Genomic DNA, 72089 nt, shown 5'->3' with positions numbered 1-72089 from the left:
AGTGGGCAAATACATCTGCAGAAGGTGATCAGCTGGGGCCACTGACTTTAAACCCTGTTTGACAAGAGGGGGAAGGAGATCTTCTCATTAATGAAGGGTGCTCTGTCCCAATTTGGCTGAGCTCAGCATTGTGGATGTTATGTAGCCCATTGGGCTAGTTTTCCTTTGTCATATTAAATGCTACTGTAGCCCAACTCTATTATAGTCACTGCTTTGCATTATATTTTGCTTTTCATTAGATTTAGTAGTAAGGCAAGAAACCTACAGACCTCTATTCTGTAAGATATTAGCTTTAGCAAGTTAACATAAGTCTTGAGGCCTATAATCTTTAAACAATAAGCTAAGTACAGACTAACAGCCCAATGGAAAACCCCAAATATTTGGGGAGCTGAAAATAGAGGTTAAGGGCCTCAGTACATCTGTAGGGGTAATGTGTTTGAGAGAGACACTGTTTTGCGTGGCCTATGGGGAGAGGACTTACAGAATTAATCATCATAATTCCCGGTGAGGCTGACCAAGTAGAAGTCTCTGATGAAGAGGGTGACCTATGCTGGAAAGATCTAATTTTGCATGGTAACCAATCAAAAAGGTACCAGTATGGCCCCTTGGAGTGACCTTTCACCGTCTCAAATTTTGTTTTACTCCAAGGCAATCTACTTTGTTAGGGGATCATGTAATTTCCCTCATTCCCCCCTTTAAAAACATCATCATCCAGTTTAACCCAGGCTGTCAGGATTTAACTATCCAAAGTACACCCACATTTCTTGTCTATATTCCTTTGCTAGGGTAACAGTTAAAGTTATTGTTGGCTCTTAAGGAGACCCACCTCATAGAAATGACTAACAAGATGGATAAAGCCAAACAAGCTATTACCCAATTAATGAATAAAGGTAATAAGTCTTCAACAATTCCTAATGTAGAGGTCGAAGTAAAAGGATGAGTTATTGTCCCAGAAATCACAATAGGAATTATTTTTGAATGCAACTAGAGTAAACTCAAAGAATATAAGCAAAAACCTCAAAGACCTAGATAGGTACCAAACACTGATGATGGTGCCTATATATATGGTACACATCCCAAAAATGCACCAGGGTCCATTTTTATGATATTCTTACTTCACCCCAAGAGGTGGAAAATAGCAATGAAGCTATCTCCACAAATGCCTGACTCTCCTGTGTGACGGGATTCATTTTACAAATCACACCGACAAAAGGGGGCATGTAGCCTGTAGGGCTAACCTGCTTGCTTGACTATCGAGATATCTTTTCTTCCAGATTTGTTATTTTTTTATGGTTTTGATTATTTCTTTTATTACAGTAGGTTATAATACATTTATATTAAAGTGGTTTGGCTGTAACAGAAGGAACTTACGGGCTACATCCTGTATGTTGAGCTAAGGCAAAGTTAGCATACATATGTCTGGTTCCTTTCACTCAGATAGCAAAGTTGGCTCATATTGTTCAGGACCTTTCACCTAGATAGAAGGGGATGGACTAATGCATAAGGTCCACATATGATGTGCTAAAGCAGGTTGGCATAGGGGCTTTCCTAAGTTCATTCCTTTTTAACAGGTACACCACAACTTGGAAAAACCCAAAATATCCGGTTAAGACCAGATTGAAATGACTGGTTAGGACAGAAATAACAAATGTGATACCGAACCAGAAAAGGGTCATGGTAACGAATTGACGTAATTGATATTAAGTAGAGATCAATGATATACTGACATATACGGGGAAAAAAACACTTAAACATTAGTAAAGTGAGGAAATACAAATAAGGAAAAGGGGGGGAATTCCCCTACTCAATATTCATCAAACATAATGGTGTCAGCATAACATATTATCAAAGTGGCATCCCAGCCTAGGGGCAGTAGGAGGAAAGGCACTAGAATGATGGGCACTGGTGATGATGGGGAAGGTGATGAGGAAGATGATGGATAACACTTCAGGTTGTTCTACAAGGGATGGTGTGAGTCTATGGAAGTGCAGATGTATCTTCTCTATCTCGTTAAATCGGGGTGTTTGTGACTGTGCTAAATGTATTACTAAATTATATTAAATATAAAGAGTTCCTGTAATGTGAGTGTTGTAACTGTGCACATCAAGGTTCTCAACTATATAATAATTTAAATAAAACTGGACCTGATTTGAGGACAAGAAACCATCAATCTTTAAATTAATAAATCCTTAAAGTTATAACTGGGGATTCTTAAGTAATAGTAATACATAAGCTAAAGATCTGGCAACAGTGAGAAGTGCCTCACACCTAATGTCTTATCACTCCATCACCAGGCACTGCTCTCTCCATCGCTAAGTTCCCTCTCTCTCACTGTCATCTGACCTATTTAATTGTCAACCTCGCACTTGGCTTCACCATAATTTCTACACTACCAGAAGAAACTGCAGATTTCTGATGCAAGGTGGCATCTGGTGTCATGCTTGGATTATCTACAAATAAACATTTTGTTTAAAAGTCATATGAAACAACTATATGTTTTACCTCCCTTGTCCAGCACCCTTGGGACCTGACCAGTGCTGAACCGGGGAATTTGCCAGACCAGGGGAGATCAACACCGGCCAGCCCCTCTGAAATGCCCGGGGTCCCAGCCGCCCTCCCCAGGTCCTGTCTGCTGGCCCCTCTGCAATGCCAGCTTCCTTGCTGCTGGCTCCCTCCTGGCCTCGACCTTACTCCTGCCCACGCCCCTCACTAGCCCAGGCTGGAACCAGAGCTGGAGGCAGCTGCGGAGCCCCGGGTCAGGGCCGGGAGCGGAGCCCAATGGCTGGGACCCTGGCACCTGCAAAGGGGGCCGACAGGGACCTGGGGCCAACCGCCAGGACCCTGAGTGTCTGCAGAGGGGCCGGTGGTGGGGACGGGGGCTGGCCTCTGAGCCCCTGGGCGAAAGCTGCCGGCATGCTCCACATAGTCCTTTGCTTTTTCAATGGTGTCAGTCAGTTTAAATTCTGTTTTCTTACATTCTATTGGTAACTCCCTTACCTATTGAATAACTGACATCTCTTCTCTTCTTCTTCTTCTTCTTCTTCTTCTTGATATAATAAAGGGTTCCACAATCTCATAGGCCTTCCAAAGAAAATGTGATAAGGGTGGTAACCAGTACCCAATCGATCACAACTTCGGATGGCTGCCAACACCACTGGTAATTTATCGTCCCAATCTTTGCCAGTTTCTTACACTACTTTGCATAGAGCTTGTTTAATAGTTCAATTCATCCTTTCTACTGTCCCTGATGACTGAGGATAATAGGGGACATGTAGTTGTTGTTTTATTCCTAAAGCTTATCCTAAATGTTTAATAACTTCTCCTATAAAATGTGGCCCATTATCAGATTCAATTATTTTTGGAGTCCTATATCTACTAAACACTACTTCCCACACCTTCTCGGCGATAGTGTCTGCAGTGTGATTTCTGGTGGGAATCACCTCCCCCAAGCCAGAAAAGTATTTACTATCACTAATAAATATGAATCCCCCTTTTGGATCTTAGGCGATTTATCAATATAATCAACCTGTGTTGTACGTAATGGCCCCACAATTCTCTGGTGCAACAAGGGTCCCGAATTTGGTAGTCTGTTCCATTTGCTGCACATCTTATGCAGTTTTTAACAAAGTTTTCTACGTCCTCTTGCACCTTAGGCCATATTCCAAATTGTTTTGCATTAAACAGAATATTCTCTGTTCCTTGAGGGAATGTGAAGTTTGTAAGGTATCCCCCCTTATCTCTCCCAGGTTTAATCTCCTGTTTTATGGCTTGAGCTCTAGTAACTACCATATCTCCCAAAGGTTCCTTTGCTGCTAATTTAGCTAAAGCATCAGCTCTATCATTCCAATATTTTTCATTTCATTCTTGCTTTTTTTCACACATCCCAAACTGTTGGTCTGTGGGTGTTAATCTTCTAGACTTGTATGCTACTGATATCAAATTCCCTGTCCGTTTCTCCCATTAATACTGCCACTAGACCCTGTTGGATCACAGCCAACTTAATTACAGGTAGCAAGCAAGCAGAGAGAAGGTTGCTGGACTGTGATCCTGTTCTATGTTCTTTACATGTAGGGCCAACATGGACCACACCCTGAGAGGAGTTTAATGACACAGAAGGAGAACGTGGGCTTGTTTTTTGGAGGGGGGGTTAGTTACTGTGGGAGCTAGAAGAGGTTTGTAAGGGGGGCTGTGATGTACAATGTGTTGTACAATGTACCCTGTGCTCTCCCAGCCGGGGGTCTTAGCACTGACTGTAGCAGACAAGCAGAGAGGAGGCTGCTGGCTGTAATCCTGCTCTATGTTGTTTACAGAATAAAGCCTGTACCTGGTACTATGTCTGAGTGGGTCTGGCCTGAGGTGAACACACACTGACACACAACGCAGAGCACACAAAGGAGCCTCAGGCGCAGCTGCCTAAAGTTGTGTAAAAAGTCACAAGCAGGCTTCCCCGATCTCGTACAACTTCATACAGGACCAGTGAACAGCAGGGGCGGCGGGGGAGGGGCCACACAATGATTATTGAATATTGAAGAGCGGATCACCTATGCATTTCTGCTCTGATGTCTCTACGGTGACCATCTCATCACCACTGCATGGGTTGCTATTCACAGTCTACAAATAGTTTTGTTCATTGTATCTGAACCTTTCTTCACTGTAATCATTACCTCGGCTTTTCGTTTCCTGTTCAGCACATCTGACATCTAGGTACTGGTGACATTTTGTTTCCTTCCAAGTTTCCTGAAATATCAAAAACACCTGAAAAACCACTAAGTTGCAAGACATTTGTCACACTATGTCACATGTTTGTGTTTTAACAGCTTTAAAGCTTGAACTCTTTGAATCTCAAATTCTACTGTCAATAAAGAAAATAATCCGCCCTCCCCCCAATACTTCCCACAACGTTGAACATTAAAAATTATACAAACACAAAAAGCTAAAATATAAACCCTCGATATTACCATCAGTTATAAAACCTGAATTCTCCAAGCCTATTTATAGGCCACTAGAGCACAGGGGGTGGGGGAGGACGGAAGGGGCAGAGCCTATCCTCACTACAGTTACCTCCCAGTTTAAGGGCCTGAAACCTGTAAGTCACACTCACACATTGTCCTCACACTAACAGCAGGAACCCCAGCGACTTCCAGAAGACAAAGGAGGTTTGCAGGATATGGGATTAAATCAGAGATGGGAGTAAAAGAAAAGTTTCTTCCTTTTTGATGCAATACAGACCTGTGCAGCACTTTGTCCAACAGGGCTGCCAAGGCCTTGCCCCAGGAGTGTCAGTTAAGTTAAGTACAAGTGGTGGAAACAGAAACTGTTACAAACAGAAAGCCTGAGGTTGGGGATAGGCACTCCTCAAATGGGCATAGGGATCGAAAGAAATGGAGATGGGTTTTCCACAGGTTGACTGTGCATTGTGGGAAGAAATACTTCCTTTTGTTTGTTTTAAACTGCTGCCTATTAATTTCCTTTGGTGACCCCTAGTTCTTGTGCTATGGGAGGGCATAAATAACACTTCCTTATTTACTTTCTCCACACCAGTCATGACTTTATAGATCTCTGCCATATCTCCCTTTAGTCGTCTCTTTTCCAAGGTGAAAAGTCCCAGTCTTATCAATCTCTCCTTATATGGCAGCCATTCCATACCCCTAACCATTTATGTTGCCCTTTTCTGAACCTTTTCCAATTCCAATAGATCTTTTTGGAGATGAGCAACTGGATCTGCACGCAGTATTCAAGATGTGGGCATATGATGGGTTTACACAGAGGCAATATGATATTTTCTGTTTTATTATCTATCCCTTTCTTAATGATTCACAACATTCTGTTTACTTTTATGACTGCCACTGCATATCGAGTGGATGTTTTCACAGAACTATCTACAGTGACTCCAAAATCTCTTTCTTGAGTGTTAACACCATACCTAGACCCCATCATGTTATATGTAGAGTTGAGGTTATGTTTTCAAATGTGCATTACTTTGTATTTCTCAACACTGAATTTTATCTGCCACTTTATTGCCCTGTCACCCAGTTTTATGGGATCCTTTTGTAAATCTTTTCAGTTTGCTTTGGACTTAACTATCTTGAGTAGTTTTGTATCATCTCCAAACTTTGCCATCTCACAGTTTTCCCTTTGTCCAGATCATTTATGAATATATTGAATAGTATCCTCCCTAGCACGCTAACTGGTCTTGGCAATTTATTACTTTTTAATTTATGCATTTCCTCCAAAACCTCTTCTAATGACCCCTAATCTGGGACAGTTCCTGAGCTTTTCACCTAAAAAGAATGGCTCAGATTTGGGAATCTCTCTCACATCCTCAGCCAGGAAGACTGATGCACAGAATTCATTTAGTTTCTCTGCCCATGAAGTCATTGTCTTTAAGTGCTTCTTTATCACCTCAATCATGCAGTGGCTTCACTTGCTGTTTAGCAGGTTTCCTGCTTCGGATGTACTTGAAACAATAGTTGCTGTTACTTTTGGACTCTTTGGCCAGCTGTTCTTCAAATTCTTTTTTGGCCTTCCTAATTCTATTTTTACACTTTGTTTGCCAGAGTTTATGCTCTTTTCTATTTTTCTCAATGGAATTTAACTTCCACTTTTTAAAAGATGCCTTTTTGCCTCTTCTTTTCCTTTGTTGTTTAGTCACAGTGGAAGAATATTCACAAGATACTGGGAGTGGCAACCAACTGCTACAGAGGGACAAGAGAACCGAGAGACTCTATTGGCAAAGGCCTTCTTCCCAGCATCTACCCTCCCATTGGGTTCATGTCCCCCCACCGAGTCTGACCTTCAAGTGTCTCCGATCAGGTGACATCTCCTGCATGGCGACTGCACCTTACTCTCCACGGTTGTGCATCACACTTAGCTGATGTGTTACTTGTGGCATGGCTGGCATCCACTATCCTGGCTATGTCCCTGCAACACCCCACTGTATCTCAGCCTTGGCTCCTCATTGTCACAGATGGTTTGTGCTGCCCCATCTCCTGGCTCTGATCGGCTCCAGCTCCAGATCCACAACTCTGCCTCAGCACTGTTGCTCTGCCTCCAGCCCAACTTGAGGTGCTGAAAACTGCATTAATAGCCCAAATTCACTTAAAAACTAACCTAAAAGTAGCCCAAACTACTTCCTGAAACTTTTTATATTCACACATTGGCCTATACATCAAATAACAAATGAAAGCTTTCATTTGATACCTAGTACAGATTTTATATTTAAAAAAGAAAAAGAAAACCTACAAGTCCTATCAGGAATTTTTCCACGTTAGCAACACACCTCTAAGGTGACAATCAAATTCAAAATCAAAACACCAGTACAGATACTTGAATCCTAATTTGAGCGCTGCAGGTGTTTCACACAAAAAAATTACAAATGGTGGCATTAAATATAGCCCCAAATTATCCCCAAACTTACATGCTGAAAAAACAGTAATAACATTATCATATTAATTATTTCTAATTGCATTCCATGATGCTAGTCAATGTCCACATTTTGTATTGAATTCGTTTGTTACTGTTAGTCTTTGGTTTATTCCTGAAGTATTGGACATAGAAAATCAGGTAAATTTTCCCACAACACTGAGCTCAGCCAAACTCCGACAGAGCACCCTTGATTAACGAGGGGATATATTTTCTCCTTCTTGTCACACAGGTTTCAAGTCAGTGACCCATGGCAATCACTTTCTGCAGATGTATTTGCCCACTTTGTCACGAAGCTCTTTGGATTTGACCCCATAAATGATTGGGTTGAGCAGGGGAGGGATGAGGAGATAGAGGTCAGCCAAGATGATGTGAACGTGGGGAGCGACGCCCTGGCCGAACCGGTTTGTCAGGTTGGAAAAGAGGCCAGGAGTATAATAGGTCAGCATCACACAGATGTGGGCTGTGCAGGTGTTGAGGGCTTTTTGGTGGGCTTTCTTGGAGGAGAGTCTGAGAACATCCCTGATGATCAGACCATAGGACAGGGCAATGAGTGTCAGGTCTGACATGTTGACTACAAAGAATAGCACCAAGCCGTATGTCCTGTTCACAGTAATGTCCCCACATGACATCTTCGCCACAGCTATGTGCTCGCATTGAGTGTGGGGGATAATACGATTTGTACAGAATGGCTGCCGGCTCAGGAGCAGGGGTAGGGGCATAATGAAGAGAACAGCTCTTATCAAACCCACTAGCCCTAGCTTAGCTATCAGTGTGTTATTGAGGATGATGGTGTATCTCAGAGGCTTGCAAATGGCAACATAACGATCAAAGGCCATTGTCACAAGGACCGCGGAGTGCATAAGAGAAACAGTGTGAAGGAAAAACATCTGGGTGAGGCAGCCACCCTCAGTAATGCCTTTCAAATTGAACCAAAATATACACAATATCTTTGGCACAATGAAGGTAGGTGAGGCAATGTCTGTGAGCGCCAGCATGCAGAGCAGCAGGTACATTGGATTGTGGAGAGTCTGCTCTTTGTATACAACAAACAGAACTGTGAAATTTCCCAACAGGCCGATAATGTAGAACATAGAGAAAGGGATGGAAATCCAGACGTGGGCAACTTCCAGGCCCGGGATGCCCATTAGGATGAACATTGAAGGGTGGGAGGACGTGATGTTGAAAACTGCCATGGGGTGATCAATGCATCGATTGGGCTCAGAAATGCTCCAGGTGCCTGTGAAGGGAGAGAAGCACAGCGAAGAGCGGTTAGACACTTTATAGAAAATAGTATGATAAATATTTTATAGTTAACAATCTAGAACTGGAAGTGATCAGTGAAGTGCCAGCATTTACAGGTGGCACCATATTATTTAGCTCAGAGTCAAGTCCAGAGAAGTCTTCTAAGGGAACTGAAAAATCCAAGTGAATGGGGAGTAAGATAGCAGATGAATTTCGATGTCAATAAACTGTGATGTGTATGCCCATTGGAGGAAAAAGCTTAAAATCCTAAACCACTTTACAAGGTTCTGATTTAACTATAAGAACTCAGGACAAGGACCTGGTTGTCATGGTACAGAGCTCTGTGAAACTCTGCTCACAGTGCAAGCATGGACGGAACTAAGCAAAACACTGGGATCCAGGAGGAGCAGGATGGGAAATCATACAGAAAATACAATGCCATGAAATCAGTCATTCAATGTTTCACCGTATCTGGTCTCCTCTGTGTAGTATTGTGCACCCTTCTCTCACAGGATATTGCAGACTAGAGGGCTTATGTCCAGGGCAAGGAGAATGATCAAGGGCCTGGGGAAACTCTCATATGGAGAGAGGTTGAAAAGACTGAGATTGTTACATTACAGAGGAGATGAATAAGAGGAAATATGAGAAAATACCTACTGGTAGAGTAGATGGAGAATATATTCTCCCTGTCTCATAACACAAGATCAAGAGGACATTCAACTAAACTGAAATGTGGTAAATTCAAAACTGATAAAAATAGAATGTTTTCTTCCCTCAGTGCTTAAATAGACTGAGGAACTCCTTGCCACAAGATGTATTTGAGGCCATGAGCTAAGCAAGAATGAGGAAGGGTTTGGACATGTACATGGATAGTGAGACTTTACACCTTCAGACTCTCCCAACAAACCACAGTGCTCCCTGCTTCTCTCTGTAGATCTCTCTCCCTACCCCCACAACCCTCAGCACTGCTGCTTGTCCATCTATACCCTTCTCCCCACCTCCATAACACTCAGTACTGCCCACCTCAGTATATATCCCAGTCCCTGCCACCAAACCTCCAGTGCTGGCCACTTGTCAACGTATGTTCCCCACCCCACAACTTCCAGCCCTGCCACACAGTGATACCCCTCAGCCGGGACCATAATCAGGTGCCAGACCCCAGAGAGGCAGCTCACAGAAATACCTCCTCAGACTAGGTTGAACTCAGTGTCTGCCTGCACTAGAGAAAAGGAACCTATTCAGTGAAGGGACCTATTCCAGTGAAGGGAACCCCAGCAGCAGCTCAGGCTGTACAGGGAAGGAAAGAGAGACAGACGTGGCGGGAGGGAGAGAGGATGTAGAGACTAAAAGGAGCCAGTGTGAGTAAAAGCAAAAAAAAAGTGTGTGGCACCTTAGACTAGAGAAGAGATTGGAGAGAGATGAGCAGAGGTGAATACCCACTTCGTCGGATGCATGTCGGAGTGTGAGTAACTCTTTCTCAAAACGACACAAAGCTTTAACGTATTGCAGCCCCTTAGAAACCCAGACACCCCTTCCTGAGGCTGCTTTTCTGTGTTGGCAATTGCTGATGTTCCCACAAGCCTGTAGTGGGGCTGCTCACAGGAGGAGAGATCGTCCAGCTGGGGGACTGGTCAGAGACTGCTGTAGTGTGGTCCACATTCCGATAGTCTGAGACACACTCTATCCCAGGAGGCCTCATTACGCCTCTTTGCTCTGTGCATTAGGCAAGATGTCCATGCCCTATTTTGTCCAGTTTCAGGACTCTGTGTCACTGTGATGTGCACACTGCATGCCCCCTCTTCCCCCCACCCCAACACACATAAACATTGTGCATCCCTGAACTTCCCACGGTGAGATTTCCAACACCGCTGGTTTCCTGTAAGCCAGAAACATGCTTTTATTTTTTACTGCCTTTTGATGCTTCTCATCCTGTCTAGACCCAGAAATGCAGGGTCACAGAGAAAGCAGACCCTCCCTTCCTCCCTGAAAAAAAATGTTATCCTAATTGTTCATTTACGAAAATGATTAGGGGACCAGGGCACCTAACACTTTTTCACTAGGAGGGTGGTGAAGCACTGGAATGGGTTCCATAGGGAGGTGGTGGAATCTCCTTCTTTAGAGTTTTAAGGCCCAGCTTGACAGAGCCCTGGCTGGGTTGTTTTAGTGGGGTTGGTCCTGCTTGAGCAGGGGGTTGGACTAGATACCTCCCAACATCCCTTCCAACCCTAATCTTCTGTGATTCTATGAACCTCTAAGGATTTCAGCAACTCTCTTGTCTGCTCCTCTTTGGTTCAAATGAGCTCACCCAATCTTTAGCAGTGACAGGACAACTCCAGTTGAACTCACTGAAGGTTCGTCGCCGGTGTGAATCAGGCCATTCATTTAAGACCTTACTTGGGGATTTAGGGTGAACTTTGGGCCATGCTGGGAGTTCTGCCATGAACTCAATGGTCCAATATTTCATCCTTAGTGTTTAATTTCGGCCTCTAGCTGTGAAAATCACGCCCAGCTTCACATCCTGCTAGAGAGAGTGCTATTCTTTATGGTGCTGAAAAAGTCTGAAGGAATCCCCCAATTTATGTGGTGTTCTAGATGGTGTTCTAAATAAGGCGTTAAAGATGGGGATGGGGATGGGGATTCCAAAATACACAGGGGCCCAGATTTTGCTCTCAGGGAGGTCAGTGTAAATCTGGAGTGACCCACTGATGACAGAATGTGCGAGCAGAATCTTTCCACTGTGTGAAATCCTGTGTAATATCACACTCTTCTTGTGCAAAATCTGATAACACAGATACCCGCTGCAGAGGTCTTGGCTGCACTTCCTAAGAGACCAGTGAAGTTGCTCAGTTGGAACACTTGGGTGAACCAGAGGAAAAACCACATAGACCGAAAAAAGGAAAAAGAAAAGGCGTACCCTTGGCACCTTAGAGACTAACAAATTTATTTCAGCATAAACTTTCGTGGGCTACAGCTAAGGTGCCACAAGTACTCCTGTTCTTTTTGCGGATACAGACTAACACGGCTGCCACTCTGAAACCTGTCAAAAAAAGGAAGCTACTGAGACAGATAGAAGGACACAGTAAGAGACAAGGAATTGATCTGAAAAACAAATATTTGTCTAAACTATTTCTAATACATTTTTATTTCCAATTATTCCAAGTAAATCCCTTGGTGTTTCTGACAATATTAAGCAGTTCAAGATGTTTGTGCTGGTGAATTCCTGCCCACATGGTTCTTGACATCAGGGCAGGCACAAGGGCTAGCAAAACCAGCAAAAAAAGTGGGTGTCTGGGGGGGGGGGGCGGCTGGGGAGGCTGCCCCAAGCTGTGAGCCTGCGAGCCGCCCCGGCCGCCGCCCCCCCGCCCGGGGTGGCAGGCTGGGCTGGGCTGGCGGCCGCCCTGCGTCCAGTCTCGGGGAGGGGACCGGGGGCTGGACTGCTGGACCTGCTGCTGGCGCTGGCGCGGCGGCGGCGCTCTGGCGGCGCCGCGGCTCCCTCCCGGGCGCATGCATGCAGCGCGCCAAGGCCGCCCCCCGACCGAGCCGTCCGCGGCGGCAGCGAGTCAGCAGACCGACAGGACCACCAGCCCCTCTGCTGCCATCATGCCCACTGCTGCTGCTGCTGCCCGGGCGGGCGCGCCCGCCGCATGACTGGGGGGGGCAAAAAAAAGGTAGAGCCGCCCCTGCTTGACATGAACCCTGGAGCCCTCCCTGAGCCCTCAGCACTAACTTTATTGCAGAAACAGGCAACTCACCAAAATGTCACTCTGCAGAGAGGGAATCTCCTTACTGCGACAGGAAGGCAGAACCCTGAGAATCAGTGCATGAGTCTCACATGTCTGACACTTGTTGTGCTGTACAACGACCTTTATGATTCCCCGGTACAGTCCCTGAGGACTCTCATGTTGGCCAGGACTCTCAGGCAATTCCCTCTGCTCTGTGAGCAGCGGGAAGAGCAGAAAATAGACTCTGGAGAGATTCAGCCTGTGAGCCTCAGGAATAAGAAGTGATTTGCTGTTAACAGAGGCTCAAATTGTCAGGGCAAAAGGGAATATTAACATTTAGATGAATCTTGGGTGAAACAAGATCATTCTCTATATGTCTCGTTGCAGTTTGTGATGATAGTTTGCCTAATGGATAAATTGCCCTTTGTTGATCTGTGTTACTGATTACCGGTGGTGTTTAGAAAACAGAAGGTTACATCTAAAGCCTATTGTTTACCCAGGACTGTATCCTCTAGTGGATGCTAGAAAACTCTATAAAAGCCCCTTGGGTCCTGATGCTGTTTAACTCAGATCTAATTGAGATTTCATTCAGGGGAAGCCTAAGCCACAAGGACTGAGATCCCAGTTCTGACTGTACTGCCCTGAAATATAAACTTTGGACTATAACCTATGGACTATTTCTCAAAGAACTCTGTGCAACTACAAAGCTCACCATCTCTCCTATGTATCTGAACTTCAAGAACTGACTTCACGTCTGTATATATATTGATCTTTTAACCATACACTCTCTTTTTTCTTTTAATACATTTTAGTTTAGTTACTAACAATTGGCTGTAAGCACGTATTTGGATAAGATTTGGAATACTCAGTAACCTGGGAGGTAATGTATCCAATCCTTTGGGACTGGTAGAACCTTTTCTTTTACATGATGAAATGAGATTTTCAGTAATCGTTGTCATATTTGACTTGTGTGCCTAGGTGGAGGCCTGAGGTGTAGTTATTTTAATAGAACTGTGTTGCTGGCTTCTGAATAACCAGTGAGGTGTAATAGAAGCTGTTTTGTGCTGGCTTTGTAAATCTAAGTATTGGAATATCCACCAGCTTGCTGGAGTGTTGCCTACTCCATTCTTTGTAGTTCACCCTAACTGAGTGGCCCCCGATGGGCCCTGGTCACACCATGCCCGTCCTTTCAACTAGATTATCAACATGGAGGATTGGGTTGAGAGGAGCTTTAGGTATTGTCCTAGGACTGGCCAGTGTGGTAGTGAGAGAGAGCCTGGAGAAATGCAAGATCCGAGGCTTAGTGTAGTTCATCCTAAAACTGTGCCCCCCGATGGCTGGTCACACACATGCCGCCCCTTTCAACTAGAGATTATCAACAGGAGGATGGGTTTGAGAGAGCTTAGGTATTGTCCTAGGACTGGCCAGTGTGGTAGTGAGAGAGAGCCTGGAGAAATGCAAGATCCGAGGCCTGGTGCAAGATCTGAGGCCTGGTGCAAGATCTGAGGACTGAACCAGAGGCGGTGAACCAAAGTTAGGCCATGTATTAAAGCAGATGCTCACAAGTTCACTGTCCATCACGTGACACTGGCAAAGTTGTTGCTAGTGTACTAGGCACTAGATATTTATGTTAATATATTCCAGCTAGTGCAGGTACATCCTGTGACATGCTATACCTTGGGGAAACACCCTGTAACCCCCATATTCCTCCTCTGTATATAATTGTGATATTACATATAAAGCATGCCATGTGAGGTATCTGGGGAAAGGTTACGATCTGCTGAACATCATTGTTCTATCCAAATGTGTATCATCAATACATATGAAATTATAAGAATCGAATTGTGTGGTTTTCTCTAAAATATTCTGCGGGTTTGGGAGGCACTGAGATACTGTCACTACAGAGACGATGACAAGGGAGGTAACCAATGCCTAGGTGGCTGCTGTTGAACAGAAATCATGATCCTTTGTCCAGCAAGGAAGTTACAACTGAATGGCTCACCTGCATGCAGCTACACCAGGGGAATTGTTCGGCCTGGTCTGGAGACTCAGCAAGGCCCCCAGACATGCCTGGACTTGTGCTCTGTATAAAACAGAACTAAGTGGCTACATGTGGGGCGTTTCTCCTGCCCCCACCTTTGCTGCAAGCGACAAGGACACTGAGGAGAAGACTGAAAACACCAACTAAGGGGACTGACCCAGATTTCAAGGTTGAAACCAGCATACTATGGATTGCAATAGCCAAAGGCCTGGGAAAATGCTTAATCTAGATGTTGCCCGGTCTAATAAGTTTGAGAGTTTACACTTCATGCTTCCATTTTATTTCTTTTGGTAACTAACTCTGACTTTTTGGTTATCACTTAATATCACTTAAAAGCCATCATTTATAGTCAATACATTTGTTTTACTGTTCATCTTTACCAGTGAGTTTGTGTGAAGTATGTGGCAAATCTACCCAGGTTTCACAAGGGCTAGTGTAGATCTACTTTCAGTTGATGAGGCAGTGAACTAATTAATAAATCTGCATTGATCATCTTGAACCGTGCAAGACAGTATATTCCTGGGGTCTAGTGCTTGGAGCTGGATGGGGAGAGGAGAGGTGATTTGGCTCTGGTGACTTTCTCTGTGTAATTCATGAGTTGCTCTGGGACCATTCATGCAATCCATGTATTGCTGTGCTGAGTGATAAGAGCACCATGAGGGTTTGCTGCTGGTCAGTAGAAAGGCTTTGTGAGAGACAGCCCAGGCTGGAGAGAGTTAAGGGTGCACAGTCCCAGGTTGCACCCCAGGGATCCTGTAACAAATCCTCCTTTTGTACAGGATAAGATGGTTTGACATAGAATGCACAGAAATGGTTTGTCTAGGAGGGGAAAGCAGAGACTCCTGCTGCTGACTGAGCCAGTTGGCACTCAGATATTATTGTACCTGAAACCATGGAGGGAGGGTGTAATGGCTTTGCTTTGAGGGCAATAAACTTAGTGGAGTGCCTTTGTCACTGAACCGTGCCTGTGGTCTTTCTTTATGAGTAACATTGAGGTCTGCTGAATGAGCAGGCTGCCTTGTCTGCTAATACTGATAACACTGGAACTCCAAGGACAGAAGCACTGAGCAGCCTGAACGGCGTTACAGAGGGAACAACATTCCAGCCTTCGGCCCTTAACAACGGCCAGCTGTCACTCTGGGGAACAGGTACAACAGTCACTGACTTGCTCCAGACAGTAGAGTCATTCTCACCTGGGCTCAAAATGTGGCCACTGCCTCAGTTGCTGGGGTTCAATTACTACCCCATTCACCAGAGCAATTTCCTCTTAGTCATGGCTAAGGATAAGATTATGTCATGGAGATCCCAGAATCCCGGACTTTCAGAGACTTCCATGACATTGTCCACTTTAAGCCTGGGGTGTCAGAGCCAGAGCTGTCAGCCACTGCTGGCAGCGGGGGGCCCGAAGAGCTGTCAGCCCCAATGACAGCAGGTACCAAACTCAGGTTTTAGCCCTCACCAGCCGTGTTCCCTCAGCAGGTGCCAGACCCCTGTCGATATTTCTCTTCATGAAAGCAACATTAGTGTGTCTTTTCATGATAACCAAGGAGAGTTGCCCTCACTCTATGGTAACCAAGGCTGGTATTAGACTCCCTGGGGGCCAAGGGAAAAATTAAGGAGTGGCCCCATTGCCTGGTGCCAAAGGCTGAGTTTGTTGCCTGGGGCTGAGGCCTGAGCCACCTGCCATTGCCACTCACTGCCCCCGAACATTCCCCCATGCCCCCTAGCAGGGTGCACCCCACAGGGTGAAAACCTCGGCTTTACTGTGATTTATTTCCACTTTTGGAGATTAAATTACTTTAATACTCACATAACATTTACCCACAGTGACTCGCTTTGTGGCACTCCCTGTTCTATTTCGCTCCAGGCAATTTCCCTGCTTGTTAGCCCCTAATGCTGGCCCCACGGGTAATCCTCAGCAGCTATCAGGTTAAGCCCCAGTTGGTGGCCTAGGCTGGTCTAGTCGGGGGTAGGGGGCTAACAAGACTGCCCAATGTTCAGGGGGCTACTGCATTGCTACCACCACCTCCTCAAAGGTGGTAAGTAACGCCTTACGGTCATCACCAGGGCCCATCTTAATGATCGTACCAGGATCAAATTGGGATTTGAAGTCTCACTGTCAGATTCCCCACTGCCCCTGGGCACTGGAGAAAGGACAGTGTTTGTTGCACCAGGCATTGCTGCTGATCCGTGTCCTATTTCTGCAAGCGAAGAGGCTCTGCTGGCCCCCTGGGAAGCTCAAGAACCACCCCTTTCCCAGAGCTGGCCCATCTAACTGGAGTTCCCTCTTTTTAACTCTTCCTTCAATTCTGGTATTATTTGTGAGAGTGGTGGAGCAGGGCTTTTCCGGCCCAAAGCAGCTCCTCAACCCCTGCCACCCTAGTCTGGGGTTATATGCTCGCTCTGTCACATACATGCTTTCAAAACCTGTTGCTGTTTTGTCATCCCCAAATGCCTGAGCCATCTGGACTGGACACCTTTTGACCACATACCCATCCCCAAAAGGCTTTTGACGTTTCTCTAGCTCAAGGGAGGCCTTGTACAATGCAGCCAGTCTTGTAGTTTGTACAGTTGCAGGTTTTGTCAGCATTTTTCTCTGCTTTTGACGTTTGTTTTTCCAGTCCTTCACTAGAGCGATACATGTATTGTTCGCTGACATTGTTCTCCTTCGACACAGCTGTCGTCGGCACACAAAGCTCCATTGTCCAGTACTTTCAGTGAACATGTAACTTTCTTCCCACTTAGCGTGAAATGCTCTGTTCTCTGCATCAGCTTTTCTTTCCCTAACGGCAGCCGCTTGCACCCTTGCGCTTAGATTACTGTTGTACCACATTTTAATGTGTTGGGTTGAAAATCCACAAAGCACATGCCACAATAAACACAATGCAAAGCTCTGCTCACAGCAGAAACTCAAAAACAACCACCCTCCTGACTCAGGCCACACCTACACTACCATGGTAAATCCATAACTTGAGTTATATGAATAAAACTGAAGTCAAGGTAGCTAAATACACTTACTGCGGTGTCTGCATCACTCTGTGTCAATGGGAGACACTCTCCCATTGACTTACCTTATGCTTCTCAGGGTGGTGGAGTACAAAAATTGATGGGAGAGCAGTCTCACATTGATTGAGCATGTCTTCACCAGACCTGCAAACTCGATGCTGCTGCAACAATTGCAGCAGCACCAAAACCATGCACTCAGGGAGCAGACTCCGTCAGTGGCCTCACAATCAGCAGCTGCCATGGGGAGCAGGGATCGCAGAGAGCTGAAAATGGTATTGTGGTTGGACTAATCATCTTATGGGCCTGTGCCTTGGTGGCCAGCTGCTCAAAAGAGTCAGAATTACAGGGTTAGAAGGGACTGCAAGGGTCATCTAGTCTAACCTACTGCCAAGAAGTCCTTCTGCTGTGCTCTGTCCTCCTTCCTCAACTTCCAGCCACGTTCCAGGAACTATGCCCCCATTCTCTCCTCCAGCTGGGCTACCTCCCTCGTCCTCTGCAGCTGCCTCTCCTCCCTCTGTCTCTCTCTGAACTCCAGCTGTTCCTCTGCCTTGGCCACACCATCCTGCAGCATTTTGTCCTTTTCCTTCTCCCACACCGGCTGAGTGTCTGGTCCCCCAGGCTCCTGGTTCCTTTTCTCTGCCCACCTGAGCTGTGTTAGTAAATATTAACTTTTAAAGATTTTTGTATTTTAAGCTCTTGTATTTCTTTTAGATACCAACCAAAAGCCTTTTTATTTTGTGAAATTTTTTTTAGATGGGGCCACCAGATCTGCACGCAGTATTCAAGATGTGGGCGTATCATGGATTTACATAGCGGCAATATGATATTTTCTGGCTTATTATCCATCCCTTTCCTAATGATTACCAACATTCTGTTTGCTTTTTTGACTGCCGCTGCACAATGAGCGGATGTTTTCAGAGAACTATCCAGAATGATTCCAAGATCTCTTTCTTGAGTGGTAACAGCTAACTTAAACTCCATCGTTTTGTATGAATAGTTGGGATTATATTTCGCCATGTGCATTACTTTGCATTTATCAACACTGAATTCCATCTGACTTTCTCTTGCCCCCTCACCCAATTTTCTGAGATCCCTCAGTGACTCTTTGCAGCCAGCTGTGGACTTAATTATTTTGAGTAATTTTGTTTTTTACCCCTTTTTCCAGATCATTTATGAATATATTGAACCTTCCTTTGTTTATAAATTAACTCCCTGCTCCAAAGGTAAAGCCAGGAGCAGCAGAAGCTCTGCTGCATTTAAGAGCTCCGTCTGGGGCTAGGGCTTGCACTTTAAGTAGACCTCAAGTTCAGGGGTTGCAGGGTGGGGGGGATAGAGCCGCCCCCGCCCTACCTAAATGGTGGCCCTGATCATTGTATTTGAATTCCCTCTTAACTTTGATGTTCATGTACTGAGGATTGAACAAGTAGCCAGTTGTCAAAAAAATCGAACCATTTTGCCAGATATTGTACTGATACACCACAAAATTTCATGAAGTCTTTCCGGAGACATTCAGCAGTGACCGACAGCATCTCGGTTTTCAGCTTTGGATATGAAGAATCTGTCATTCTTCCATTGCTGAAGTTTCTCAGAATATTCATTATGGCAGACACTTCACATGCTGTCACACTCTCGTTTTCCAAGCAGAGCACAGTATCACTGAAGACTTTCAGGACATTCTGGAGGAAAAACAGATGAACCTCAACTTTTTTAGGTCCCTCACCTTGTTCTCCATTTTCCATGTTGAAAAATAGCATCCATAGAGATTTTGGATATTTGTCACTGCCCAGATAAATTAACTCTTAACAGCCTGCCATGTATTTACAAGCCTGTTTACATCTGGGAAAAGACTGAACCAGTGTGTCAGAATGTGGTGCAGTAAAGTGGCATAGTCCGTATTCACGAAGTCAAACATGTCTTGGTGTTTAGTTCATGATTTTTTTTTAAATTGATATGCTTCTTAACATAGGACTCACCGCCATGGTATTTGAAATTAATATTGAAAAATCATATCCTGGAGTTTACATGGGTCAGACCATTTTCCATGATGAATACATTTTCACCTACTTTAGTGCAGATTAACTAGGGGGAACGGGAAAGTAGGTTCACACAACACAATTAAAGTTATGGCCTGAAGATTAAATAATGTTAATTTCTTTTTCTTTTAGCTTATTTTACAGTGTGGAAGGAATGCCCAATTGCACCAGAGATTATCTGGTCCAGACCTTGGATTTGAAGGGTGCATATGGTGCTACAATTTTTGTGATTGGCTTACTGCTTATGCTTGCTTGGCTTTGCATTCTTTGGTTAGCAGAAAGATTGTGTTGTGTTCATTATATTTTAGGAAGCAAAATAAATACTGGAGCTCAAGCAAAGATAAAATATGTTAGTGTAAGTATTTAGAATAATACATCTGGAAGCATCAGACATTATTCCTATGGAATAATGGCCATGGCTTCAGTATTAAGGATCCTAGTAATTCAGAGGAAATGGAAAAATCAATCCTGAAGGGTGAAAATATAGTTTTTGGCTTTTATATTTTTTTGAATATTTAGGGACATTTAGGGGTACGTGGATATACATATGGGAGTACCTCTAGGATGGAGGTATGGTTCAAAGAGGATAATACATTTGACTACTCATGGGACAGGATGGGAAAAACAGGACCAAACAAAACCAGATGTAAATAGAAACCTTTTGAGATAAAATTTGAGATATGATGGGAAGACGGCAAAAATGTGACATAGGAATATCTAAAACCAAAAAATTTGGAAGAGCAATGGAGATACTTGTATATACTAAGGGTGGGGGAGAGAACTAATGTTTAGATTTAGTTATGATGAGAGCAATCTGAATATGAGTACTCTGAACGGTACCTTTTGGAGTTTTGGATTTGATGTAATCACCTTAGATGTAATTCAAGAACAAGAATTGGCTAATATTGATGTGGGATGGAATGAGTCAATGGCTTTCAAAATATGGGAATATAGTAAAATAGTGGATTCTTCTATAATGATAAGATTGAGTTGCTCTAGGAAAATTAAACGGGGAGTAGATTTTCAGGGATATGGTCCGTTGTTTATGTTTATCAATCAAATACCAGAAAAGAAGATTGAACCAAGAATAATGGCAGATGAACACCCATATAGGAAGAGAGAAGTAATTAAAGCCCCCAACCATTGTGGACCAATCAGTCTGGTTGGAAGAAATGCAAATAAACATAAGTACACAATATTCAGAGTGCACACCATATGCCTTACCTCTACTACAAGTGTGGCAACAATGGGGAGATGGGACTATATGAAATAAAACAGGTAAAGAGGAATATATTGTAGGTGGCATTGGTGCTGTAGCTGGATTTTTAAACTCATTTGATAATGAGACGTTACATGGGGCTATGTCAGCCTTGGGTAAGATTTTGGGGCTATACAGACACATGTATAACAAAATGTTGGTGCATTCTCCCACCAAGGAATAAGAAGTGTGGAGCTCCAGTTGACACAGGGCCAAGCCTTAAAAATGTCTCTAAATGTGAATTTATTTGGTGTGTCCAAAATTAACAATAAAACTATACGAGCAATACGATATGTACAGATGCAAACTTATGGGCTACAATACAGAGAAAGTACGGTCAATGTGTTCAGTAAGGGGCAAAGGCCTTTTGAATGGCTGTGGCCCCAAACTCCCCACTGTAGCTCAGCCCTGGCTCCCCACTGGCACAGTGGTCTGTGCTGACCCAGCTGCCCGTTCTGGTCTGCTCCAGCTGCAGCCCCCTAGCTGTGTCTCAGCACTGCTGCTCAGGCTCCAGCCCACATCCATCTTCTGGGCTGCTTCTCTGGCCCTTGTGTTTCTTACTCCTGCTGCTGTGCCTCTAGCTCAGCTTCTGGTGCTGCTCAAGTTTTCCAGATTTCTACTGCATTAATAGCCCATAATCACTTAAAACTTAACTTAAAAGTAGTCCCAGCTATTTCTTGAAACAAAGGGGTTTTTTTTATTCACACATTCATTTATACATCAAATAACAAATGAAAGCTTTCAGTACATACCTACTACAGATTTGATTTTTTTTAAAAAGGTACAAGTCCCAGCAGGAGTTTGTCCACATTAGCAACAAATCTATGAGACAACAAAGAAATTCAAAATTAAACCCACAGTACTGGTACTCATATTCTGATTCAAGGTTGGCAGGGGTTTCAAACAAAAAACAGCAAATATCAGTGTCAAAAAAGACCCAATGTAGTCCAAAATGTATGTAGTGTAAAAACAACAAGAACATTATTATATTATTTATTTCTATTTGCATTCAATGACAGTAGTGAATGTTCATATTTTGTGTTGAATTAATTTGTTACTGTTAGTCTCTAAAACGCAACATTTCATCCTTGCTGTCTTCGTCACAGGTAGAATGCTTCTGCTGCTGGTCATACATATCAGTAGTGACCAGTGCAATAATTTCTTTCATTGCTGCAAACTGTTCACAATAGATTTTGTGTGGCTGCATGTACGTCCCAACATAAAGAATGTTCTCTAAAACTTCCACTTGCATCTTGTTGAGCTGTTTAGTTTTTATCAAGTTCATCCAAACAACATCCAACTGCAGCATTGCTAAAAGGTAGTGACACCTATGAAAGAGCAAACAAGCCAAGTTTGCTAAAGTCTTTGTCCTCAGCAGCATCCGTGTGTACAAGGAATTCATCCCAAAACTGCTAAACTTTGTTGTCCTGAGTATGAGGCCTCTGAACCATTGGCAAAACTCTCCACTGCTGCTTCAACTCTCCAAGGTCTCCACAAAACAATGGCAAAAATTAAATATCAACCATTCTAGGTCGAGAAGGTCTTAGTACTGCACACGATTCAATCACCTGGACTTTTAGTGGCAATCTCAGTTTAATCTGTTTCACACACTCCAAAATGAAATCTCAACACCTACTTTTGACATTTTTGACAACGGGAATGGTTAGTGTGTATTTTGAAAGTTCCAGATGAAAGCGTTTCCAAAATCAACTGCGCAAAGTGGTAAGTTATTGGACCCCAAGGCGATGTCATAGATTCTAGAATCCCCAGCAGGGGTAATTTAACTATTTCACTCCAGGCGGTCTCCAGAATAAATCAGTGGGAACCTAGCAATTCTGTCTGATCAGGAATCAAATGCAAACAATCATGCAATCGTCTAACTCTGCAGTTTATTAGATTTAAGCATACACAGACATAAGCAATAGGTTTAGAACATCCAGGCTATTTGACCTTGTCATAAACAGACAGTTAAGGGTTAATGCCTCTTTTACCTGTAAAGGGTTAAGAAGTTCACCTAGCCTAGCTGACACCTGACCAGAGGAGCCAATGGGGGGACAGGATGTTTCAAAAGGAAGGAGGGAAGTTCCCTTTGTCTTAGTCAGTTTCAGTTTTGGCCAGAGTGGAAAAGATCAAGGAATCAGCCTCTTATCAGAGTAGTGAGTATTAAGGAAGGAAATAATTACTCCTGCTCTGGACTTTAGAGTACAGATATGAGGACCTGCATGTGAACCCCTAAGCTGAATTACCAGCTTAGATCTGGTTTTGCTGCCACCACTCCCAAGTACTAACTCCCTTCCCTGGGTAGTCTTGAGAGACTTCTTCACCAATTTCCTGGTGAACATCGATCCAAATCCTTGCATCGTAACACAAGGTGAATTTAACCACCACCCCTCCTTTCCCCCACCAATTTCTGGTGAGTCCAGATCCAATCCCCTTGGATCTTAACACAAGGAAAAAATTAATCAGGTTCTTAAAAATAAGACTTTTAATTAAAGAAAAGAAAGGTAAAAGAAAAACCTCCGGGAGATAGCATACAAGCTGACTTCACAGACAACAGATTCACGCAGGTTTAAAGTCAGTGGTGTCCTGGCAAGCATATTCTGAAGGTGTATTTGCCCACTTTGTCACGAAGCTCTTTGGTTTTGACCCCATAAATGATAGGGTTGAGCATGGGTGGGATGAGGAAGAAGAGGTTGGCCAAGATAATGTGAATGTGGGGAGCAAAGCCCTGACTGAACCGATGTGTCAGAGAGGAGAAGAGGAAGGGAGTATAAAATGTCAGCATCACACAGATGTGGGTTGTGCAAGTGTTGAGAGCTTTCTGGTGGGCTTTCTTGGAGTCGATTCTGAGGACAGCCCTGATGATCAGGCCATAGGACAGGGCAATGAGTGTCAGGTCTAACCCGATGACTACAAAGGCCATCACCAAGCCATACGTCCTGTTTACTGTGATGTTCCCACATGACATCTTCACCACAGCTATGTGCTCACAGTACGTGTGGGGGATAATGCGGTTGGCACAGAATGGCTGCTTGCTCAGGAGCAGGGGCAGGGGCAGAATGAAGAGAACAGCTCTTATCAAACCCACTAGCCCTAGCTTAGCTATTCGTGTGTTGGTGAGGATGGTGGCATATCTCAGAGGGCTACATATGGCAATGTAGCGATCAAAGGCCATTGTCACAAGGACGGCTGAGTGCATAACAGAAACTGCATGAAGGAAGAACATCTGGGTGAGGCAGCCGCCCACAGTAATGCCTTTCAAATTGAACCAAAATATACACAGTGCCTTCGGTATGACAGAGGTAGACGTGCTGATGTCTGTGAGCGCCAGCATGCAGAGCAGCAGGAACATCGGCTTGTGCAGGGTCTGCTCTTTGCCTACAACAAACAGAAGCGTGACATTTCCCAGCAGGCTGATAATGTAGAACATAGAGAAAGGGATGGAAATCCAGACATGGGCAGGTTCCAGGCCAGGGATTCCTGTAAGGATGAATGTTGAAGGGTCAGAGGGGGTCACGTTGAAAGCTGCCATGAGATGTTCAATGCATCGATCGGGTTCGGAAAAGCTTAAAGTGCCTGTGAAGGAAGAGAAGCACAACAAGGGGAATTACAGACTTTAGAACAAATAGCACAGTAAATATTTTATAGTTATTACAAATCTAGAAAGGGGGTGAACAATGATGTGGCAACATCTGCAAATGGCACCAGATTACTTAGGTCACAGCCAAGTGCAGAGAAGTCCTCAGAGGGAGCTAACAAAGCCCAATGAAGTGTCAGAAACTGCAGCTTGTATGCCCTTTGAAGGGAAAACTTGAACTCCTCAAACACCTTGCCAAGTTCTGATTGAACAGCCTGTAGACTGATTTAGGGTGTACTAATAATATTAATTTAATTAATCAATTTAATTATTATTAATTTAATTTAAATAATTAATATTAATAATAAGTAATTGTTAATATTAATAGTATGGCTTTTAGGCTTACCAATCTGTTTGATCAGAAGATAAAAGTTCTTTTCCCGAATCAGGCTCCACAGAATTTACAAAGGACCCTCAGAGGTATGACAGGAAGCTCACACTGGGACATATATATCCTTAAAGACTTCTTATTAAAATCAATAATAGTAAGTAAATGGTAAAATACCCAGAGTTACAAAGTTACAATTGCATTACTGCTATTCAAAAGATACATATATAATATAGTATTATATGCTACAAAGCTTTAGTTAATATGCTCACACCCTTCCTTGATAACCTGGCTGTAAGAGACACTGGACCAGCCTTGCGGTTCAGGTTTTTCAATTCTTGAGCGAGGGATGCAGTGCTTAGGAGAAACTAATGCTAACAGCTCTTAAAGTGAACTTAGGGTTTACTTGACTAACTTAAACTTAAAGTCAAAACCTAATAAACAAACTGAGAATAAAAGCCTAGGGAAACCAAGCTTAGCCTAGTTCCCTTGAAACTTAGGAAGTTTAGGAAGAACAAGTATAGCCTACAAATAGTAGCAGTCATCATAGAATAAAATAAAATAGAAAGAGTGAGTAAAACTAAGTAAGATAGAGTAAAGTGGAGTGAGTAAGTGAGAACGGAGTACTCTAGTGAGGTGGGTCACCTCTTTTATAGGGCAGAAGTGCCAGAAATCCTTCCTCCTATACCCAAATTTCATTCCTCATCCAAAATATGTTAGGGTACGCTTACTCCATAGGCTAATATGTATGTGCGTATTGATGACATGTACATATGCACATACGTTTCCTTGTGGTGTACCTCTTAAGTCTGTGGGTACAAACTGACCCCCCCATCCCATTCTTCAATTATCTATTGATCTAGATAAAAGGCCCTAGACAGTTGCGTGAATACTTATCTATTTAGGTAACAAGCTATAGGTCAACTTTACTTTCCTGGGTAAAAGTCTTAATCTAGATATGCTAACTTTGCATTAGCTTAACATACAGGTTTTGGCCTGTAGGTCTTTTGCATTACAGCCAAACTTACTTTAATATAAATCTATAAACCTATTACAATAAACCAAATACTTAAACTATAAGAAAAAAATATATAGCTAGATATAGATATATATATATAGATATAGATAGATATGCAAGTAAGCAGGTTAGTCCTACAGGCTCAAAACAAAAATCTGGGTGTCATGGTACATAGCTCTGTGAGACCCTTTTCACAGCACAAACACAGAAACAAACTAAGCAAAACTTTGGGATCCAGGAGGAGTGGGATCGGGAATTCTTCGGAAAATACAATGCTATTTTCTTAAACCTTCTTCTCCAGCTCCTGGCGATGTCACTGTCAAGAGAGGACACTGGACTAGATAAAAAATAGGTCTGATCCACGATGAAATTACGATGTAAAGGAGCCAAGTTTTCCCCATGGAACGTTCTGCCAAGACTATAACAGGGCTATAACTTAGTGCTAAAAAATGGGCACTAGGGGCGCAAGGGTCTTGGTATTTAGGGCTACTTCCCTTCATTCTTCTGGTGAAACATTTTCTTGCTGGCAACCAGCTTTGTCTCAGATGTAATTTACAGGTGTTAACTGACAAGTGTAAGCAGACATGTGTCTGCAACTCAGCTCCTAACTCTTCACATGCCTGAATATCAGTGAAGTTTTCAGATGACACAAAAAATGGGGAATTGTAAATAATGAAGAGGACAGGTCACTGATTCAGAGCAATCTGGATTGGTTGATAAATTCAGTCGAAGCACACGATATATATTCTAATATAGCTATTCAGACATCTACATCTAGGAACAAAGAACATAGCTGATGCATACATACTGGGGTACTATTGTGGAAAGTGCAATGACTCTGAACAAGATTTGGGGGCATGAAAGGAGAATTAGCTCAACCTGACCTGCCAGTGTGACCATGTGGCCAAAAGAGCCAATGTGATCCTTGCATGGTAGCCGGGGAATCTCAAGGAGAGGTAGAGAAGATATTTTATTCTGTCTTTGGTGCTGGTCACAAGAATTATAAAAAGATTAGAAAACCTGTCTTATAGTGATAGACTCAAAAAATCTCAATCTTTTTAGATTAACAAAGATTGTTATGTGTGACTTGAAAACAGTCTGTAAGGACCTATATGGAGTACCAATATTTCATAACAGGCTTTTCAGCCTAGCATTAAGAGGTGTAACAAGATCCAATGGCTGGAAGTTGAAATTAAAGACATTCTGACTGGAAATAAGGCATGCATTTTTTTTAAAAGGTGAGAGTAATTAACCACTTTTTTTTTGTGTGTGACCATATTCAATTCTGATATTTCATCAACTCTCCTGTCCAGTCTTCTTTAGTGCAAACAAGCTCACCCATCCTTACAGGCCACAGGACGACTCCAGTTGAAGTCCTTGGAGAGTCATGTCGGGTGTAAATCAGGTCATTTACTAACATCCCCTCATGTAGATTTAGGTTGAACTCCTGACTGTGTTGAGCTCTGAGCTGTGAAAATCACAGCTTCAGGTCCTGCTACAAAGAGTGCTACTCTGTTAGGATGCTGAAAGTGTCTGAAGTAAACCCTCAGGTTTTGTGACATTCCGAGACAGGGAATGAAAGATGGGGATTCCAAAACAGCCGGGCCCTGATTTTGCTCTCAGTCTCAATCTGGAGTGACCCAGTGAAGGCAGAACGTGAGAGCAGAATCTGGCCTTTGTGGAGCCCATTCTTGTTGTCACCCCTCTGGTAACACGGATACCCACTGCAGAGAGTTTGGCTTCACTTACTAACAGAGCAGTGAATTTTCTGAATTGGAAAACTTGAGTGAACCCGAGGAAAATCCACATAAACTCCAAAAGGAAGCTACTGAGACAGGTAGAAGGACACACTCAGAGAGAAGGAACTGATCTTAAAAACAAATATTTGTCTAAACAATTTCTAGTACATTTGTAGATTCAATTTTATCACATAAATCCTTTGGTGTTTCAGACAATATCAATAATATATGGAGATAGACTTATCTTATAGAACTAGAAGGGACCTTGAAAGGTCATTGAGTCCAGCCCCCTGCCTTCATTAGCAGGACCAAGTACTGGTTTTGCCCCAGATCCTTAAATGGCCTCCTCAAGGACTGAACTCACAACCCTAGTTTTAAGCAGGCCAATGCTCAAACCACTGAGCTATACTCCCCCTGTTGCTAAACTCGTGAATTCCTACCAAAATGGTTCTTGACTTGAACCCTGGCACCCTTCCTGAGCCCTTAGCACTAACTTTAATGCAGAAACAGGCAACTCACCGAAATCCTGCTCAGCAGAGAGAGGAAATCTTCTTATTGTGACAGAAAGGCAGAGCCCTGAGAATCAATGTATGAATCTCAAATGTCTGACACTCCCCATACAGGACAGCAACCTTTATGATTCCCCTGAACAGCCCCTACAGACTCTTAGTTTGGCAGGACTCCCAGACAATTCCCTCAGCTCCACGAGCATTGGGACAAGCAGAAAATAGACCCTGGAGAGCTTCAGTTTGAGAGCCTCCTCTGGGAGTGAAGAAATGATTTGCTGACACAAGGGGCTCAGATTGTCAGGGCAAACTGAGTCTTGCAGACTGTTCAGCCTAGCAACTGAGGATGGTTTTCTTTTCTGTATGGTTACTGCTTTCTGCACTATGTGTGGGAATGCTGCCAGAAGATACAAGACAACAACAATCATTTTTAATTGCTTGTAGCAGCGCACCACTGCACATCATCCATTAGCCTCTGAAAAGTCATAGCCACTCTAAGTACTTGGAAAAGGCTTTCTTCACCCAGGATTGTGGCATCAAAGGTATTTGCCACTATTTCTTTGTGAGGTCTAAAATGGATATATATCTGGCAGCTCAAACTGTTCTAATAATTCATCCACTCTCTGAATCGGGAAAGCAGCAAATTTCAATAATGTGTTGATTTTTCAGAACTCGATGCAGAAACGGGTTGTGCTATCCTGCATCGGAACTAGTACTATGGGAGTTCTCCTCTTACTGTGTGATTCCTTTACATTTCCCGGAGCCAAAATGACCCGGAGTTCATCTCACACGGTATTCCACTTTTCACCAGGGAACAGCCACAGAATTTGGCTGATATGTTGCTCTGTGACCACTTCAGTATGGTGGTATTTTAAGTACGTGTGCCCCGCTGAGAACACAGGGGTAAAGGAATCAAACAATTGCTATATCTTTATCTTTTGTTCAGGCTACAGTCCCTCCCCCGTGCTAATTTGGGCTCCAGAGAGTATGAGTGTGACGGGTTGTCACCCCCAGGTACAATCTGGGAACCGTAGGAAGTGTTGTGCCCCTCTAACCACACTGCTGGGCTGGCCCTTTTTCACACTTAGGGTGACCAGAAGTCCCGATTTTATAGGCACAGTCCCAATTTTGGGGTCTTTTTTTCACATAGGCACCTATTACCCCCCACCTCCTGTCCCAATTTTTGACACTTGCTATCTGGTCAGCCTACCTTTGCTGGTGATTCAGCCTCTCCAGGCCCTGTTAGCAGCCAAGTACAAACAGCAAATATCAGCTAATATCCCAGCTCCCCAGGCTCCCCACTCCCCACTGGAATATAAATCCAAAATGATACCTTCCTGCTCAGGGATCTGTACAATGTAAGCTCATTCATAGAGCTCGCCCTCTCCCCGATGTGGAAAGGATATACAACAAGCCTGTGTTAACCAAGAAACTAGTGAGGAAATGGCAAATGAAGTGTAAACATGTAATTAGGAAGGCCAAAATAGAATTTGAAGAACTGCTAGCCAAAGACTCAAAAAGTAATAGCACAAAAATTAAGTACATCAGAAGCAGGAAGCCAGCTAAACAACCTGTGGGTCCACTGGACGATTGAGTTGCTAAAGGAGCACTCAGGGATGATAAGGCCATTGCGGAGAAGTGAAATTACTTCTGTGCATCGGTCTTCATGGATGAGGGGCTGAGGGAGATTCCCACACCTGAGCCATTCTTTTTAGGTGACAGTTCTGAGGCGAACTGTCCCATATTGAGGTATCATTAGAGGAGGTTTTGGAAAAAAATGATAAATTAAACAGTAATAAATCACCAGGACCAGATGCTATCTTCTAAGAAAGGAGGAGGAGAGAGCAAGAAGCCAGAGGCTCAAAGGGGGAGCTGCAACAGAACCAGACTCATCACAAAGTGGGACAGGATCCCTGATTTGTGGGTACAGACACTCTAGGCCCTTAAGAAATCTGACTGATATCCTGAGCCAACAAAAACCTGCCCTTGAACAGCCGGTGGATCATTGAGATGATCACTAGATGGACCTTGATCAATGAAAGGGACAAGCCCTGAACTTTGAGATGCACGAGGTAGTCCAGAATCAGCTGCAGGGAAGCCCGTTTGGGACAGACACCTTTGTCTGTGATCCAGCAGGTGAACCGTTTCCACTTTGCCAGGTAAATCACTCGGGTGCAGGGCTTCCTACTTCCCAACAGGACACGCTGAACCGCATCCAAGCATTGCTGCTCCTGGGCATTTAGCCATGCAGCCTCTGGGCCATCAGATGTAACACTGCCAGGGTGGGGTGCAAAAGACTACTGTGGTTCTGGGACAAGAGGTCTGATCTGTGAGGTAGCTGGCATGTGGTCACCGCTGAGAGGTCCAGCAGAGTGCTGAAGGAGTGTTGGTGTGGCCACACCAGCGCGATGAGGCTGATCCTCGCCCTATCCTGTTTGATCTTTGTGAGGACCCTGGGTAACTATGGAAGCGGAGGTAAGGCATACGGCAGAGGCCCCAACCATGGGAGCAAACAAGCATCCAACCAGGATCCTCTGCCCATGCCCCCAATTGAACAGAAGACATGGCTGTGATGGGTTGTAATGGAGACCCACTTGGGACGGTCATCTGATGGGCTGAAATTACCTCTGAGATGTTTTCCCTGCCAGCTTGGGATTTCCAGAACCCTGCCCTGTTCAGCTAAACACGCTAGCCTGCCCAATACAGACCCAGGGCTGGGCCATGCCCCCAAAGCTGCAGACTTCACTGAAAACAGCTCAGCAAGTTACCTGCCTCCAGCACCCAGACACCCAGCTCCCAATGGGATCCAAACCCCAAATAAATCTGTTTTACTCTGTATAAAACTTATACAGGGTAAATTCATAAATTGTCTGCCCTCTATAACACTAGATATGCACAGCTGTTTGCTCTCCCAGGTATTAATCACTTACTCTGGGTTTATTAAAAACAAAAGTGATTTTATTAAGTATAAAAAGTAGGATTTAAGTGGTTTCAAGTAATAACAGACAGAACAAAGTAAGTCACCAAGCAAAATAAAACAAACTTGCAAGTTTAAACCTAATACATTAAGAAACTGATTACAGGAAATATTCTAATAAGCTTCTTTCACAGACTAGACTCTTTCCTAGTCTGGGCCCAATCCTTTCCCCGGATACCGTCCTTGTTAGGTCTAGCAGACATCTCAGGCGGTAAACAGGGTTGTTGTTTTTTTCATGACTGGCAGCCCCCTTTTTCTTGCCCCACCCCCTGTTATATCTTTGGCACAAGGTAGGAATCTTTTGTCTGTGCTTGAACCCCATCTCTTCTCATTAATGGAAAGTGCAAGGACCAAGATGGATTCCAGTATCATGTGATATGGTCACATGTCTCTGATACCTAGTATCCATTCTTCCAGGGTTGGCCCACACATACACAGGAAGGCTTGCACGTAAATGAACCATTTACCATCAATTGTCCGAGTCTATGGGAGCCATCAAGTTCCTAATGTCCCATTGATGGCCCTCACCTGGTGTGACTACAAATAAATAATACATGCAAACAAATAGGATGTATCAGTAGATTACAAGCTTTCTAATGACATAATACGAGACCTTTTGCATAAAGCATATTCCAGTTACATCATATTCACATCCATAAGCATATTTCCATAAAGCATATGGAGAGAAACGTCACAGTGGCATTTCCTGTTCTGCCTGGACATGAACAGATTCACCTGGAGACTTCTCCACATGTGGAAGAGGCAACTAACCACCTCTGGATGAAGGGAGCACTCATGGCAAGATGACAACGTGCTGCTGAGGTGCTCAGGATACAAGTACAAGTATTGGGGATTTTATGTGAATTTGATTGTCATCCCATAGCTTTGTTGCTAATGTGGACCAACTCCTGCTGGGGCTTGTAGCTTTTTTTAAAATCAAATCTGTACTAGTTGTCATCTGATGTCACTGATGCTCTGTTCTGACAAATGTTGATAACCATACTGCTGTATGCGTGTGTACCCTCTGTGTGCTGCCCCAGCTCTGTGCAGATAGCCAGCATAGCAGGTGCCGAGAAAATCCCCAATGACCATAGACTCTGATAAGGTACGAAGGCACGTCGGCCAGGTTTATTGTCAAATGAAGTACAGTAGTAATTTCCTGCAGAGTCTGTAGGACATGCTACGAATATGTGCCCCCTGACAATGGACCAGCTCAGTCAGTGGCAGGGTTCTCCACTGTCCTTTAGGCCAGACAAAGACTTCCGCTCAGAGGTACATTGTTTTACACAGGTACAAACAAGTTACACATCTCTCCTGACATATTGAGGTGTGTTGTGAGCAAGACATGAGAAGTCATTCTTCCGCTCTACTCTGCGCTGGTTAGGCCTCAACTGGAGTATTGTGTCCAGTTCTGGGCACCGCAATTCAAGAAAGATGTGGAGAAATTGGAGAGGGTCCAGAGAAGAGGAACAAGAATGATTAAAGGTCTTGAGAACATGACCTATGAAGGAAGGCTGAAAGAATTGGGTTTTAGTTTGGAAAAGAGAAGACTGAGAGGGGACATGAGAGCAGTTTTCAGGTATCTAAAAGGGTGTCATAAGAAGGAGGGAGAAAACTTGTTCACCTTAGCTTTTAAGGATAGAACAAGAAGCAATGGGCTTAAACTGCAGCAAGAGAGGTTTAGGTTGGACATTAGGAAAAGGTTCCTAACTGTCAGGGTGGTTAAACACTGGAATAAATTGCCTAGGGAGGTTATGGAATCTCCATCTCTGGAGATATTTAAGAGTAGGTTAGATAAATGTCTATCAGGGATGGTCTAGACAGTATTTGGTCCTGCCATGAGGGCAGGCGACTGGACTCGATGTGCTCGATGACCTCTCAAGCTCCATTCCAGTCCTAGAATCTATGAATCCACGGTTAAATTGTCTGTCTGGATACAGTCACAGGTGGAGGAGAGAGGAGCCACGTTGGCACTGGTGATGCGACCCTTCCTAACCATAGCGATTCTATTATGTCTGTCTCTTACAAACTCCCTCTCAAACTCCCCTGTTTGCGGGCCACAGTTTCTTCAGCCTCAGCTCATATGGCTTGTCCCATTCCTTTGGTCATACTTGTCTCTTGCCTCTGGATCCTTTCCAGTTTTTCTACATCCTTCCTACACATGGGTGACTAAAACTGGACACAATATTCCAGCTGAGGCCTAACCCTGTTTGCAGTCCCCAGTTCACTAGTACCCCTTGGTCACATAGCCTCTGGCTTTTAAAGCTTTCTCTCCTAAGTTAGCCCTGCCCACTCACTAATCACACCAGGGGAGGGTGATCACAAGGCTGATTCAGGCTGCTTAAAAGATGATCAAGGATGATCCAGAGTATAAAGACTCAGATTTCCCAGACCCACAATCCCAGCTGTCCCAGTAACTGAATTAACTGAAAATAACTGTGTTTTTCTTTCTCTTTCAGGTTATTTCAAACAGCCAAACAAACTTACTCACCCCAAAGTTAGCAGTCACACCTTGCTTGCTAAGCAGGGTGATCTCCTTCTCCTCCTCTCAAACTCCTCTGGTTGCTTAGCCTCTGGCTCTTAAGGCCTTCTTTGACAACGTGCAGTGATTGTGTATGTTTTTAAGTTCAAAATGAAAAGCGACTGCACAAGGCAGTAAGTTATTTGACTCAAAGGTGATGTCATAGTTTAACACAGCAGTCCCATTATCAAAAATACATGTTTTAATAACTATCACCAATAAGCTCTTGGAGAATATCTTCAATTCCTGCCGCAGCTTTCCTCTATTTGCACTTTCTAATGGATTCCTGAAAAACTGGATGTAGAAAATCATGTGCACTTTGTTCACTGGATCACTGCACATACAATAAAGAAGGAGATGCTTTCTTTGTCTTTGGCTACATGAACACATAGCATTAACTGATCAAGAAGTGAGTTCACAGAGTTTAATAGAAAGCCAACTTCCATCAGGAGGCTTCAGTACCTTGTAGTGATCTCGAGGTCATGGAAAGGCTGAGTGACAGGGTGTGCGGGGACTGGGGCTCATGGGTGATACTGAAAGAGATCAAGTGATGATCAGAGAGGAAAGGAGAGAGCAGTGCTTGGTGATGGGGTGATACAATGTTAAGTGTGAGAAGCTTCTCAGACTCAAACTTCCACAGTGCTGAGCTCAGTCAAACTGGGACAGGGCGCCCTGGATTAAGAAGGAGATATCCTTCCTCCCTTGTCACACAGGCTTAAAGTCACTGGCCTCCTGGCAAGCATATTCTGCAGGAGTATTTGCCCACTTTTTCACGAAGCTCTTTGGTTTTGACCCCATAAATGATAGGGTTGAGCATGGGGGGAATGACGAAGTAGAGGTTAGCCAAGATTATGTGAATGTGCGGAGCAATGCCCTGACCAAACCGGTGTGTCAGAGTGGAAAAGAAGACGAAAGTACAAGACATCAGCATGACACAGATGTGGGCTGTGCAGGTGTTGAGGGCTTTGTGGTAGGCTGTCTTGGAGGCGATTCTGAGGACGGCCCTGATGATCAGACTGTAGGACAGGGCAACGAGCATCAGGTCTAACCCTAACACTACAAACGTCATCGCCAAGCCATATGCTCTGTTGACTGTGGTGTCCCCACACGATATCTTCGCCACAGCCATGTGCTCACAGTAAATGTGGGGGATAATGTGGTTGGCACAGAATGGCTGCCTGCTCATGAGCAGGGGTAGGGGCAGCATGAAGAGAACAGCTCTTATCAAACCTAGAAGCCCTAGCTTAGCTATTCGTGCGTTGTTGAGGATGGTGGAGTATCTCAGAGGGTTACATATGGCAACGTAGCGATCAAAGGCCATTGTCACGAGGACAGCTGACTGCATAACAGGAACTCCGTGAAGGAAGAATGTCTGGGTAAGGCAGCCAGCCACAGTAATGGCTTTCAAATCAAACCAAAATATACATAGTGCCTTCGGAATGACGGAGGTAGATATACCAATGTCTGTGAGCGCCAGCATGCAGATCAGCAGGTACATCGGCTGGTGCAGGGTCTCCTCTTTCCATACAACAAACAAAAGTGTGGAATTTCCCAACAGGCCGATAATGTAGAACATAGAGAAAGGGATGGAAATCCAGCCCTGGACTGCTTCCAGGCCAGGGATGCCCATTAGGATAAATGTTGAAGGGCCAGAAGGGGTGAGGTTGAAAGCTGCCATGAAGTGGTGGATGCTTCAGTCAGGCTAAGAAATGCTCAAGGTGCCTGTGAAGGGAAACAGAGATGCGGGGTTACACACTAGATAACAGTACAGTAAATATGAGAAAGAAGGATAAGCAGTGATGTTGTAATGTTTACAGATGACACCAGATTATATAGATAATTGTCTAGTCCAGAGAAGTCCTCAGAGGGAGCTAACCATGCCAGGTGAATGGGCAGCGTGATGGCAGATGGATTTCGAGGTCAATAAACTGCAACATGTGTTCCCATTGTAGGGAGTATTGGAACTCCTCAAACACCTAACAAGTTTCTAATTTAAGTGTATGAACTCAGAATAGGGACCTGGGCATCATGGTACACAGCTCTGTAAAACCCCACTCACAGTGCAGGCATGGACAGAAACTAAGCAAAATGTTGGTATCCAGGAGGAGGGGGATGGGGAATCATTGCCATGAGATCAGTCAAGTCAATATGTTACGCTCCTCGGGACTCCATTTCATGCTCCTCTGGACTCCTCTATGTAGTACTGGACACCCTTCTCAACCAAGATATTGCAGAAGCAGAGGGATCCCAAGATCACATTGGCTATTTTGGCAATGGTTGCACTGTGACCTCATGTTTTAGTGAATTATCCCTTCAGGCCCCCAAATCTAGTTCAGAGTAATTACATATCTCACTATAGTCCCCCATCATGTAAGCATCATATTCATTCTTTGTTCCTTGATGTAGATATCTACATAGCTATATTAGAACACACATTGTTTGCTTTGATCCAGTTTACCAACCAATCCAGTTTGCTCTGAATCAGTGACCTGTCCTCATCATTATTTAGCATCCCACAATTTTTGTGTCATCTGCAAATTTCATCGATATTCAGACATGAGATTGGTTAGTATCTGACAGGACCACTTGTATCTGAATTGCTCACACGTATCTATGCTTATACTTGTCAGTTAACACCTGCAACTTATGTCTCAGACAAAGCTGAGTGCATTCCAGAAAGTGTCTCACCAAAAGACACAAGGGAAGTAACAGAGGTGCAGACCTGTAATCCTAAATACTAAGACCCTTGTGCCCATCATGCCCATTCTGCTGAGCACAAAGTCATAGCCCACCATGATAACGTCTGTTCTATGGGGGAAACTTGGCTCCTCTCCAAAATAGGAATTGCATCGTGGATCAGACCTATGGTCCATCTAGTCCAATGTCCTCTCTCTGACAGTGACAGCCCCAGGTGCTGCAGAAGAAGATGAAAGAAACCAGCAGTGGGTGGATGGGGTGGGGTTAACCTGAACAGTATGAGGTTCTCACCCTAATAACTTGCAATTTGATATTGGCTTGTGCCCTGAAACACATGAGCATATAGGCTTTCCAAAATATTTATTTAGCTGTAACTAAACAGTTTTACTGTCCGTGTAAATGCCAAAACTCTTCCTGATCCTTGCTTAGCTCATGGCCACAACTACCACTTGTGGCAATTAGTTCCTCAGTCTCATTAAAAACAAGAAGTCCTTGTGGCACCTTAGAGACTAACAAATGTATTTGGGCATAAGCTTTTGTGGGCTAGAACCCACTTCATCAGATGCATAGAGTGGAAAATACAGTAGCAAGTATAAATACACAGCACATGAAAAGATCGGAGTTGCCTTACCAAGTGGGAGCTCAGTCTAACGAGACAATTCAATTAACTGTAGGATACCAAGGGCGGAACAATCACTTTTGTAGTGGTAATGAGAGTGGCCCATTTCAAACAGTTGACTTATCATGGCAAACTTGGTGGCTGAACTTTGTGACTTTGTCCTCACCCACAGCTATTTCAGATTTGGGGACAATTTATACCTTCAAGTCAGTGGCACTGCTATGGGTACCCGCATGGCCCCACAGTATGCCAACATTTTTATGGCTGACTTAGAACAAGGCTTCTTCACCTCTTGTCCCCTAATGCCCCTACTCTCTTTGTGATACACTGATGACATCTTTATGATCTGGACCCATGAGAAGGAGGCCCTTGAGGAATTCCACCAGGATTTCAACAATTTCCTTCACATCATCAACCTCAGCCTGGACTAGTCCACACAAGAGGTCCACTTCCTAGACACCACAGTGCTAATAAGCGATGGTCACATAAACACCACCCTATACTGGAAACCTACGGACCGCTATACTTACCTACATGCCTCCAGCTTTCATCCAGACCACATCACACCATCCATTGTCTACAGCCAAGCTGTAAGATACAACTGCATTTGCTCCAATTCCTCAGACAGAGACAAAAACCTACAGGATCTCTGTCAAGCGTTCTTGAAACTACAGTACCCACCTGGTGAAGTGAAGAAACAGATTGACAGAGCCACAAGGGTACTCAGAAGTCACCTACTACAAGACAGCCCCAACCAAGAAAGTAACAGAATGCCACTAGCCATCACCTACAGCCCCCAACTAAAACCTCTCCTGTGCATCATTGAGGATCTACAACCTATCCTAAAGGACGATCCATCACTCTCACAGACCTTGGGAGACAGGCCAGTCCTCGCTTACAGACAGCCCCCCCAACCTGAAGCAAATACTCACCAGCAATTACACACCACACAACAAAAACACCAACCCAGGAACCAAATCCTGCAACAAACTCCGGTGCCAACTCTGTCCACATTTCTATTGAAGGGACACCATCACAGGACCTAACCACATCAGCCACATCATCAGGGGCTCGTTCACCTGCACATCTACCAATGTCATATATGCCATCATGTGCCAGCAATGACCCTCTGCCATGTACATTGGCCAAACCGAACAGTCTCTGTGCAAAAGAATAAATGGACACAAATCTAACATCAGGGATTATAACATTCAAAAACCAGTAGGAGAACACTTCAATCTCCCTGGTCACTAAATAACAGACCTAAAAGTGGCAATTCTTCAACAAAAAAAACTTCAAAAACAGACTCCAATGTGAAACTGCAGAACTGGAATTAATTTGCAAACTGGACACCATCAAATTATGCCTGAATGAAGACTGGGAGTGGTTGAGTCATTACAAAACCTAAACCTATTTTCCCCCATACTAATTTCACCCTACTGTTACTTACACCTTCTTGTCAACTGTTTGAAATGGGTCACTCTCATTACCACTACAAAAGTGATTTTTAAATAATAAATGCCTATCTCACAGAACTGGAAAGGTCATTGACATCAGCCCCTTGTCTTCACTAGCAAGACCAATCACTGATTTTGTCCCAGAACCCTAAGCAGCCACCTCAAGGATTGAGCTCACACCTCTGTATGTAGTGGGCTAGTGCTCAAAGCACTGAGCTATCCCTCCTCAGCCTTTCCTGTCTTTATATTGTACTATTAATTGAATTGTCGTGTTAGCACTGACCTCCCACTTGCTAAGGCAACTCCGATCTTTTCATGGGCTGTGTATTTATACCTGCTACTGTATTTTCCACTCCATGCATCTGACGAAGTGGGTTCTAGCCCATGAAAACGTATGCCCAAATAAATCTGTTAGTCTCAAAGGTGCCACAAGGACTCCTCATTGTTTTTGCTGAATCAGACTAACACAGCTACCGTTCTGACCTCAGTCTCATTAGGCATTGAGTGAAGAAAGAATTCTTTTTTATATCTGTTTTGAATTTGCCACATTTCAGATTAATTGAATGTTATCTTGATCTCATCTTATGAGACAGGAAGAAGACAGTCTCCATTTACTCTCTATCAGTCAGTATTTTATGGACTTTCCTCATGTTTCCCCCTTATTCATCACCTTAGTAAGGTAACAATCCCAGTCTTTTCAACTTCTCTCTGGTAAGAATGAAGGACAAAACAAGACAGGGATTTTGCTCTGAGGGAACACAGTGTCAGTGATCCACTGGAGGCAGAATGTGAGTGAAACCCTGTGCATCCCATTCTTGTTGTGAATCCTTTGGTAGGGATCACAACAAGGTACCCACTGCAGAGGCTTTGGCTGCACTTCTTAACAAGGCAGTCAAATTGCTGAACTGGAAAACTTGAATAAACCAGAGGGAAAACCACACAGCCCCCAAAAGGAAGCTACTCAGACAGACAGCAGGATACAGTAAGAGCGAAAGAACTGATCATAAAAAATGAATATTTGTCTAAACTATTTTCAAAAATATTTGAGTTCCAATTTTAAAAGGGCAATCCCTTGGTGTTTTTGACAATACTAAACTGTTCAAATAGCTGTGCTGGTGAATTCCTGCCCAGATGGTTTTTGGCTTGAACCCTTGAACCCTTCCTGAGCCCTTAGCACTAACTTTAAGGCAGAAACAGGCAACTCACCAAAATCCTGCTCACCTTACAGCGACAGGAAGGCAGATCCCTGAGAATCAGTGTATGAATCTCACATGTCTGACATTCGATGTGCTGGGCAGCAACCTTAATCATTCTCCTGTATATTCCCTGCGGACTTTATGATTCTCTTATCAGTCCCTGTGGACTCTCAGATTGGCCAGGACTCCCAGACAATTCCTTCAGCTCCGTGAGCAGCAGGAAGAGCAGAAAATAGACCCTGGAGAACATCAGCTTGAGAGACTTCCCTGGGAGCGAAGAAATTATTTGCTGACAACAAAGGCTCAGAGAGTCAGGGCACACAGAGTGTTGCAGACTTGATACAGTTTTCCAGCATTATGATAACACCAGAGAGAAAAGGAAGAGCCAAAGTTAAACATACTCATTTATCTATCAAGATTTTCATGCTGCTGCTCATGGTCATAGAATCTGAGCATCTGCTCCTCATCCTCCTGACTGAGGACCCCTGCCCTGAATCCCTGAGAATACGACAAGCAATGGAAAGGCTCTGGAAAATCATTGTTTCAAACACAGAGTAACAGCCCCTCTCATCTGATAGCCTCTGTCTGACCAAGGGCAGCACAGATTGCCCCTGCTTAGTCATAAACCCGCCATAGTGCAGTATCGTGCCATGGGCAGGAGAAGCTCCCTGAGTCCCTTCAGCGATCACCATGTGCTCTGAAGCTTGCGCACTGATACAGTAACTGCACAGGTGTAATTAGCACAGGGAGGGTGGTGGGAGATGTTCAGAGGCACAGGTGTGAGTTAGGTGCTAAATGTCCATCCATATTCAGTGGGACTCAGGTTGTTAAGGCACAAAGGCAGTAGGCATCAATTATAGTCTTGGCCTCCACAGCATCCTCTGGCAAAGAGTTCCACAGGATAGGTCCAAAGAGTCCCTCAATGGCTATTAGCCAGGATGGGCAGGGATGGTGTCCCTAGCCTGTTTGCCACAAGCCTGGAATCAGCGATAGGGGATGGATCCTTGATGATTCCCTGTTCTGTTCAGTCCCTGTGAAGCACCTGGCATTAGCCAGTCTTTTAGAAAGGGCCGGATTCTCTGAGCAGGTCCTGCCTCTTGGTCACAGCTTGTCTTTGCCTTATATCAGCAAAGATTTGTCTACCACTTTAGCCCAGGCCTCAGGCCTCTGATACAAGGGTTTATGTCTCAGGTTCCCTCCTACGACATTCCCCCACCATTTGTCTTTTTATGGGGAGGATGGTTACCCATCTTCTCGGAAAAGCTTAATGCCTGGACTGAAGATGGCCCAATGGGCTAAACAGTGTTATGTGGCCACCTTACTTTCCCATCCACACATTTATGCCCCATCTGTCCCATAGTCTGCACATTCCCGCATACAATGAATGGACAGATTTTATTTTCCAATTGTTTTTAGTTACTTATCATGGACCTGGGAATGTTAGGCCTGGGACCATGACTGAGGAATGTAGTTTCATGATTGAGCCTTGGGGGCACTTTTTAGATAAATAATATGTATGGATAGTATAGATACGGTGTAATATATTTGTATGTTACATGTGGGTATGTATGCATAGAAAGCATTTGTATATGGATCATAATTCAAAATGATCTGGACAAATTGGAGAAATGGTCTGAGGTAAACCGGATGAAGTTTAATAAAGACGAATGCAAAGTGCTCCACTTAGGAAGGAACAATCAGTTTCAAACATGCAGAATGGGAAGAGACTGTCTAGGAAGGAGTATGGCAGAAAGGGATCTAGGGGTTATAGTGGACCACAAGCTAAATAGGAGTCAACAGTGTGATGCTGTTGCAAAAAAAGCAAACGTGATTCTGGGATGCATTAACAGGTGTGTTGTGAGCAAGACACGAGAAGTCATTCTTCCGCTCTACTCTGCGCTGATTAGGCCTCAACTGGAGTATCGTGTCCTGTTCTGGGCACCGCATTTCAAGAAAGATGTGGAGAAATTGGACAGGGTCCAGAGAAGAGCAACAAGAATGATTAAAGGTCTAGAGAACATGACCTATGAAGGAAGGCTGAAAGAATTGGGTTTGTTTAGTTTGGAAAAGAGAAGACTGAGAGGGGACATGATAGCAGTTTTCAGGTATCTCAAAGGGTGTCATCAGGAGGAGGGAGGAAACTTGTTCACCTTAGCCTTTAATGATAGAACAAGAAGCAATGGGCTTAAACTGCAGCAAGAGAGATTTAGGTTGGACATTAGGAAAAAAGTTCCTAACTGTCAGGGTGGTTAAACACTGGAATAAATTGCCTAGGGAGGTTGTGGAATCTCCATCTCTGGAGATATTTAAGAGTAGGTTAGATAAATGTCTATCCGGGATGGTTTAGACAGTTTTTGGTCCTGCCATGAGGGCAAGGGATGGGACTCGATGACCTCTCGAGGTCCCTTCCAGTCCTAGAGTCTATGAATCTATGAGTCTATGAATCTATAATGACAGCACTTTATATCCAGGCATAACAATCCTTTTCCAGTCTGGGTGGTGAAGTTTGATGCTTGTGGTTCTGCAGATAGCAACACTTTCCTAACAGGGCAATTACAGTTACCACCTGTGTTATTATTGGCAGTAGGTTGAATGTTTTGAAATACTGGGATTGGTGTTACTGCCGTGTGTTCCACAGTGCTGTGTGTATGAGAAGTAAAACAGAAATGTGGAGTAACGACATTACAAATGAGGCCTTTATATATATATATATATATATATATATATATATATATATATGTCTTGCAATTAGTTACTACACAGTACTGTCCATTCATGTTATAGGTTACCCTTACTGCTGGTTGTCACCCTCTGGTAAACTTTACTGGGCAGGAAAAAGGAACGGCTTCTCTGTTCCATGGGTTGCATTGCTCTCTGATACATCAGTTCCTGATGTAGGTCCAGGTGTTTCTTATGCATGCTGTCTTGCAGATAACTCACTGAATGGATAGTAACCAATTCACTAAATAATGCTGTTCCAGGATTTAGTGATGGTCAGGGCCAGCTCCAGGAACCAGCCGACCAATCACATGCTTGGGGTGGCACCTTGTAAGGGGCGGCCAATCTTGGGGTGGCGTGGGGCACTCTTTTTTGGGGGGGTGGTTCGATGGGGCGGCGCTCAAGGTTTTTTGCTGTTGTTGTTTTTGTTTCGGCGGCGTGGCACAGCGCTCGGGGGGGCGTTTTGGCGGTGCTTCGGGGGGTGTTACGACAGCGCGGTGCAGCGCTCGGCAGGGGTGTTATGGTGGGGCAGCGCTCGGGGGTGTTATGGCTGCGCGGTGCTCGGAGGGTGTTACGGCGGCGCAGTGCTCAAGGGGTGTTACGGCGGGGCAGCACAGCACTCAGGGGGGTGTTGCGGCGGGGCGGGGCAGCACGGCACTCAGGGGGGTATTACAGCATTGCGGCTCTCGGTGGGGGGGTGTTAAGGTGGCGTGGCACTCGGTGGGGGGTGTTACAGTGGCGTGGCACTTGGGGGGTGCTATGGCGGCACGGCGCTCGAGGGCTGTTATGGAGGCATGGCACTCAGGGGGGTATTACTGTGGCGCAGCACTCAGGGGGGTGTTACAGCAAATGGCAGGGTCTCAGGGGCTGGAAGATGGAGGGACTTGGTGGGCAGCAGGCAGAGGAGAAGAGAGGAGGACAGCATGAAGGGTGTCTATGTAACCTCTGTGCCTAACTGGGAGATATCTCTTTAAGAGACCTGTAGTAAGAGGAGGCCCTAAGATATAAACCTTGGTATCAGAGGCCTGGTATGAGGCCTGAGGCCTGAACTAAAGTAATGGTCAAGACTTTGCTAACATAAAGCAAAGTTAAGCTGTGAGCCAGAGGCAGGCCCTGCTCACAGAAGCTGGCAAGGAAAGGGCTGGTGCTGCAAGAAGATACGTACCTAAAAGGTACTGAACATTAGATATCAAACATTCACATACTTGTACATTCCACACAGATAACAAAGAACAGGCTGGCCCATCCCAATGACAGGGGCAAAAGGGGAATATGATGGATAGAGTTGTTTTGATCGAACCAACATGTACAAGGTGAGAGGCGGCACCTTAATACGTAGAGGGGTTGTACCTTGCTACGTGGAAGGGTTGCACCTCAATACATCAGGAGTAATGTGTAACTTGTTTGTACCTGTGTATAAGAATGCATCCCTGGGGCGGTGTCTTTGTCTGGCCGAGGGGGCAGTGGAAAGTCCCGCCACTGACAGAGCCGGGTCCATTGCCAAGAGGCACTCTCTCGCAGTACGCCCGGTAGACTAAGTAATCTACGGGGACCCTGCAAGGGTGTCCGAGTTCGCAATAAACCTAGCCGACGTGGCTTTGCATCTTACTGGACTCTGTGGTTATTGGGGGTTCTCGTCGGGTCTGCTGTGTCAGCTATCTGCAGAGCTGGGGCAGCACGCAGAGGGAACACACGCACGCAGCCGAGTGATATCAACATTGGAGAGAGCAGAGCACCACACCGGTACCACTCTGACAACAAGACCCACTGGGGGAAGGTAGGCATGAGTTGTGTCTGGGTCATTGTTGCTAGGCAGATTAAGTACTCCACCTCCAGAAGCTTCTGGAATTGGGTGTTGTAGTTCTGGGTCTGCTCCAGTAGGTTCCCTGTTGCTGGGGTCAGACTCCATGGAGCGGAGCAGGCAGGGCCGTTGCTTTGCAGAAGGCCACGTGCCCTGGGTGAGCTGGGAGAAGCTGAGCCCAGGTGCAGGAAGCAGGCTGGTGTCCTGAACTCTGAAGCATTTTGCAGCAGGTTAGTGATATTGTTAACCCTCTAACAGGGAAGCCTGGGGCAATGCTAATTATAGCAAACGGAAATCAGGAGGGAAAAATAACTTCTATTTTCATTGTATGTTTTGAATGCTGTTTGATTTTAGCCGAACTGTTCTAGATAAATTGTCTCAACTTGTCTGAGTCGCCAGCTTTTCTTTAAATGTAGTCATGGGGAAAGAGTCATTTATAGTTTGCTATGCTCAGTTTTGTATTTTCGTGTAACAGGGTTTTCTTTAAATCTATACACTTAACTGAGTGGTTGGTAAATCGGTCAGCTGACTGGCTAGCAGGGATTTCAGCAGAGGAAGAGTCTGCCTGGATTCCAGCTGGAGATTCCTACAAGCAAGTGGAGGGAAGATGCTGTTTTAGACTCAGCAGACTAACTTAGAGTTTGGTGAACAAAACCTAAGCTTTTGGGAACCCTCAGTGTCTTCTCACTGCAATCAGATTTTAATGTGTTTTCTTTATTTGTGTTTATGTATAACTGAAGGTAATGTCTGTAGATTATAAAATAGCCATTCCATGCTGTAAAAATGAAAGTATTATTTGTTTCTGTATCATAAGATTTTAAAAAGTTACATAATTGAATCCATTTCTTTAGTTCCTTTTGGGACTTGAATGTGGGGAGGTTGACCCTGTGCAATCCTTGCTGAAAATCCTTAGAGCCTGAACTCTGGGTCTCCAGCTACTTTCTAGTGCCTAGTACATTAGCAACAATGTTGCCAAGTTAATGTACTGGACTGTGAACTTTTGAACATCTGCTTTAACAAATGACCTGACTTTGGTTCACAGCCTCTTGTTCTGGCCTCAGATCTTGCACCATGGCCGGTGCTCCACGCTTGCTCTCTCCACTACACTGGCCAGTCCTAGCAGCCTCTCTCATCTCATTCCCCCATGTTGATAACCTATTTGAAAGGATAGGCATGGACTTTGTGGGGTCCTGGAGAGAAACATCCTAAGGTATCAACATATCCTAATTTTCCTTGTCTATGCAATGCATATAATAGAATATCAGGGTTGGAAGGGACCTCAGGAAGTATCTAGTCCAACCCCCTGCTCAAAGCAGGACCAATCCCCAGACAGATTTTTGCCCCAGATCCCTAAACATCCCCCTCAAGGATTGAACTCACAACCCTGGGTTTAGCAGGCCAATGCGCAAAATGATGAGCCATCCCCTTGGGTCCCACTAATGTACCTGTAGAACAAGGTCCAATGTGGACAGCAGCCTTGGGAACTATAAGTTGTCAACTAGAAACTTCAGGATGTTGGGAGAACTCCCTGGTTCCTGCCAGGATGTTCCCTCTGTCCCCCACAGCAGGAGGTCTCAGCATAGACTGAGCTGGGAGCACGTAGCAGGCAAGCAGAGAGGAGGATGCAGAACTGTAATCCTGTTCTATGTTCTTTTTTTGTTCCTGGTGGTTTGTCTGAATGGGTCTGGTCTGAGGTCAACACACACTGACACACAATGCGGAGTACACACAGGAGCCTCAGTTCCAAAAGTTGTGTATAAAATCGCAAGACAGGCATCCCATATCTTGAACAACCTCATACTGGGTCAGTGAACAAGGGGGGGGGATACACACCTACCATCACAAATGAGCTTATGAAATTATTCTCCCAGGTGTTAATAAGCCAAGAAATCCTTACTGATCAAGGACCTAACTTTACTTCACAACTAATGAAAGAAATGTGAAATCTACTGATGGTAATGACACTCAACACATTGATTTATCATCCCAAAACTGATGGTTTGGTAGAGTGATTTCACAGAACTTTGATGGTGACATTAAAAAAGTTTGTAGCCTCAGATCCCAAACACTAGGACCAACTCTTCTCCCACCTCCTTTTTGCTGTCAGGGAGGTGCCTCAAGCCTCCACATTTTCTCCCTGTGAACTGCTGTCTGGGAAGCAGCCAAAGGGTTTCCAGACCTGCTTGGAGAAACATGGAAGAGCAATGACCCCAGACAATGAACATAGTCTAATACATTGTTCAATGAAGAAATCACCTCAAGACTTTGCAGGTGTTTGCTAGAATAATTTTGCTAAATGCACAACAGGTAAAAGGAAAAGCATATAAGAAAGGAGTCCAGCTGCAGGAGTTCAAACTGGGTAGTTGACTATTAATGGTACTACCAAGCCTGCTCTTCAAATTACTGGTTCGATAGCAGGGAATATTTGAGGTATTGAGCTATGCAAGCCCCGTCGACTATGTCCAGCATCCAGAGAAGAAAAAGGAGACTCAGCTAAGAACATACAACTGGCCACATTGAATCAGACAAATGTTCCATTTAGCTCAGTATCTTGTCTTCTGACAGTGGCCAGGTGCTTCAGCGGAAAAGAATGGAATAGGGCAATTATGAAGGGATGCATCACCCGTTAACCAGTCCGAGCATCTGGCAGTCAGAGGCTAGGGAACCCCGAGCATGAGATTGTGTCCCTGATCAAACTGGCTAATAGCCATTGATGGGACTATCCTCCATGAACTTATCTAATTCCTTTTTGAACCTTGATACAGTCTCGGTCTTCACATCCTCCCCTGGCAAAGAATTCCACAGGTTTACTGTGCATTGTGTGAATAAATAATTCCTCTTGTTTTAAACCTCCTGCCTATTCATTTTCTTTGATGCCGCATAGTTCTTGTATTATGTGAAGGAGTAAACAACACTGCTGTATTCATTTTCTCCCACACCATTCACAGTTTTGTAGATCAATATCCTATCTCCTCTTAGTCATTAGAACATCATTCGGCCATACTGGGTCAGACCAAAGGTCCATCTAACCCAGTATCCTGTGTTCCAATGGTGGCTAACGATAGGTGCTTCACAGGGACTGAACAGAACAGGTAATCATCAGATGATCCATCCCCTGTCGCCCATTCCCAGCTTCTGGCAAACAGAGGCTAAGGACACCATTCGTACCCATGCTGACTTATAGCCATTTATGGATCAATCCTGCAGGAACTCTTTGGACTTATCCTGTGGAACTCTTCACCAGAGGATGTTGGGAAGGCCAAGACCATAATTAGTGCCTACTGCCTTTGTGCCTTTAACAACCTGAGTCCCACTGAATGCAGAGGGACATTGGACACCTAACTCACACCTGTGCCTCTGAACATCTCCCTCCACCCTCGCTCTCCTAATTGCAGCCTGTGCAGTTATTCTAGCAGTGCACAGGCTTCAGGGCACATGCTGATCACTGAAGGGGCTCAGGAAGCTGTTTCTGACCATGGCAAGATATTGTGCTATGGTGGTTTTATGACTTAGCAGGGGCAATCTGTGCTGCCCTGCATCAGAAAGAGGCTATCAGACGAGAGGGCTATTGCTCTGTGTTTGAAACAAGGGTTTTGCAGAGCCTTTCCATTGCTTGTCGCGTTCTCAGGGATTCAGTGCACGGCTCGTCAGTCAAGAGGAGGAGGAGGAGGAGATGCTGAGATTCTATGACGATGGGTGGCAGCACGGAAATGCTGATAGATAAATGAGTATGTCTAAACCTTGGCTCTTCCTCTTCAATCTGGGGCTTCAGTATTGCTGGACAACTCTATCAAGTTTGCAAGGGTTGTGCCCTGACAACCCGAAGCTCAGTGGTTGATGAATCATTTCCCAGTGGAGGCTCTCAGACTGTAGTTCTCTAGGGTCTATTTTCTGCTATTCCTACTGCCCATGGAGTCCTGGGAGTCCTGGCCAACCTGAGAGTCTGCAGGGACTGTACAGGGAATCATAAAGGTGGCTGAGTGTCAGACGTGAGATTCATACACTGATTTTCAGGGCTCTGCCTTCCTGTTGCAGTAAGATTTCATCTCTCCGTTCAGCAGGATTTGGGTGAGTTGCCGTTTCTGCATTAAAATTAGTGCTAAGGGCTCAGGAAGGGTTCAGTTCTAAAAACATCTGGGCAGGAGTTCACCAGCATGGCAACTTTTAATATTTAGTATTTTCAGAAGCACCAGGGGATGTACCTGGTAAACTTGGATCTAGAAAATTATTGATTTTAAGATCCTTGTCTCTTACTGTGTCCTTCTATCTGTCTCAGTAGCTCTCTTTTTGGGGCGGGGGCTGTCTGTTTTTCATCTGGTTCTTCCCAGTTTTTCAATTCAGCAACTTTACTGCCCTGTTAAGAAGTGCAGCCAAAGCCTCTTCAGTGGGTATCTGTGTTACCAGAGGGTTCACAACAAGAATGAGTCACACACTGGCCAGATTCTGCTCTCATATTCCGCCTTCACTGGGTCACTCCAGATTGATGCTGGCCTCCTTGACAGCAAAATCAGGGTCACCACGTAAACTGGGATTTCCTTACAAAAGAACATAAGAATGGCCGTACTGGGTCAGACCAAAGGTTCATCAAGTCCGGTATGCCATCCTCTGACATTGACCAATGGCAGGTGTCCCAAAGGGAATGAATAGACAGGTTACCATCAAGTGATCCATCACCCTGTCACCCGTTCCCAGCTTCTGTCAAACAGAGGCTAGGGACACCATTCCTGCCCATCCTGGCTAATAGCCATTGATGGACCTATCGTCCATGAATCTATCTAGCTCCCTTTTGAACCCCGTTATAGTATTGACCTTCACAACACCCTCTGGCAAAGAGTTCCAGAGGTTGACAGTGTGTTGTGTGAAAAAAATACTTTATTGTGTTTGTTTTAAACCTGCTACCTATTAATTTCATTTGGTGGCCCTTCAGACTCTCACCTCCCTAACAGACTAGCACTCTCTGTAGCAGGACTGGAAGCCGTGATCTTCGTAACTCGGAGCAGGACCCACTGAGTTCAATGGCAAAACTCCAGGAGTTCACCCTAAATCCACATGTAGAGACTTAAATAAATGGCCTGATTTACACCGGCCATGAGCCTCCAGTGACTTCAACTGGAATCGTCCTGTGGCATGTATGGACGGGTGAGCTCGTTTGGACCACAGAAGAACTGACAGGAGAGTTGCTGAAATCTCACACTCAGAGGCTTAGAGGTTCAGAAATCAGAGACGAAGGGCATTTGCTCTCTCTGTGCCCCACATCTCTGGGTCTGGAGAGGACGAGAAGCCCCAAAAGGCAGTAAAAAGTAAAGGCAAGTATCTGGCTCAGAGGAAACCAGGCAGTGTTGGACATCTCCCTGGGGGAGGCCCAGGGACACACTCTGTGTGTCCGTGTGTGTGTGTGTGTGTGTGTGTGTGTGTGTGTGTGTGTGTGTGTGTGTGTGATGGGGGAGCTACAGTATCCAGATCACAGTAGCACAGAGTCCTGAAACTGGGTAAAATAGAGAATAGACATCCTGTTTAATGCATAGACCAAAGAGGCATAATGAGGCTTCCTGGGGTGGAGGGTGTCTCAGACTGTAACGGAATGTGGCCCACACTATACCAGACTGTCAACACCATCCCCCATCCCAACCACCCCTCCTTCCATGATCTGCTCCACTACAGTCTCAAGGTAATGTCAGCAATTGCCAACATGGAAAAGCAGCCTCAGGAAGGGGTGTCTGGGTTTCGAACGGGCTGCAATACGTTAAGGCTTTGTGTCATTTTGAGGAAGAGTGACTCAGACTGTGTACTTTTAGTCTCCACGTGCTCTCTCCCTTCCACTGGGTCTGCCCCTCTCTCCTTCCCTGCACAGGCTGAGCTCCTGCTGGGGTTCCCTTCACCTCCATAAAGACAGATCAGCTGATCTCTCCCTTTCCCGGCATGCAGGCAGACACTGAGTTTCACCTTATCTGAGGAGATATTTCTGTGGCTGTCGCTGTGGAGTCTGACACCTGGTTTTGGGCCTGGGTAAGGGGTATCACTGTGTGGCAAGACTGGAAATTTTGGGGGTGAAGAACTTACATGCATGGACAAGCGGCCAGCTCTGGGGTTAATGGGGGCATGGAGTAGGGTATTCACAGCCAGACTGGCAGCGCTGGGGGTTCTGCAGGTGGGGAGCAGCATGCACACGGACAGGCGTGCAGTGCCAGAGGTTGTGGGTCAGGCAGAGGAGTGACCCCAGACATTTAAAAAACAAGTTCACCTTAGAATGAAAGAAATATGGACACCAAAGTCATCACACCTCTCTCAGAATCAATACAAAAGAACTGACAGAATTATACCAGTATTTTATAGGAATAAATGCACAATCTAAACAATGTGTGTTACTTTTAGGATAGGAAGAAAATAAGTCTATGCATTTTCAGTTTTATATTATGCCCCTTCTTTGCAAGGGTTGGACAGGATGTGAAAGTAATATACTTTCAATTTATGGAAAACAACTGTTTCAAACAGCGTATAGAGTTATAAGGACAATTGAATCAAAGCTGGAAAGGGGAAAAACAAGAGGACTGGTTTGTAGAATGAGGATGGAGGAAGTGAACTTAATGGGTGTGAGGAAAGGGGAGGAAGATGAAACTTACTAGAGAGAAGTATGTTCACAATTCATTTGTCCGCTCCCCTCTCTTGTAGTGTCTCCCTCCATGCTCCCAGCTTTGCAAGACTTCACTGCCCACTCGTGTGAGACTTCTGCAAATGTCATCGTGCTTTCCTCCCCATAGACTTTTATGGATACATGGTCCTCTTTGAACTAACCTGCAAGGCTGCTACCCTCTTCTCCAAATGTCTTCCCAAGACCTGTTTCTGTCTCAACTCCTAACACCAGCATTTAAATAATTAAGCTGAAGGCCATTTGGAAAAAGTCAATATGTACTAATGCAAATAAAGTAAAAACAAACAATTAACTCTCCTTCCTCCTCCTTTTTTTTGTATGTTCTCCATCTTAGGCGGTAAGCTCTCAAGACCAGGCACCCTGTCTACTTTTATTTCTGTAGCACACAATGTAACAGGACTGCAATACTGATCAGATTATCTGGCCACTACTCTAATACAAATAATATGTTGTATCCTCCCTTTTCTCTTATCAAACAATGTGTTCTTCAGAACAGGAACTGTTTCCTCTGATTAGGAAACACTTACTATTGTATGGGTGCTACCATAATCTTAAATAATAATAAGGAATGGAAACCTATCTCCTTAAAAGATGAGTTAGAGAAGCATTTTGAGTGTTTTAGGAGAACTAAAATGTTGTTGTTATAATAAAAATAATCTTGAACAATAACTCACTATCAAGAGCTATTTCTCCACATGGGCTTCCAGGATATTTGTGACTTCATATTAAGGTTATAAATTCCGACTCTCATAGCTTTCCAAAAACCCAGGCTTATTTTTCTGGGAGGAAAAAAAAATCCAGCAACTTCTGCTAGAACTGTCAAAGGCTGAGTATAGGAATGTTGCGGATTTTTTTCTTTTTTAAGGTTGAGATAAATTGAACTGAGATTCTGAATGTTCTTTTCATTTTGAAAATAGTTTCCTTTTATTATCCAATAATCATTAAAGTGACATGATGTAAAACCTTCTGTATTGCTGAAATCTTAAATGAGAACTGCTTTCTATAGCTTATGTTATTGTAGTAATAGGTAGCAGGTTTAAAACAAATAAAAGGAAGTATTTCTTCATGCAAAACACAGTCAACCTTTGAAACTTCTTGCCAGAAGATGTTGTGAAGGCCAAGACTGTAACAGGGTTAAAAAAAGAACTAGATAAATTCAAGGAGGATAGGTCCATCAATGGCTCCTAACCAGGATGGGCAGGGATCTAGCCTCTGTTTGCCAGAAGCTGGGAATGGGCAACAGGGGATGGATCACTTGGTGATTAGCTATTAGTTCATATTTGATCACATATTGTTTGCTTCTGTGATTAATGTGCATAAGTCTTGTCAAGCAGTGTCAAGCTAAGTACTGTTAGGCCTCAACCTTCCAGAAATTGTAAGAAGCGAGTACAGTTGAATGCTGCAAGTATATGCATAATCTAGCTAGGAAGCTTTATAGACTAAAAAGGAAACTCTATAAAGATAGATACAGACTTGTGGTTACTATGCTCTGCAACCAAATACCTCTTTAAGCTGACTCGAGCATTTTTGAGTCTAGAAAATTAACCACAATTAGCCGCATAGAGAAGAGATGAGCTGAGCACAAGTGCACAGTTCATAGGATCAAGACAACTGCAAATACCACACTGAAGCATTTGGCCACCTTCATTGGTTGACCATTTTGAAACATGGCCAATAAATACCGTATAAAAAAGGTGTAAAGATGCAAGTGTTTGTGTGTGTGTTGTCAGATTCATATACACACCCCCTGAACCAAAGGGACTTGCACTTCACCGACTGTCTGTACTTGGCCAGTGTGAAAAATGGTTGACTGGAGGTAACATATCTTTGGAAGAATGCAGGGTAAGGTTTCGGAGTGAAGAGGTCTGGTTGTGCTCGAGCTAATTAATCTTAAGTCTGTATTAATACTATAGTTTAATTATATTAGTAAATTGTTTAAGTTGTTTAGAAATAGTAGTAGTCAATAGCTGATATATAATAACTGGGTATGTTTTTGTGCCTTGCTGGAAACGGGTACAGAACAGGTTAAGTTAGTAGTTTGTAAACAATAATAGCTTTGCATGTTGCTGTGCCTGTCTTCAGTATAAGTTACCATCAAGTTTATCATAAAAGTCAATAAAAGTAAATAAGGTGTCATATAAGGTCATAGGTAGGTTAAAGTTAGTAGAATATAGTTAATCAATGTATTAGTATTACATATAGAATTGTATTTGTTGGGAGTGGTTACAGTACATGTAGAGTTGCTAGGCAATCAGTAATAGTAGCGTTGCATGTGCTTGTGACTATTTTCCATATTATTTGCCTTTTATACATCCACTTATAGAAATAAGTAGTTAATGCCATTTGTATTAATCCTCACTCGGTGCTGGTCTTTGATTCTGTTTTTCTTATTCTGTCTCTGTTGCCTTTATAGTTGTAAGTCATTAAAAATCTTTCTTGAGGAATAATTAGTTGTTTAGTTTCCCTTTTGCGGATACTACTCAACCTCATTCCATCTGTGTTGGGTGGGGAGAAGTAACGATTACCCACAGCCCCCCTTGGGCCCTGACGTGTGCCTCCTTCTTCCATTAATCTCTACAGCTTCAACCCAGTTTACCAAACATTCCAGATTGCTCTGAATCCGTGACCTGTCCTCTTCATTATTTATAATCCCCCAATTTATGTGTCATCTGTAAACTACCTTGATATTTAGGCATGAGATGGGTTAGCAGCTCAGTTGGTGACATGTGCCTCTGCTTACACTTGTCAGTTAACACCTTTAACATATGTCACCGACAAAGCTGGGTGCTGCAAGAAAGTGTCTCACCAAAAGAAACAAGGGAGGTAACAGAGATACAGGCCTGTAGCCCTAAATAGCAAGACTCTTGTGCTCTTCATGCCCATTCTATTGAGCACAGTTATAACACAGCATGATTATGTCAGTTTCCATGGGGGAAACTTGCCACTGTTCCAACACAGGCATTAGGGTAACACCCTCTTGATGGTCAATTCACACATACCCCTTCCATCTACTGCTGGGTTTCTTACACTTTCTTCTGCAACAACTGAGGGTGTCACTGTCAAAGAAGGAAACGGGACTTCATGGACCATAGGTCTGATCCATGACATACTTCCTAACAGCTAGATGTTGGCGTGTGCCCTAAAACACATGGGCATAGAGGCTTTCCAAAATATTGAATTTGCTGTCACTATTGTAACTGGATAGCCTCACTATCCATGTAAATGCCCAAACCATTCCTGATTCTTAGTTATCTCATGGACTCAACTTCCTCTTGTGGCAATGAGTTCCTCAGTCTAATTAGGCATTGAGTGAAGAAAGAATCTTTTTTTTCCTCTTTTGAATTTGCCAAGCTTCAGTTTAACTGAATGTCGTCTTGATCCTTAGTAGAGAAGGAGAACACATTCTGGATCTGCCCTGTACCAGTCTGTGTATTATTTTACAGTATTTCATATCCCCTATTATTAATCGCTGTACTAAGGTAACTATCCCAGCCTTTAAACCTTTCTCTGTATGAGACTTGGAATCATATGATCAGAGCAGAACCAACCTCACTCTGCTTCATACCAGCTGTTTTCCTTGGCCCCTGATCATTCTCATTGCCCTTCCCGGAACCCCTCTTGCTCTGCAATACCCGACTGAGAACGGTGCACAGAGGAGGGTGAAACGTTGACTGACTGATCTCATGGCATTGCATTTTCTGTATTTTTTGAATGATTTTCCATCCCACTCCTCCTACATCCAAGTGTTTTGCTTAGTATCTGCCCATGCTTGCACTGTGAGCAGGGTTTCACAGAGCTGTGTACCATGATTCCCACGTCCCTGTCCTGAGTTCATACAAGTAAAATTAGAACCTACTAAGGTGTTTGAAAAGTTCAATCTTTTCTCTCCAATGGCATAAATGTTGCCATTTTTTACATCAAAGTTAATCTGCTATCATGCTGCCCATTCACCAGGCTTGGTTATCGCCCTCTAAGGACTTCTCTGGACTTGACAATGCCCTAAATAATCTTGCGACATCTGTAAATGTTGCCACATCACCGCTCACCCTCCTTTCTCATATTTACTGTACTGTTATCAAGTGTGTAACTCCCCTCCACCTCTGTTCCTCTCCCTTTGCAGGCACCTTCAGCCATTCTGAGCCTGACGGATGCTTCAGCTACCTCATGGCATCTTTCAACCTCACTCCTTCTGACCCATCAGCATTCATCCTAACAGGCATCCCTGGCCTGCAAGATGCTCACCTCTGGATTTCCATCCCTTTCTCTATGTTCTACATTATCATCATCTTGGGAAATTTCACAATTCTGTTTGTTGTAGGGAGAGAGCAGACCCTGCACAAGCCGATGTACCTGCTGCTCTGCATGCTGGCGCTCACAGATATTGGCACATCTACCTCTGTCATACCAAAGGCACTGTGTATATTTTGGTTCAATTTGAATGGCATTACTGTGGGTGGCTGCCTCACACAGATGTTCTTCCTTCATGCAGCTTCTGTTATGCACTCAGCTGTCCTTGTCACAATGGCCTTTGATCGCTATGTTGCCATATGTGACCCTCTGAGATACACCACCATCCTCACCAATGCACGGATAGCTAAGCTGGGGCTCTTGGGTTTGATAAGAGCTGTTCTCTTCATCCTGCCCCTGCCCCTGCTCCTGAGCAGGCAGCCATTCTGTGCCAACCGCATTATCCCACATACCTTCTGCGACCACATGGCCGTGGTGAAGATGTCATGTGGGGACATCACAGTCAGCAGATTGTACGGCTTGGTGGTAGCATTTGTAGTCAATGGGTTTGACCTTATGCTCATTGCCTTGTCATATGGTCTAATCATCAGGGCTGTCCTCAGAATCTCCTCCAAGCAAGCCCACCAGAAAGCCCTCAACACCTGCACAGCCCACATCTGTGTGATACTGACATCTTATACTCCCTCGCTCTTCTCCTCTCTGACACACCGGTTTGGTCAGGGCATTACTCCACATGTTCACATCATCTTGGCCAACCTCTATTTCCTCCTTCCCCCAATGCTCAACCCTATCATTTATGGGGTCAAAACCAAAGAGCTTCGTGACAAAGTGGGCAAATACATCTGCAGAAAGTGATCACATGGGGCCAATGACTTGAAACCTGTGTGACAAGAGGAGCAAGGTATCTCCTTGTTAATAAAGGGTGCTCTGTCCCCATTTGGCTCATCTCAGCATTGTGGAATTTCACAGGCTGAGAAGTTCCTCATATCTAATGTCTTATCACACCATCACCAAGAACTGCTTTCTCCGTTGCTGAGTTCCCTATCCCTGAACATCTCCTGATGCCTTTTAGTGTCACCCACCAGTTCCCACTCCTATTTTCTTGTCACTCAGCCTGTCCATGCTTTCCAGGCCACCAGAAGATAGTGCAGCTTTCTGATGCTAGGTGGCTTTCCATTAGTTCCTGTGTGAATAGGATTCATTCAGATAGCCAAAGACAAGGAAAGTAACTACAGTGCTGAACTTTTTTATCATATGCACAGTGATCCAGTGAGTAAAATTTACCTGATTTTAGTACATCCAATCCTTCAGGAAGCCTGGAGGATAAACCAAAGTTTTCCATTGGAAAGTGCTAATACAGGAAACCTGCTGCAGGAATTGAAAACTTGGCTAGAGTTGTGAAACCGTGTGTTTTTGAGAACCGGACTTTGCTGTGTTAAGCTATCATGTTACTTTGGTGTCAAATTACTTGTTGCTTTGTGAAGTCGATTTCGGTTTTGCTTTTAAGCTGGACCTTACAAAATGTACACCAGCCTTTCCCATGCTGGAAAATGTCAAAAGTCGGTATTGAGATTTCATGTTGGAATTTGTGAGAAAGAGATTGCTATCAAACGTCCAGATGAATGAATCACTTGCAGTACTAAATCCTTCTACTGTGCATTACCCTGCATGACCTCTATTGGCTGAGATCCCATTGTTTTCTGGAGACTTTGGACAGTTGGAGCACCAGTGGAGAGTTTTGTCTTTGGTGCCTCATACTCCTGACAACCAAGTTGAAAAATTGAAGGTTTTAAATACACAGATGCCGCTGGAGACAAAGACTATAGGGAACATGACATATTTGCTCTGTTGTTGCTGTCACTACCTTTTAGCAATGTGCAGTTGAAAGATTGTTTTCCCAGATGAATTTGATTTTAAAAAGTGTAACAAGATGCAAGGTGGTGTTACGGCGTACAGACAATGACACAAAATCGGTTGTGAACATTTTGCACCGGTGAAAGAAATGGTTACACTAATCACTGTTGATATGTATGACCAGCAACAGAAGCATTCTACTTCAGATGAAGACAGCAAGGATGAAATGTTTCCTTTAGAGACTAACAATAAAAAAACTAATTCAACTCAAAATATAGACATTGACTTGTTGCTTTTACACTATCATAAATTCATACAAGATTAGTGTCATTCAGTCCAACCCCCTGCTCAAAGCAGGATCAGCACCAACTAAATCATCCCATCCAGGGCTTTGTCAAGCTGGGCCTTAAAAACCTCTAAGGATGGAGATTCCACCACCTCCCTAGTTATCCCATTCCAGTGCTTCATCACTCTCCCACTGAAATATTTTTTCATAATATTCAACATAGACCTCCCCCACTGCAACTTGAGACTGCTGCTCCTTGTTCTGTCATCTGCCATCACTGAGAACAGCCTAGTTCAATCCTCTTTGGAACTCGTCTTCAGGTAGTTGAAGGCTGCTAACAAATCCCCCCTCCCTCTGCAGACTAAATAAGCCCAGTTCCCTCAGGCTCTCCTCATAAAACATGTGTCCTAGGCCCCTAATAATTTTGTTGCCCTCCACTGTATTCTTTCCAATTTGTCCTTGTCCTTTCTGTTGTGGGGTACCCAAAACTGGACACAATACTCCAGGTATAGCCTCAACAGCGCCAAACAGAGGGGCATAATTGCTTTCCTCAAGCAGTTGGCAAGCTTCTACTAACACAGCCCAATATGCCAGGGTGCACTGTTGACTCATATCCAGTATCACATCCACTATAATCCCGAGGTCGTTTTTTGCATAATTTAGCCAGTTGGTACCTGCCTGTAGCAGTGCCTGGAATTCTTCTGTCTTAAGTGCAAGACTCTGCACTTCTACTTGTTGAATCTCAGATTTCATTTGGTCCAATCCTCCAATTTGTCTAGGTTACTCTGGACCCTATCCCTACCCTCCAGCATGTCTACCCCAGCCCCCCAGTTTAGCATAATCCAAGAATTTGCTGAGGGTGCAATTCATCCCATGATCCAGATCATTCATGAAGATGTCGAACAAAACCAGCCCCAGCACCAACCCCTGAGGCACTCTGCTAGATATCTACTGCCACCTAGACATCAAGCCATTGAACACTACTAGTTGAGCCCGACAATCTAGCCCGCTTTCTATCCACCTTATAATCCAGTCATCCAGCCCATACTTTTTTATCTTGCTTTCAAGCACACTGTGAGAGACTGTATCAAAAACTTTGCTAAGTCAACATATATCATGTCCACCACTTTCCCCATATCCACAGAGCCAATTATCTCATCATAGAAGACAATCAGGTTGGTGAATATATGTTGACTGTTCCTTATCAACTTCCTCTGCTACAAGTGCTTTAAAATGGATTACGTGAGGACCTGCTCCATGATTTTTCCAGGGACTGATGTGAGGCTGACTGGTCTGTAGTTCTCTGGGTTCTCCTTCTTCCCTCTTTTAAAGATGGGCACAACATTTGCCTTTATCCATTCCTCTGGGACCTTTCCCAGTCACCACAAGTTTTCAAAGATAATGGCCAGTGGCTCTGCAATCACATCCGCCAACTCTCCCAGCACCCTAAGATGCATTGCATCCGGCCCCATGGACTTGTGCATGTCCAGCTTTTCTAAATAGTCCTTAATCTGTTATTTTATCACTGAGGGCTGCTCACCTCCTCCCCATATTGTGTTTGCCCAGTGCAGCAGTCTGGGAGCTGGCTTTGTCTGTGAAGACTGAAGCAAAAAAAGCATTGCGTACTTTAGCTTTTTCCACATCATCTGTCACTAGGTAACCTCCCCCATTCAATAGGGGTCCCACACCTTCCCTGACATTCTTGGTGCTAACACACCTGTAGAAACCCTTCTTGTCACCCTTCACATCCCTTGCTAGCTGCAACTTCACTTGTGCTTTGCCCCCCGTGATTACACCCTAGCATGCTACAGCAATTTTTAATAATCTCCCTAGTCATCTCTCCAAGGTTCCACTTCTTGTAAGCTTCCTTTTTGTGTTTAAACTCACCTAAGATTTCACTGTTAAGCCAAGCTGGTGGCCTGCCATATTTGCTATTCTTTCTGTACATCAGAAAGGTTTGTTCTTGTGCCCTCAATAAGGCTTCTTTAAAATACAGCCAGCAATCCTGGACTCCTTTCCCCCTTATATCAGCTTCCCAAGGGATCCTACCCATCAGTTCCCTGAGGGCGCCAAAGTCTGCTTTTCTGAATTCCAGGGTCCATAGGTTGCTATTCTCCTTTCTTCCTTTTGTCAGAATCCTAAACTCAACCATCACATGCTCACTGCTGCCCAGGTTGCCATCCACTTCTACTTCCAATTCTTCCCTGTTTGTGAGCAGCAGGTCAAGAAAAGCATGGCCCCTAGTAATCAGGGCCGTGATACAATTTTGTACAGGAACAAAGGGCAGACCAGATGATCAGCCAGGTTAATATTTTGTCACATTTATTTTTAGTACAAGTCATGGACAGATCACGGGCAATAGTCAAAAAAATCACTGAAGATCCCACCTACCCGCCCGCTACCCACAGTGGCTGACTGCTGCTGGGTCCTTGGCCACTCATGGCAGCTGAGAACCCAGGGGCCCTCACAGACTGACATCTCTGGCTCCGACACCCCAGGCTGAAGGGGAAATGTCAGAGGTCTTTCCATGATAGAATCTTGTCCTTAGCCATGCCTCTGAACAACTAGCTGTGGTGAATGAGGAAGTGGTGGAACCCCAGTGACTGAGGCAGTGACCACACTTCGGGCAGGAGGTACAGCAGCCAATAAGTTGCTCCAGACAGTAGAGTTGTTCACCCCTGGGCGCGGAGTATCAGCTGGCTGTTGTTAAGTGCTGAAGGCTGGAATGTTGTTGCCTCAGTAACGCTGTTCAGGCTGTTCAATGCTTCTGTCCTTGGTGCTCCAGTGTTATCACTAGTAACAGATAAGGCAACTTGCTAATTTGTCAGACCTAAATGTTACTTATAAAGAAAGACCACGGGCATGGGTTGGTGACAAAGTCACCCTGCCAGATTAGTTTCCCCAAAGCCATCGTTCTAGCATCCTGGCTATGAGTCAAACGATCAAATAAGCTTATGAAATTCCTTTTGTGGGTGGTAATAGCCCAAGAAATCCTTCCTCATTGAGGACCTAACTTCACTTTACGCTCAGAAGATAACACAGTTCTTTGATTTCTTGTAAAGAGATCAAGAACATAGATCCACAAACTGATGGGTTGGTAGATGGATTTCATATGTTAATGTTATATAAGTTTGGGTGGGACATCATCTATTTGTCTCACACCCTACATAAGACAGCTTCTGGAAACGCCTGAGGAACAAAGACTGAACTGGGGGAAGAGCTGGTCCCAGATAAAAGGATTTCTAGCCTGTGTAAAGAAACATGGTGGACAGCTTGTATCACAAGCTAGAGTGAGAAATTGTTCATTCTTATCCAGTCTATCTAGTATCTTATGCTTAGTTTATGATTTTGTTTATTTGCTAGGTAATCTGCTTTGATCTGTTTGCTAATACTTATAACCATTTAAATATATCTTTTTGTAGTTAAATAGTTTTTGGGGGTTTTTTTTGGCTTTACCTAAACCAGTGTGTCTTTGAGTGAAGTGTGCCTTGAGCTAGAGAAAATCTCAGCTTGGTTAGCACTGGTTTGTTGCATATCCTACCCACATCGAGGGAAGGACAAACTCTATTAATGAGCTTACATTGGACAGATCTCTGTGCAGTGCAAGACAGTATAATTTGGGGATTACATTCCTGTGTGCGAGACCAACCTGGGGAGCTGGGAATTGGCTGGTGTCTGCTGTTTAGTTTTGGGTGTCTTGGGTAGGCCCTCAAGTAGCTCCGTTTGGGTTTGTAGCACCATCTGCTGTCGTGTTGGGTGATAACAGGGCCTGGTAAGGCTGTCTGTATCTCCAGCAAAGCAGCATGAGCAGGGCCAGTCCAGTTGGGTAGTTAGAGGGATGCAGCAGTTCCCATGGCTTCCAGACTGTACCCTAGGGGTGACAACCCATCACACTCATACTCTCTAGAGCCCAAATTAGGTCCCCAAGCACCTGTGCTGCAAGAATGGTGGAGGTAATGTAATCCAAACAAAAGATCCAGATGTAGCAGTTGTTTGATTCCTTTACCACTGTGTTCTCAGGGCACACCTACCTAAAATACCACCATACTCAAATAACCCCCTGGCAACAAATCCGGGAAACTCCATGGCTGTTCCCTCATAAAATGTGGGATGACAGGTGAGATGACTTCCACGTCATTTGGTCCTGGGAGTAGTGAAAGAATCGCACACTGAGTGGAGAAGTCCCATGGTACTAGTGCTGACGCAGGATAACAGAACCTGTTTCTGCGTCAATTTCTGAAAGATCAACTCCTGATGCAGAGAGCAGATGAATTATTAGAACAGCTGGGAGCTAAGAGATATACATTCAACTTTAGATCTCACAAAAGGGTAATGGCAAATACCTTTGATGCCAGAATGCTGGGAGAAGAAAGCCTTTCCCACATGCTTTGGCTTGCATCAATTCAGTATCACATCAGTGGCAGAGTGGCAGTGACTTTTCAGAGGTCCCATATCTTGTGGAAACATTCCCACACATAGTGCAGATGGCAGTACATTACACACAGAAAAAATAGCCATTGCCAATTGCTATACTGAAGAGTCTGCAACACTCAGTTTGCCCTAAAAGTATGAGCCCCTGTTATAGGTGAATCATTTCTTCACTCCTGGGAAAGGCTCTCAGGCTGAGGTTCTCCAAGGTCTATTTTCTTCTCTTCTCACTGCTCACAGAGCAGAGGAAATTATCCAGGAGCCCTGGCCAACCTGAAAGTCCGCAGGGAATATACAGGAGAATGATAAAGGTCGCTGTCAGACAAGTGAGATTCATACACTCATTCTCAGGGCTCTGCCTTCCTGTCGCCGGTGATTTCTTCTCTATGCTGAGTGGATTTTGGTGAGTTGCCCATTTCTTAATGAAAGATATTGCTGAGCGATAAGAAAGGGTTTCAGGGCCCAAACCAAAAACCATCTGGGCAGGAATTCACCAGCACGGAAATTGAACTGTTTAATATTATCAGAAACACCAAGGGATTTACATGATAAAATTGGAACTACTAATGTACTGGAAATAGCTTAGACAAATACTTGTTTTTTCAGATCAGTCCTTTGTCTCTTACTGTGTCCTTCTATCTGTCTCAGTAGCTTCCTTTTTTTGGCCTGTCTGGTTTTCTGGTTATCTCCAGATTTCCAGTTCAGCAACTTCACTGCCCTGTTAAGAAGTGCAGCCAAAGCCTCTGCAGTGGGTAACTCTGTTACCAGAGGGTTCACAACAAGAATGGGTCACACACTGGCCAGATTCTGCTCTCACATTCTGCCTTCATTGCGGATTGACACTGGCCTCGCTGAGAGAAAAAACGGGGCCAACATGTTTTGAAATCCGCATCTTCCATACCCAGTCTCAGTCTGAAGGAAACCCCCAGTTTATGTGGTGCTCTGTTTCAGCACCCTAATAGAATAGCACTCTCTGAGGCAGGACCTTTACTTTTGCAGCTTGCAGCCAAAAGTTAAACTCTAAGGGTGAATCTGGTCCCATTGAGTTCAATGACAAAATTCTCAACAGGTCCGGGGGGGAGTTAAATAAATGGCCCGATTTACACCAACCAGGAGCCTCCAGTGACTTAAACTAGAGTCATCCCATGGCCTCTAATTACGGGTAAGCTCATTATTCTTCTGGTGGGAGAGGGTTCTGTTCTCTCTGTTTCCCGGTATCTCTGGTTCTGGAGTGGATGTGAAGCACTAAAATGCAGTGAAAATTAAAGGATATTTATGGTTTACGGAAAACCAGGTTTGTTGTAAATTTCACTGGTGGCGGTCCAGGAATGCAGTGTCTGGGGGATGTGGGGAACATGCAGTACCAAGATCAAAGTGGTACTGAATCCTGAAACCGAGTGAAATAGGGAATGCACATCCAGCCTAATGCACAGACCAAAGAGGTGTAATGAGGCCTCCTGGGATGGGGGGTGTCTCAGACTGTAACGGAATGTGGACCACATTCTAGCAGATTGTCTCTGACACCATCCCCCGTCCAGATCATCCCTCCTCACGTGGGCCACCCCACTACAGACTCGTGGCAACATCAGCAACTGCCAACATGGAAAAGCAGCCTCAGGAAGGTGTGTCTGGGTTCCTAATGGGCTGCAATACAAGCTTGAATGCAGGATTTGAAGAAAATTTACTCACGCTGGCTCCTACGTCCTCTCTCCCTCCTGCCAGGTGGGTCCCTCTCTCCTTCCCTGCACAGGCTGAGCTGCTGCTGGGGTTCCCTTCACCCCCAGAGAGGCAGTACTGGCTGTTCTCCTTTTCACCAGTGCAGGCAGACACTTAGGGCACGTCTACACTACCCACCGGATCGGCAGGTAGTGATCGATCTATCGGGGATCGATTTATCACATCTAGTGTAGACATGATAAAATCGATTCCCGATTGCTCTGCCATCGACTCCAGAACTCCACCGCGGTGAGAGGAAGAAGCGAAGTCGACGGGGGAGCGGCAGCAGTTGACTTGCTGCAGTTCTCATGCCCAGGTAAATTGACCTAAGATACGCCGAGGTCAGCAATGCTATTCATGTCACTGAAGTTGCGTATCTTAGGTCGAGCCCCCTTGCCCAGTGTAGACCTAGCCATAGTCTGAGGAGGTATTGCTGTAGCTGTCGCTGTGGAGTCTGACACCTGGTTTTGGTCCTGGGTGAGGGGTGTCACTGTGTGGCAGGGCTGGAAGTTGTGGGGCTGGGCGACATACTGGACAGGCAGGCAGCACTTTAGGCTGTGGAGGCAGACAGGGGGGTGTACACAGAGAAGCGGGAAGTGTTGGAGGTTGTGGAGGCAGGAAGCAGGGAGTTCATGGACAGGTGAGTAGAGCTACTGAAATTCATTTTTTCTTCATGATGGTTGGCATTTCACCAGTGAAAAGAATCATTGATTTTTGCTCTTCAGTGTTTCAACATCCATGTTTAATTTTAGGCTCCAGAACTGGACACAGGATTCCAGCAGCAGTTGCACCAGTGAAAATACAGAGGTAAAATAACTTCTCTACCTCTCCTTGAGATTCCCGTGGTTATCATTCCAGAATCACGTTGTATCTTTGGCCACAGGGTCACACTGTAGGTTCATGTTTAGGGAATTATCCCTCATACCCCCAAATCCTGTTCAGAGTCGCTGCACTTCCCATGGGAGACCCCCATCGTGTAAGCATCATCTACATGTTCCTAGATGTAGGTATCTATCTATATGTCTATATTAGAAACCATACTGTTTGCTTCAACCCAGTTTACCAACCAATCTAGAAAGCTTTGAATCACAGAAGTGTCGTCTTCATTATTTACCATCCCCAAATTGTTGAGTCATCTACAAACATCATCAAAATTCAGGCATGAGAAGGATAAGCACCTGATTTGCTGACACGTTTCTGTTTACAATTGTCAGTTTACACCTGAAACTTATGTCTCAGACAAAGCTGGGTGCCAGCAAGACACTGTCTCACCAAAAGACACAAGAGAAGTAACAGAGGTGCAGGCCTGTAGCCCTAAATACCAAGACCCTTGTGCCATTCATGTCCATTCTGTTGAGCACAAAGTCATACCGCAGCATGATAATGTCTGTTTCTATGGTGAAAACATGACTCCCTTCCAACATGGATCACACTTATGGTCCATCTGGTCCAGTGTCCTCTCCCTGACAGTCACAGCCCAAGGTGCTTGAGAAAAAGGTGTAAGAAACCCAGCAGTGGGTGGATGGGGATGGGTGGATAGAGATGGGTGATCTGTTCATTGTGAGGCTGTCACCCTAATAACTCACAGCTAAAGACTGGCTCAGGCCCTGAAACACATGTGCATAGATGCTTTCCAAAATATTTATTTACTTGTAACTATTCTAACTGGATAATGTGACTATCCATGTAAATGCCCAAACCCTTCCGGATTCTTGCTTAGCTTATGGCCTCAATTACCTCTTGTGGCAATGAGTTTCTCAGTCTAATTAGTCATTCAGTGAAGAAAGCATTCCTTTTTTAATCTGTTTTGAATTTGCCACTTTTCGGTTTAACTGACTGTCCTCTTGATCATCTGTCAGGAGATAAGGAGAACACATTTACAATCAACTCTCTACCAGTCAGTATTTTATATTATAGTATTTCATATCCCCTCCTATTCATCTTCTTTGTAAGGTAACAATCCCAGTCTTTTAAATCTCTATCTGTATAACAGTTAGAATCATAGAATCACAGAAGATTAGAGTTGGAAGAGACCTCAGGAGGTCATCTAGTCCCACCCTCTGTTCAAAGCAGGACCAACCCCAACTAAATCATCCCAGACAGAGCTTTGTCAAGCGAGGTCTTAAAACCTCGAAGGATGGAGATTCCACCACCTCCCTAGATAACCCACTCCAGTGCTTCACCACTCTCCTAGTGAAATAGTGTTTCCTAATATCCAACCTAAACCTCCCTAAACCTCAGACTGCAACTTGAGACCATTGCTTGTTGTTCTGTCATCTGCCGCCAGTGAGAACAGCCGACCTCCATCCTCTTTGGAACCCCCCTTCAGGTAGTTGAAGGCTGCTATCAAATCCTCCCTCACGCTTCTCTTCTGCTGATAAAATAAGTCCAGTTCCCTCGGCCTTGCCTTATAAGTCATGTGCCCCAACCCCCTGATCATTTTCATTGCCCTCAGCTGGACTCTCTGCAATTTGTCCACATCCTTTCTGTACTGGGGGCCCCAAAACTGGACGCAGTAATCCAGATGTGGCCTCACCAGAGCCAAATGGAGGGAAATAATCACTTCCCTCGATCTGCTGGCAATGCTCCTACTAATGCAGCCCAATATCTCATTAGACTTCCTAGCAACAAGGGCACACTGCTGACTCAAATCCAGCTTCTCATCCACTGCAATCCCCAGGTCCTTTTCAGCAGAACTGCTGCTTAGCCAGTCAGGCCCAGCCAGTAGCAGTGCATTGGATTCTTCCATCCTAAGTTCAGGACTCGACACTTGTCCTTGTTGAACCTCATCAGATTTCTTTTAGCCCAATCCTCCAATTTCTCTAGGTCACTTTGAACCCTATCCCTACTCTCCAACATATCTACCTCTCCCCCCAGCTTAGTGTCATCTGTGAACTTGCTGAGGGTGCAATTTATTCCATCATCCACATAATTAATGATGTTGTTGAAGAAAACTGGTCCAGGACCGACCCCTGGGGCACTCCGCTTGATACCGGCTGTTTTCATGGGCCCTTGATCATTCTCATTGCCCTTCCCTCAACCCCTCTAGTTCTGCAATATCCTGTGTGAAAAGGGTGCCCAATACTACACAAAGTGACCAGAGGAGGGTGAAATATTAACTGGCTGATCTCATGGCATTGTATTTTCTGTATGATTCCCCTTCCCACTCCTCCTGGATAGCAATGATTGGCTTAGTTTCTGTCCATGCTTGCACTGGCAGCAGGTGTGTACTATCTCCTATCCTGAGTTCATACTGTTAAATTGGAACCTAGTAAGGCATTTGAGGAGTTCAAGCTTTTCTCTCATACACGTTGCAGTTTTTGACATTGAATTTCATCTGTCATCATGCTGCCCATTCTCCTGACTTGGTTAGTTCCCTCTGAGGAGTATCTGGACATGACTATAACCATAATAATCTGGTGCTATCTATCAATGTTGTCACCTCACTGCTCATCCCCCTTTCTAATATTTACCATACTATTTGTTATCAAGTGTGTAACACCCCTCACTGTGCTTCCCTACCATCACAGGCACCTTGAGCATTTCTGAGTCTGGTCAATGCTTCGACAACCTCATGGCATCTTTCAACATCACCCCTACTGATCCATCAACATTCATCCTAATGGGCATCCCTGGTCTGGAAGATGCTCACCTCTGGATTTCCATCCCTTTCTTTATATTCTACATGATTGGCCTGTTGGGAAATTTCACACTTTTGTTTGTTGTAAGGAAAGAGAAGACCCTGCACAAGCCAATGTACTTGCTGCTCTGCATGCTGGTGCTTACAGACATCGTCATGCCTACCTCCATTGTTCCAAAGGCACTGTGTATATTTTGGTTCAATTTGAAAGGCATTACAGTAGGTGGCTGCCTTACCCAGATGTTCTTTCTTCACGCAGCTTCTGTGATGCACTCAGCCGTCCTTGTGACAATGGCCTTTGATCGCTATGTTGCCATATGTAACCCTCTGAGATATGACACCATCCTCACCAATGCACGAATAGCTAAGCTTGGGCTTGTATGTTTGATAAGAGCTGTTCTATTTATTCTGCCCCTGCCCCTGCTCCTGAGCAGGCAGCCATTCTGTGCCAACCGCATTATCCCCCATACGTACTGTGACCATATGGCTGTGGTGAAGATGTCGTGTGGGGACATTACAGTCAACAGGACATACGGCTTGGTGATAGCGGTTGTAGTCAATGGATTAGACCTCATGCTCATTGCTATGTCCTACAGTCTGATCATCAGGGCCGTCCTCAGAATGTCCTCCAAGAAAGACCACCAGAAAGCCCTCAACACCTGCACAGCCCACATCTGTGTGATACTGATTTCTTATACTCCCTCACTCTTCTCCTCTCTGACACACCGGTTTGGTCAGGGCATCGCTCTCCATGTTCACATCATCTTGGCCAACCTCTATTTCCTGCTTGCCTCCATGCTCAACCCTATCATTTATGGGGTCAAAACCAAAGAGCTTCGTGATAAAGTGGGCAAATACTCCTGCAGAAGGTGATCGCCCTGGGCCATTGACTTTAAACCTGTGTGACAAGAGGGGGAAAGGATATCTCCTCATTAATCAAGGGTGCTCTGTCGCAGTTTGGCTGAGCTCAGAATTGTGGAAGTTCAGAGTCTGAAAAGTTCCTCACACCTAACATCTTATCACTCCATCTCCAAGCACTGCTCTCTCCGTTGCTGAGTTCCCTCTCTCTGACCATCACCTGATCTCTTTCACCGTCACCTATCAGGCCCCACACTCTGTCACTCGGACTTTCACTGACTTCCAGACCACCAGAAAATGCTGCAGATTTCTGATACAGTGAACCCTGTGTGAACAGGAGTCTTGATCAGTTAGACAAACAGAAACTATGCTTTCAGATAGACAAAGACAAAGAAAACAACTACAATGCTGAACTTCTTTAGCATATGTGAAGTGATCTGGTGAACAAAATGTATCTGATTTCCCTACATCAAATCCTTCAGGAGGCCTGGAGGATAAACCAAAGGTTTCAGTTGGAAAATATAAATACAGGAAAACTCCTGCAGGATTTGATGACATTCTACTAGAGCTTGTTGGTTAGAGTTGTGAAACCATGCGTTTTTGAGAACGGGACTTCTGCGTTAAACTATGACATTTTAAGTCAACTTACTGCTTGGACCTTTCAAAATACAGAGCAACCATTCCTGATGTCGAAGATGTCAAAAAGACCGTGTTGAGATTTCATGTTGGAGTTTGTGAAGCAGAGATTGCCACCAAACATCCAGGTGATTGAATCACTTGCAGTGCTAAGTCCTTCTACTGCACTCAGCAGAGGAAGAGTCTGCCTGGATTCCAGCTGGAGATTCCTACAAGCAAGTGGGGGGAAGATGCTGTTTTAGACTCAGCAGACTGTCTAGATTTGGTGAGCAAAGACACCAACTTAGAGTTAGGTGAAGAAAACCTAAGCTTTTGGGAACCCTCAGTGTCTTCTCACTGCATTCAGATTTTAATTTGTTTTCTTTATTTGTGTTTATGTGTAACTGAAGGTAATGTCTGTGGATTATAAAATAGCCATTCCATGCTGTAAAAATGAAATTATTATTTGTTTCTGTATCATAAGATTTTATAAAGTTACATAATTGAATCCATTTCTTTAGTTCCTTTTGGGACTTGTATGTGGGGAGGTTGAACCTGTGCAATCCTTGCTGAAAATCCTTAGAGCCTGAACTCTGGGTCTCCAGCTACTTTCTAGTGCCTAGTACATTAGCAACAGTGTTGCCAAGTTAATGTACTGGACTGTGAACTTTTGAACATCTGCTTTAACAAATGTCCTGACTTTGGTTTGCAGCCTCTTGTTCTGGCCTCAGATCTTGCACCATGCCCAGTGCTCCAGGCTTGCTCTCTCCACTACACTGGCCAGCCCTAGCAGCCTCTCTCATCTCATTCCCCCATGTTGATAACCTATTTGAAAGGATACGCATGGACTTTGTGGGGTCCTGGAGAGAAACATCCTAAGGTATCAACATATCCTAATTTTCCTTGACTATGCAATGCATATAATAGAATATCAGGGTTGGAAGGGACCTCAGGAGGTATCTAGTCCAACCCCCTGCTCAAAGCAGGACCAATCCCCAGAGAGATTTTTGCCCCAGATCCCTAAACATCCCCCTCAAGGATTGAACTCACAACTCTGGGTTTAGCAGGCCAATGCGCAAAATGGTGAGCTATCCCTCCCCCACAAGCCATCCCCTTGGGCTCCCCTAATGCACCTGTAGAACAAGGTCCAATGTGGACGGCAGCCTTGGGAACTATAAGTTGTGGACTAGAAACTTCAGGATGTTGGGAGAACTCCCTGGTTCCTGCCAGGATGTACCCTCTGCCCTCCCAGCTGGAGATCTCAGCATAGACTGAGCTGGGAGCACGTAGCAGGCAAGCAGAGAGGAGGATGCAGAAATGTAATCCTGTTCTATGTTCTTTTTTTGTTCCTGGTGGTTTGTCTGAATGGGTCTGGTCTGAGGTCAACACACACACTGACACACATTGCGGAATACACACAGGAGCCTCAGTTCCAAAAGTTGTGTATAAAATCGCAAGACAGGCTTCCCATATCTTGAACAACCTCATACTGGGCCAGTGAGCAGGAGGGGGGGTACACACCTACCACCACAAATGAGCTTATGAAATTATTCTCCCAGGTGTTAATACACCAAGAAATCCTTACTGATCAAGGACCTAACTTTACTTCACAACTAATGAAAGAACTGTGAAATCTACTGAGGGTAATGACACTCAGCACGTCGATTTATCATCCCAAAACTGATGGTTTGGTAGAGTGATTTCACAGAACTTTGATGGTGACATTAAAAAAGTTTGTAGCCTCAGATCCCAAACACTAGGACCAACTCTTCTCCCACCTACTTTTTGCTGTCAGGGAGGTGCCTCAAGCCTCCACGTTTTCTCCCTTTGAACGGCTGTCTGAGAAGCAGCAAAAGGGTTTCCAGAGCTGCTTGGAGAAACATGGAAGAGCAAAGACCCCAGACAACGAACATAGTCTAATACATTGTTCAATGAAGAAATCACCTCAAGAATTTGCAGGTGTTTGCTAGAAGAATTTTGCTAAATGCACAACAGGTAAAAGGAAAAGCATATAAGAAAGGAGTCCAGCTGCAGGAGTTCAAACTGGGTAGTTGACTATTAATGGTACTACCAAGCCTGCTCTTCAAATTACTGGTTCGATAGCAGGGAATATTTGAGGTATTGAGCTATGCAGGCCCCGTCGACTATGTCCAGCATCCAGAGAAGAAAAAGGAGACTCAGATAAGAACATACAACTGGCCACATTGAATCAGACAAATGTTCCATTTAGTTCAGTATCTTGTCTTCTGACAGTGGCCAGGTGCTTCAGCGGAAAAGAATGGAATAGGGCAATTATGAAGGGATGCATCTCTTGTTAACCAGTCCCAGCATCTGGCAGTCAGAGGCTAGGGAACCCCGAGCATGAGATTGTGTCTCTGATCAAACTGGCTAATAGCCATTGATGGGACTATCCTCCATGAACTCATCTAATTCCTTTTTGAACCTTGATACAGTCTCGGTCTTCACATCCTCCCCAGCAAAGAATTCCACAGGTTTACTGTGCATTGTGTGAATAAATATTTCCTCTTAAACCTCCTGCCTATTCATTTTCTTTGATGCTGCATAGTTCTTCTATTATGTGAAGGAGTAAACAACACTGCTGTATTCATTTTCTCCCACACCATTCACAGTTTTGTAGATCAATATCCTATCTCCTCTTAGTCATTAGAACATCATTCGGCCATACTGGGTCAGACCAAAGGTCCATCTAACCCAGTATCCTGTGTTCCAATGGTGGCTAACGATAGGTGCTTCACAGGGACTGAACAGAACAGGTAATCATCAGATGATCCATCCCCTGTCGCCCATTCCCAGCTTCTGGCAAACAGAGGCTAGGGACACCATCTGTGCCCATCCTGACTTATAGCCATTTATGGATCAATCCTGCAGGAACTCTTTGGACCTATCCTGTGGAACTCTTCACCAGAGGATGTTGGGAAGGCCAAGACCATAAATAGTGCCTACTGCCTTTGTGCCTTTAACAACCTGAGTCCCACCGAATGCAGAGGGACATTGGACACCTAACTCACACCTGTGCCTCTGAACATCTCCCTCCACCCTCGCTCTCCTAATTGCAGCCTGTGCAGTTATTCTAGCAGTGCACAGGCTTCAAGGGCACATGCTGATCACTGAAGGGGCTCAGGAAGCTGTTTCTGACCATGGCAAGATATTGTGCTATGGTGGTTTTATGACTTAGCAGGGGCAATCTGTGCTGTCCTGCATCAGAAAGAGGCTATCAGACGGGAGGGGCTATTGCTCTGTGTTTGAAACAAGGGTTTTGCAGAGCCTTTCCATTGCTTGTTGCGTTCTCAGGGATTCAGGGCAGAGCTCGTCAGTCAAGAGGAGGAGGAGGAGATGCTCAGATTCTATGACGATGGGCAGCAGCACGGAAATGCTGATAGATAAATGATTATGTCTAAACCTTGGCTCTTCCTCTTCAATCTGGGGCTTCAGTATTGCTGGACAACTCCATCAAGTTTGCAAGGGTTGTGCCCTGACAACCCGAAGCTCAGTGGTTGATGAATCATTTCCCAGTGCAGGCTCTCAGACTGTAGTTCTCCAGGGTCTATTTTCTGCTATTCCTACTGCCCATGGAGTCCTGGGAGTCCTGGCCAACCTGAGAGTCCGCAGGGACTGTACAGGGAATCATAAAGGTGGCTGAGTGTCAGACGTGAGATTCATACACTGATTGTCAGGGCTCTGCCTTCCTGTTGCAGTAAGATTTCATCTCTCCGTTCAGCAGGATTTGGGTGAGTTGCCTGTTTCTGCATTAAAATTAGAGCTAAGGGCTCAGGAAGGGTTGAGTTCTAAAAACATCTGGGCAGGAGTTCACCAGCATGGCAACTTTTAATATT

General features: G+C 44.5%; 4 protein-coding genes across 4 annotated transcripts; 2 read left to right on the top strand and 2 right to left on the bottom strand.

Annotated features, from left to right (window-relative positions):
- Positions 1–23302: 23302 nt before the first annotated feature.
- On the bottom strand, positions 23303–24259 carry LOC120393906 (putative olfactory receptor 52P1). The gene has a single exon (XM_039518350.1). The coding sequence runs from the start codon at positions 24257–24259 to the stop codon at positions 23303–23305; it is 957 nt and encodes a 318-aa protein (XP_039374284.1).
- Positions 24260–34174: 9915 nt separating this feature from the next.
- On the bottom strand, positions 34175–35083 carry LOC120393832 (putative olfactory receptor 52P1). The gene has a single exon (XM_039518327.1). It carries the CDS (start codon positions 35081–35083, stop codon positions 34175–34177), a length of 909 nt encoding a protein of 302 aa, XP_039374261.1.
- Positions 35084–54754: 19671 nt separating this feature from the next.
- Positions 54755–55693, top strand: LOC120383173 (putative olfactory receptor 52P1). The gene has a single exon (XM_039500914.1). The coding sequence runs from the start codon at positions 54755–54757 to the stop codon at positions 55691–55693; it is 939 nt and encodes a 312-aa protein (XP_039356848.1).
- Positions 55694–66696: 11003 nt separating this feature from the next.
- Positions 66697–67635, top strand: LOC120393700 (olfactory receptor 52N4-like). Its single transcript, XM_039518245.1, has one exon. The coding sequence runs from the start codon at positions 66697–66699 to the stop codon at positions 67633–67635; it is 939 nt and encodes a 312-aa protein (XP_039374179.1).
- Positions 67636–72089: the final 4454 nt, after the last annotated feature.

The sequence above is a fragment of the Mauremys reevesii genome, linkage group 1 (genome assembly GCF_016161935.1).
Source record: "Mauremys reevesii isolate NIE-2019 linkage group 1, ASM1616193v1, whole genome shotgun sequence".
Lineage (NCBI taxonomy): Eukaryota > Metazoa > Chordata > Testudines > Geoemydidae > Mauremys > Mauremys reevesii.
The sequence above is the reverse complement of the archived record's forward strand: the minus strand, read 5'-3'. Positions and strand labels throughout refer to the sequence as shown.

What these genes read in the sequence shown, in the direction of transcription:
- LOC120393700 (XM_039518245.1), top strand. Translation starts at nt 66,697, where the DNA reads ATGGCATCTTTCAACATCACCCCTACTGATCCATCAACATTCATCCTA.
- LOC120393832 (XM_039518327.1), bottom strand. Translation starts at nt 35,083, where the DNA reads ATGGGCATCCCTGGCCTGGAAGCAGTCCAGGGCTGGATTTCCATCCCT.
- LOC120383173 (XM_039500914.1), top strand. Translation starts at nt 54,755, where the DNA reads ATGGCATCTTTCAACCTCACTCCTTCTGACCCATCAGCATTCATCCTA.
- LOC120393906 (XM_039518350.1), bottom strand. Translation starts at nt 24,259, where the DNA reads ATGGCAGCTTTCAACGTGACCCCCTCTGACCCTTCAACATTCATCCTT.